Source organism: Lampetra planeri, chromosome 10, assembly GCF_965212315.1.
Source record: "Lampetra planeri chromosome 10, kcLamPlan1.2.h2, whole genome shotgun sequence".
NCBI lineage: Eukaryota > Metazoa > Chordata > Hyperoartia > Petromyzontiformes > Petromyzontidae > Lampetra > Lampetra planeri.
The window spans coordinates 12,181,493-12,243,610 of NC_136116.1; the positions used below are offsets into that span (position 1 = coordinate 12,181,493).

Here is a 62,118-nt window from a genome sequence, read left to right on the forward strand (position 1 = left end):
CATGGGCTTTTCAATTGTACAAACCTGTAGTTTACAAATGTGCACACGACACCAAATGTGAATATTGTCAAACATCGCTCGACTTTCAAAATAAATCGTGAAATAAAATATGAAAATTTTTGCCATTTTGAGACCCAACCATGATGTGTATTAAAACGTTTAAAACTTGGTTCTGAAGGTAAAAAAAGACTGTACAAGATCGCCACCTTGAGAAAATCTGCCGCATGTTCAGCTCGCCTCACTCGGCGACGATCCGTTTTCAACCTGAAACAAATTAGTTGGTGATACTGCATTGGCAGTGGTGGCGAACCATCGAACAAAGACGGCCACCACTCCATCGCGCGCTTCTGCGGCCGTCTGGAACGCTCTTCCTTCCGATATTAGGGAAGCCACTGGAGCTATGCACTTTTAAATGATCTAGATTGAAAACTAATTTCTTGAGAACTGCTTTTCGTGTTTAGTTTGTTGCCCTTCCACCGCACCTGCGATTAGCGCGGTTGGTGACGTGCTTTGCGAAAGAAACAACCTCAATGGATTCATCAATAATTATAAAATAAACAACGTTTCTGGCAATGGCCTTCTTCATGAAATCATCCTAATTCATTTTATTATTCCCCTTAAGGCAGTGTTATTGACACATGGGTTGAGCTTTTTGTTTTCAATCTGGTCACAAATGCGGTACTCTTGTTTTTTTTTCCCTGAAGTTTATTCTATTCAACAACAGGAACTAAATCAACTTGGCGATGAACTGAGGAGCAAATGCATACAAAAAAACCCTGGGATCTGATGTATACCTTATACCTGCCACTGCTTACTATTGAACGTGTTCACTGTAATTGCACTCACTGAAGTATCCAGTTTTACTACGATTAAATATGCTTTATAATTAGAGTAATACATGCAACATCAAATACTGCGTTGCCAATCTTCATTGTGCCGAGATTTACTATTAAGCTTGCACGGCAATCTCACGCAATTAGCAACGTTTAAATGTATTTGTTAATGTGGTAAATTGTGTTTGAACAAAAATCTCAATCATAACAGTAATCCGTGGGCTCCACCACTTTCATTTCCAAAAGAACCCTCATTAAACCATCATACACAGGCAGCTTGACTGGAGTGGAAAACTTTCCACCTCTAGGCCCGAAAGAAAACACCATTACTCACGACCGTTCCATGGCTTGTGCCGTTGCATCAACATTAAGTTTAAGTCTCCGATGAAGTAAGTTTCCAAACAAAATTTGCCGATTCTTGAAAAATACCACCACAACACCTTAATTACTTATCCAGGCGAGCCACACTTTTGAGGAGGGTCCTGCATTGGGTTTTTTCATTTTAAGATGTTTTCAGCCAATCAATGATGAGCGTTTATTATACACGTGGGAGTAAGTCGGGGCACTCGGAGAAAACAAAACCCGCGTGCGAGGGGGCAACACTCTATCCCCGTACAGATGGAAACATGTGGCGATTAGTCCACTTGCTGTACTGCCTTTTCCTGGCAAGCCACGGTATGGCTTCTCGACACCCACGACAAGGGAGTTTCACAACGTTTGTGCGAGCCACCAACCCTCGCTACCTCCTTAGCGCAGGATCACAACAAGTGTGCACCACCACTGCCCGGCTAAAAGCTGTTTCGTTCAAAGGGTGCATTGCACACTGTGATGCGGATGCCTGTTCTTTCTTCACGACTGTTTGTGCGTGCATCAAGTGAGATGCGGTGCCAAACAAAAGCGTAATCTGTGGCACTGCGAGAACACTCACACCAACAAGCATCCATCAAATACGTGACTCTCATTGAGTAGCCATACCAGGTTATATATTTGGACATTTATTTTTATCATTCCAACAAATTAGTCCATCTTAGAATCGTGTGCGATTGTAGCCTGTATATCCGAGTCATCGTCTTCAACCGTGATCAATCCATTGCGGGATGAAGGGCACTCCAAGTTGATGCCATCTCTCATCTCCATTTGAGCTATTTTCGTAGCTCCATCTCCTCGGTGGTTTTCTATCTTCGTGTCCTGAAGATGCTGAATGCAGTTTCGAGAAACAAAAAAATATCTGCAAACTTTGGTTGTGAGAATTGTTCGTCATCTTACCCGGTGAGCTGGCACAATAATCTGCGGGCACATTAAACGCTTGCACACGTGACAATTTAAGTTGTGCGAGCTATGGCGAGGTGGTGGAGGATCTAAACGACGCAAAATTTGTGTAGATCATTGTGGCCGAACTAAAAAAATACGAATAAATTTTAGAGTACTAATACTGGTCTGATAAGCTCTATGCCAATGAGATGAATACTCAAGCATGCATTCGTACATACATACAGACATACACACCGTCAGACAGTGTTTAACATTGCAACCTGGGACAGATCATTACTCATTGTGTACTGTATATAACGGTGGAGTAGTGGCGCAATGGTTAGCACACTGCACAGTCTTTGCATCTTTGGCGAGTGACATTTGAAGCGATTCTGGATCCTCATGTCACCAGTTTGCACTGACTATAATGGCGAAGCATGGTCAAATAATCCCATGACTGATAAGGGATGTGGAGGCCTTTATTTGGCAATCAATTATCATTATTAAATTATAACTATTCTGTATGTGATGATTCATACAAAATTAAGTCCTCAAGACCCCAAAAATATGTAAATTGACAATGTGATTTTGAATTTCGATTTAAAGCTTTCGTGACTGCAGGGATTCATATTCTTGGTTCTTTCGGTAAAGTCACGTGGAAGGGAACCAATCATGTAATTTTGCTTTATTATTGACAATGATCAACCACTGCCATCCCGTTCTTAGACACTTACAGTGCCTTATAAGGTTCAACACACACTGTAATCTATTGCAGCATCTGGAAGATTGCAATGGAATAACCCGAAACAGACGATTATATATACGCTGATGAGTTTCATATCTATTTAAATTTCTCATCAGACCCTAATGGCAGACAATTACAATGTGATGAGTGTCTTCAAGGCATAACAGAAACGTCTTATGCGAAGCAAAAATCTACGTTACATTTTTTTCGTGCCGAAATTAACATTTCAAGAATTAAACTTTGAAACATGAAAGCAGGCATGATTTCAGATTCCTAGCATTGGTTTTGTTAAAAGCAGGATAGTAACGATACCTCAATTGAAAACGAGTATTACCTTCACTTTAGATCCATCGAATTGTGCATGAGAAAGTGTTTATCTATAAATTTTGCAACTTATATGCTAAAAGGCTTCATTTCTCATTCAATTGTTCGGCTGGATTGGAATAAGGCTCATCACCGTAAGGCACTTTCACCAGAGTACAAGGTAAGCCAATCCACAACAATGCAAAAAATACTCTATTATCGTACCGTTTACTCGAATCCTTTATATACACCACCACCACACTGTGGTGAGGACAACATAAGGCGAGATGGATGTGGCATCACAAAATAATTCAGGTTTCTGGACTCTTCCGTCTCAAATTAAGCACTGGATGTCGGCCGTTGGGGCAATTAACACTGTACAACAACACAATAAAGGTGAATTAAAATTAATAAAAGTAAAATAAAAATAAAATAAATTTTTTTTAACTTTTAATTAATAAAAATTTTTTATCTACGTGACTTTACCGAAAACACCTAAGAATATGAATCCTTGCAGTCACGAAAGCTTCAAATCTAGAAACAATAAAGGTGTTAAAAAAGAGACAAAAATAATTAATTCTTCAATCAATGGGTGACCCCAATTTGTGACAATTCATCAAATCTTTGTAAGGGGATAATGATGCATTTGCCTGCGTTGCACCGAGATTTTGGAATCCACCGCTTGTCCACAAACCAGACATCCACGAGTGTTGCTTTCTCCGAGACAAAGCTTACATTACATTATTGACACTGGGTTTTTCAGATTGATTAATAATTTATAGTTGGAGGCTTTTTGTTTTGTTGCAATGTTTTAACTTTCCGTTCACATCTGTACAATGCAATTTGCTGATATGCGCATCAACATTTGGATTTAAAAAAATGTAGAACAATGTAATAACACATCACAATTAGCATTTTAAAATACAGGTGATGCAATGGTGCAAGTTTCTTCATCCCCCTGTATCTGTCCACCCCGCAGGATAAAGGTCTTGTGTGCTGCGGTAAAGTGTGGGTACTACTATCTCTTCCAACATTTCGGGTCAGTATGGAAGAGTAGGCCAAATGCCCTCTGTGTGTGTGTGGGGGGGGACGGCTCGAGAAAGCTCGCTTTAGTGGAAGCCCTTCTGCCACCAATAGAATGAGCAAGACGTCGCATGGTTGCGCCTTTACCAGTTATAAAATACAAACTAACTAATCACACGTGTCTACATACCCACGCCTAATGATGAGTGAGAACACGTCCCGCACAAAGTAGACATCAATTAATCAAATTACTTGGAGCGTGACACGTGCATAAACGCATCACAAGATCCATGTATTAATTTAAATTAGCACTACACCACATAATGTGGGATGAGGTTACCAATCGCAGGACAAAATTTCTTAATTTGTATTTGAACTGAGAAGATTTGTAAACGAGGAAAAGGTTCACCATGGTGATACGCAAGGGACTGGAAACCCAGGATTAATAAATCAACGGTAGGTGCACATGAATCCACCCATTGCATGATGGAAATATACCCACAAAAGGCGTTATATTACTTGAGCCCATGCTGGCATGCACACGTGAATTATATTTTTTAATTATCACCAATTTCATTTTCACATTCCTTTTAATTAGTACTCCTCGTTTGCTCATTAAAATGTAGAAGTAATGTACTCAACTTGTGAATGCACCTGCACATTCCGACGTGTGCTAGAACACTCTGGAGTTTAAGATGAATGTATTTTAATATATAATGAAGTGTTCCACACATATATCTAATAGGAATGTTAACTTTACTTTTGTAGATATTTTCGTGAAAGTGTTGCATATTGTAATATTAGGCTAAATAAATAAGTAAAATGTGTCTGTGTTATTTTTATTTATCATAGCTCTGTCCAGTATATACACAATAACCATCCAGATGGTAACGTGGTTAGTGTGGCTCAATATTGTGATGCATCAGTTCAACCTCTGGTTGGGAGTCAATTCATACTTTCATCCCTCTAACTGATAAAATGCAAACTACTTTGTGAAGAGGCAACAGTGATCGTCCCATGGAACCCCCGTCCCAACATAGACATATGCGATTCAAACGAGAGCTTTAAAAATAACGGCAATGCTCCAAAACCATATCAGATGAAAAATATATTCATGTTTTGATTTACACAATGTCTTTTTTTTCGATTTAAAGCTTTCGTGACTGCAGGATTTATATTCTTGGTTCTTTCGGTAAAGTCACGTAGAAGGGGAATAATAAAATAATAAAATAAAATTATAAAATTCTCACGACGTTTCGATTGCAACACAAGCAGTCAACGTCGTGAAAATGTTATTGTTTTATTTTTGTTATTTTATAATGTTTTATTTTCATTATTTTATTATTTCCCTTCTACGTGACTTTACCGAAAGAACCAAGCATATTACACAATGTCGTTAAGAACAAAAAAAATTCCTCTGTGAGACAAGTTTCCTTCTTACTTCCAAAGCTTAATACAAAAAAATGTAAGACATGAAAAATCACCCATTTGCTGTCGTAAATAATTAACTGCATTAAGATTACTCAAAATAACCTGGAAACGGCCCCAGCTTCATTTCCGTGAGCCCTTAATAGCAAAATAAATAACCTTAAACAAACCGACCCTGCACCAGTATGAGAAGCGTCAATGTATTTGACATTCACGTTGATTAACAGACACAGACCTTAGTTCAACACGACACCTACATGCCTAAGAAATCATTAAACTTTGGCACGACTGTACCCACCAACCAACGCCGTCACATTTTCCCTCCCATTAGTTATTAATTCTGTCAAGTTCGCTCACTGAATAAAGTCCGCTGCTAATATCGCTCAAATAAAAATGTACCACAGTTGACTTGTGCAAAGCTCAGAGTGCTGAAGTAAGTTTTACTATATTTATGGGGCACTTAACATACTGACACATTATTGCAGAAAAAATAAAGCATTGCAGCGAAGTGGCGAGTGAAGATGGAGTAAACGGCTAGCTTCCATATTCGTGGTGGAATTCCAAAACGCGTAGGCAATTTCTGCCGCTGGCAATGTAAGGATGAATTATTGAAACTTGCTGCTGTTGCTATTAATTCACGGCAACTCACAACTGGAGGTAAGGGCGCAACCCCACACAGGCCAATTCCCAGGTCACAGATGGTTTATGTAACAGTCCACTTAGCAGCTGCACTCCAATATATGAAACTAACCATCATCATTCTGCAGGAAACAAGCTGTTATACGAGTACAGCTGTTAACTCTATTCTTTTATGACAGGGGTGCCGATGATTGTCACACCAGATGCAAACAAAAATAAATCGCGATTGAGAACGTGAGAGATGTAAAAACTCAACTATGGGCAATTCAGGAGGGAATTCTAAATTACACAGCGTACAACGATTGTTCAAAATCACCAGAATGTTTGCATTATCGTTCACTCTCTGATCTCCCACTGGGATGTTTTAAATATGTAGGAGACACCAAGGAAATGCCAACAAGAATTTAAATCAAAGTCCTCCATTGGTGACGTTAGCAGTCTGGGTTCAATAATCACGATAAATTAACTATGCTGCTGGGAATTCAGTGCCATAAATTAAAAATATGAGTTAGCCCACGACACAATGAATCTGACAAGTGCAAAGCTACATATGCAACAAGCACCGTGATGTCTTCCACACAACGCTTCCATAAATAAATAACACTGACAGGAACCTACAGGGTGCTTCGAAATAATGTGAACACTCCCGAGAATTTACAACAATACCACAATGAATTTCCCTCCGGGCTCTGGAGACCACCTGGAGAAGATTCGAGGCGTGTGTTCACAATGATGGCGAACAAGTGGAGACTCTGACTTTTTGAAGCTTTTACCATACATTCGTTATCATGTTACAGTGTATTATCCGTTATTTTTCCATTAAAAACGATAGTCTCATATAAGTGTTACAAACAAATTGAAGCACCCTGCAATGTGCACATGTAAAAACATGTATGCAATGTTTATACGAGTGTCTGCAGAGCATAATAAAATACAGAAGTACAGTACAATAAAGTACATGAGCAATACAGAGTTTAACATACATTCATGTTCATGTACTTGCATACAGCGGTTTACTTTCATTCGCTCTTTTCACAATTTACTTTCCTCTCGTTTTCGGTACTCAATTGCTGTGCCATGAATGTGTTTTCCTCTTGTATTTTCTTTCAAGGTGTCCCTTGCTTCACAAGACTTTCGTCTCGAACAGAACGTTTGAACCCCGTGACGCATCACGAGGGTGAAGGGTAGCAGAGTCAAGGATATATTGTATGGATCAAGGAATAGGAGAGGGGAAAGAGAGATGCGAACGAATGGGAAATAAGAGGAAAGGAAAAACGTGACAGATATAAGAGTGCAAAGCCGTGGGTGGATTTTGTAATTATTCCTCAAACTGGAAATTTGCTCAAAAGGGGCTCACAGGGCAAGACAACCGGGAAAGGTTTTGCCTGGAAAGAAGCTCTCAAAAACAAACTAAAAGGGTGCAGCTCAAGATGAGCAAGCACGTAGTAGAGGGAGGAGGAGAAGCACCGTCCGGGCAGGAATGGGAGGTGGAGGAATGGCCGGTTTGGGCCACGATGTCAGAGATGCGAGGATGATTATGATTATGAGAGGGGAAGGAAGGGAGCGAGGGAGATAAGGAAGGGACAGCCGTATGTTTCCACAGCGGGCAGAGAAATGGGAGGGATTCATGGTAGGCTTGAGCCGATTTCGTTTGTCTTGATGGGCCTTCACACAGTTATAAATGTGAGCAGAGGTCATTGATGAATAATTTATTAATTTATTGATGGCGTACTGCATTGTACATCACAACAATGGTTGACTGCAGTTGTTCAAGTAAAAAAAAACTATTGCAATAAATGACAAACATTCCTTTCTACACGAGACAGCTTTCTACAGACGTCAACCAATGCAATTATTTAAATTCACACATTTTATTAGGCTGATGTTTCAGTGTCCTGCAATCGACACAGGAAGTGGGGTTGTATCAGGCTGAGGACAATGAAAGACGAAATGTCACAGCCATGACCGCTCTCTGCCAACACAGACATAAATCATTTTGCGTGACGTGGAGCTAGCTGCGATGTCATTGCCACACATCGTAGTGAAGACCCAGAAATAGCGCTACATTGATGAAGTGGACGTATCCTGACGAGAAGGGGGGCGGTTGGTAAAATCGCACTTGTGGGAAAGTCAATCTGTCCTCTCCGTCTGTTGTGCATCAACATCACGTTCACGCAAGGGTGGCAGCAGAAAATGCAGGTATTGTCAGTTAAACCAAAGCTCATTAATCATATATATTCACACTGAGAAGTCCACAATGAATGCTCTATAAGCTGCTTTTTTCTCTCTCAACAGCAAGACACGTGATCATTGCAACTTCAAAGCATAATGTGGCTTTTTTTTTTTAAAGCGTTTGCACAAACACATGTCCTGCGGGTAACGTTCTCCTCGTGTCGATTAACTTAAGAAATCAACCATAAAAACCATAAAAAAAAATATTCACTTCTGTCATGTTGAATTTTTGTTTGATTTTTTTTTATAATAACTTCTTACCAAAATACCATGTGATTGGTTTTAAAAACAAACACTCATTTATAGGTGGTAATAACTTTGGCACAAAGGAAATATACCGAGTCAGGGTGATGAAACAGTCTTTTGCATTTTGTGCTCAAGAGCTACAAGAAACACACACGTGTATAATGTTTTTCATTGGTTACAATGTACTGCGAACATTTTCTCTTTGGGATTGGTCGATCCACGTCACATGCTCTCGTCCTTTATAATGCGGCTACTGTTACATGCCGGAGCACACAGCACTGAATCGCCTATTTATTTTGGCCCACACTCGTCAATGCCTCATCTGTGTCAGTACGGCTACCCTGCTATGGCAGTAACTGCTCCCAGCTTAGGCTTAGCCAAAAAAATACTGCACAGCCATCAATCACCTCGCAATGTCACCCTAAAGTGTGCAGCCTGCCGCAGATTTGTAAAGAGTCGCAAGATTTCATGGCATTTCTTTTTTAAAAAAACGTCCCTTACTCATTAGATATTTCTATTTAATTTTCACTTCAAACGAATTGTTTTTATTTGTAACTTTAGACATTTATAAACGGTTTATATTCATTAACTTTTTTACAGATATATTAATACTGATGAACTGGGATGCTATGATTTTAAACTCTACGTTTTATAGAATGCAAAGACATTTTTTTAATCGCCACATTATTGTTTCTGTCATAGGAATAATAATACAATACTTAATCCAAATATTGCTCCAAATACTTTTACATATTGTGATTTTTGCGACAATTAAACCACATTGCTGCAAACATGTATTTAATTAAAACCACCTTAGATTACTTAACTTGGCCTATCATTTCTTTCAGACCCAATTACCATTATGTTTAAAGCAACAAGGCTGCAAACACGTGAATTGCCATGCAAATCTGGGAAGGACAATTTGAAATACGGCCCATCCCGGACAACGTAAATCGCAAATCTCTAGACAAACACAGTGCTTCTAATCAGATTTACTGTGACGGTCCCTCTATATTGTGGCCAAAACCTAAATCCTCTAGAGAGTATAGCTGCTACATATGAATAGCCACTCCTTTCAATTAGCATACTGTATATCACCATCGATAAAGGCAACTGTTGCTCGCATGCAGAAAAACGCATTAAATTACTCGGAAAAGTGTCCCGTGACCAAGTATACGACACCTACCTTTAAAAGGTTTCCAACAATCCCTTGCAAGTGGGGTACACTGATTACAACAGTTTGTATTGACAAGATGGGTACGACTAGGGCACTGGCACGAGTGTTAAGACCTGGAACTAACAGCCTGCTTTCTGAATGGCAACACTTTCTTTTTTAAAGAGAAAGATGGTGGTAGTTGGTGGTCGTGGTGTGTGTGTGTGCGCGCTTGCGTAGAGGGGGGGGGGGACGTTTGTTAGAGAGCAGCGGTAGAGTGAACACATTCACGCCATGAACCCCCACATGAATAGCTCCATTTTGTTGCAGCGTCTTGCTAAAACTCCACACAAAGCCCCATTCCTCCGTACTCACTCCCCCACCCACATCGGCCCTTGTCCGTTCCTCCAAAACACTCGTTCATCCACAGGCTCACCGAGCCCACAATCTCAAGTTCTCTCCAGCGAGGACCTCTGGAAGCGGGACACGCTGGCTTGGCATGCCAACTGGCACATTCCCTGCTGCATGACAGCGTTCCTCGCTGTGCAAGCCCTTGAATTGTGCGGCCGAACCTGGGCCATGTAGCGTGAAGAATGATAGCGTCGTGGAACGAAAAAAAAACCCAGCCGATCCCCGTGGAATCTGATGGAATTTTTGGGAAGCCCGGCTTTGTGGAATCTGATTTCATGTTATTAACAGGCCTAAGCCAAGGCAAACTAATTGCATGTCAATCAGGGCTCTTATCTTAATTCGAACTTGCATTGTTAGGTAGGGTCAACATGAAGCGATATTTAACCGGACTCGGATTTTTTTTGAATGCTACTGCATTCCATGGGGGTCTTTTTCATGATGTTTAATGCTTTTTTTCGTGTGATACAGAGACCTGTGTGAGAACTTTTTAACATCAATCTACTTGGTAGGTCAGAAATTGTACGTGTCTCAATTTTGGTAACATTATTACCACAGGATTAAGAGATTTAATTTAAATATTTGGTTGCAAAACATCGACTAATATACATTATCTAAAATAAATTATTATCTGACGTTACATTTGGCTTGTTACTGCTTTTATTTGTTGTAAAATTCAGACAAATGTCTCAATCAATACGTAACCAAGTACAGGAAAAAAAATTCAATGTAAGTATTTCCTGGAGGCATTTCTGTGCTGTATTTCATCACGTCAAACGTACCCCCGTTACACTGCAGAACAAAATATATACTGTATATACTACGGTCTCATTAATCACCACATTTTCTCTTACTTTCCAGTATTACATATTTCACTCGGTAAAAAAAATGTTTACTCAGTACTATACACCAACTTACAAATCCTGAATCATTGTTAAATCACATCCGACATGTTGACCCAGTATTCTAACATAGCACATTCTATATACTGTCGAGGCACAAACCTGTAGATTACCGTGTTGATGGTAAGTGAATGGTGGAAAAGACGACGACATTCCAACACGGGTAGAGCAACTTAAACGTTCTTCAAGGTTTTTGGGGGTCGCTGACTAAAACACAACACTTTTGAAATGTGACCTCATCATTTGGGTCAAATACTAGGTGACCGAAAAGGTCAACTCCTACATTTTAACAAATGAGCACTAACTTTTTTTTTCTCCTTGAGTTTTGAGATTGCTTCAGATTTAAAAAAACACGTTGAAAGCTGACCTCATCTTTGGGTCAAATACATGGTGACACACCTAAGGGTTTTGTATTTGTTTACATTTGCACACACGTTAAATAAATGTTAAACAAGCGTTTTATACCAATCGTGTGCACAAGCTGCGACGTTTATACGTGCCTTAAAAACCAAGAAACACGTAAAAAAAACTGCCAAAGTCTACAAAAAGTACTAAAATAACGAATTACCTTACCTGTTATGGGGCTCAATGTCCCAACCGCTGCCGTGGCCGAGGCTATCACGTGCAGCGCCGTGAAGAATTGGAGAAGCCTCACGGACACTCTCCTCTCCATCCTGAACACCCTTTCTTCAAAGCGACTCTCAGCTACTCCTCTGCCTTATCTGCGCTATTGCGATGAAACTTGCGAGCAGAAGCGCCCTATTACAAATGTGCGATTTGCGGAAATGGTCTTAAAAATAAACAAGAAACGTAATAAAAGATAATTCAGTTAAAGCAACTTTTTTTTTTATTAAACGCACTTTATTAACACTCGCGCACGTAGGACGCAAGTGGCACAAGGGTGCGTGGTGGCAAGTCCGTCTAATAAACTCACTTTAACGTCTGTTACAAAAAAAAATTACATTATCCCTTCAACAACGGCATTCAGCGAGAAGCTACGTGGGGGTCTATAGCCTGTTAGCTTGTGCGCTCAAAACACGTTTGCTCCACGTGGAGCAGAGTGGGAGGAGGAGTAGTAAGAGGAGGAGGAGTGTGTATGATAGCGTGGTGGTGGTGGTGGTAGAGGGTTGGTTGGGGGGTTTTAAAAGCAAAACACACACGGACACACACACACAGACACACGGACACACACGCACACACTACCCTCTCGCACGCTAACCAAATAATGAACGCGTTAAGTCTCGGTGCAGGGTTACAGCGGTGCTTATAGAAAGGTTGCGAAAAAGAGGATTGCGCTTGGAAGGCGAGGTGGGGGGGGGGCTCTCTCGTCCAAAACATCGCATCCACCCCAAAGGGGGGGCTTGTGTGTAGTCGTAGCAATGCGCCGTCGTGTTCGATGCCCCCCCCCCCCCACCGGTGTATGTTACACCTCTGTTGTTGCACATGAACAGCTCACGCACGCCCTACACACGTGGCCGTTGTGATGCACGGCAGTAATAGCTGCGGAATCGTTCACTTTTAACATTCAATTAGAGAGAGAGATGAAAAAAATCCCAATGTAGTGAAGTATAACGCCACTTTGGAGTGAAGACGTTCTGTGCACAGATATAGGACGAACGTGGCGAAGTGATTAACAAGAGGAATGGCTCTTTCCCGGTTAAACATCCGTGGGTCTTGAAGCATAATCACAGAAGGGTCCCGCAATGGGACATTTAGCTAATTCTATGTATGAGTTGTCGAACACCCTAATCATGTGATGTGGAACAACATCGAATCGTATACTATATGCATATATAATGTAACTCTTTTTGTCTCGCCACATAAAATACAACAGTCGAAGTGCTTTCCAGACTAATACTCTAGTATCCTGCACCATTAGTTTTAAACAGGAAATCTCTGGATAGGATAAATCGTGTTTAAGTGCAAATGCGAACGAAAGGCTGTTTAGTTTTCGGGTCACGGGGAGTTGTGTGTTCGAGAATACTTCACATTGATCAGTGCGGGTTGGTGAAGACTGGGGCCATAGAAGTGGGACTAAGGCATCAGAGTGCAGTACAACAATGTATTGTGACGCTCTGCCCTCTGATGACCACGACGCAGCCTTGCTCGTCCTATCACATCCTCGCTTGCATAGCGCTCACCACCCCATCCATCCAACACTATCCAGAGTCAACCCTGCTGAGCTTTAAAGATCTGATCATAGGTTAATACTAACAGGCCGCACGTCCGCGCGGCCTTCCCTCCAGCCAGCCGGGCAGCGGTCAAAACTTTTTGTTTTCATATTAGTCTGATAGTGTGCGTGCCCGTGACAGTACAGAGTGCACTATGCGTTAAATGTGGGCGGTCAAAAAGCGTTGAGAGCGTAATATTAACATCAGGAACAGGGTCGTCGGTATGACTTTGTACAAACACATATTGAGGTCGCGCAAGTTTTATTTTGATTTAAGTCGTAAAGATGGGGTTTCACTGTAACATTGTGAAAGTATGTTTTTGCAGTTACAAAAAGAACACCTTATTAAGCGCACATAGAGTTGTCTATTCCCTCCAAAACAAGCGTGACTAATAGCAAATGAATGTTTACCCCCATCAGATCGGAAGAAAATATTTACCGCCACGTTTTTCAGAATTTACTCTCAACCTTGCAGCCTACAGTATACAATTGAGACGTGATTTTGAAACATTTCAACCAGGAATTCCCTAAACTCGGGACCCACCATATGAACTCGTGCCTGATGATGGTTAAACACGTCCCACGTGACGCGCTGAGCAATTAACGCTGTCTCCGTTAATATAGCCGCTTAAAATCACGGTTCAGATCTTAGTGAGCGTGCGTGTGCACACACACACACACACGTGCTCTACGTGACGCAGACATCGTTAATTGCTTAGCGTGTCACGTGGGGATTGTGCTTAACAATCATCGGGCGCGCGCAGCATGTAACTAGTTCATTTGCGCTTGAATCGGGAATAAATTGCGAAACGCGGAAAGGCGTGGCCTGGTGGTGGCGAGTCGCGGGAATTGGAGGTTTAGGAGACCCAACTTTAAACCCCTACACACAAAACACAATTGTGTGGCCGGCGCGCTTGCTGCATTTAACCTTTTTTTAAGATTAGCTACTTTTAAAAGGCATTTAATTATTCAACGCGCGCTTGTTGTGTGCCGTTTTAAATGACTATTGTGAAACTGGGGCAGAATGCAAGAGAGCCACGCGTACCTTGATAAACACATCAGCGTGGCCAGTTATGTAAACTCACATTAAAACTGTGAAACTTGCGCAAAGTATGTATGTGTGTGTACATATATATAGAACTATCCCCTTGAATTTCTGCTGAATGCTGGCTCCGTTCAGTCTTACTGCTGGGAATTGCCCTACACAGCGCTTCATTTATTCAGTCTGTTCCTGAAACACATCTTACATGCTTCTGCTGGGGAGTTGTATTAACGCATAAACAGATTTCACCATTGGCCAATTACGTCAAGTAAATGTTTAATTTAAATTAGATAATTAAAAACTCAAACGACTCCTTTATGAACAAAAATGCTGCGCAATCGTCTGTGTATATTTGTTTCATTATTATTCTTTTTTTAAGGTGGGGAGGTGACTAGCAAAATCTTGCTCGACTTTGGTAATTGCATTTCCACTTCAAGGAGGGTCTGCCTCATTGGTGCTGTCGAAAACATTTCTTCATTAGGCTAAAGCAAATAAGCATGTTTTTGGTCGACAGTAATTGTCCTTAACAACATTTACAGAGCACGGTTTGATGGTTATCTGCCATAGCAAAAGCATTTTTTTCCACGTGATTAATATCCCAACGCTTGACATAATAACACAGACCCATAGTAGTAGACACGAGTACTGTTGCCATGTTGTTACTGCACTCGAATACTCCACAACTGCGATCGTGTGCGGGTTCTTATTCCTGGTGACGGGTGAAAGTCATTAAGCTGTGTTTGCTTTTGTGATGAGGATATGTTTGTCTTTTACCACAGCGACCTCATTCTATGACAGCCCCCCCCCTAACATTGTTGCTTTACTTGTTAGGACGCAGTATTGCATAGGTTGTTGGAAAACCATTTTTTTGTTCAAAATCAGCGCGCCCAATTACTAGTGCCAAATACACGTAAGTTATCGTGCTGGCTCCATTCTCATTAAAGACCCCTGTCCATTGTAATAACCAACCCTTACTTAGGCCAGATTGTAATGTTGTATACCCATCGAGGGCCTCCAGTCAATCATCTCAGCTTGAATTTGCTTCGAGGTGATGGCTTCCATCTGGTTCCAGCCTGAGATGAGATTCCGGTGAAGGTCCTCCTTGCTCGCTCTGCTCAGCCTCGCGCGAGATCACGGCGCTGAGTTCCACTCTTTTCCGTGGTTCGTCAGCCACCACATGCCGTGCCAATAGCAACTACGGCATGCATCTGCTGTGACTTTGCATTACACGAAACAACACGGTAGGACGTGGCTAGAAGGCACCGAAAAACAAGGTAAACTCAATGAAAATGCTTAGGCTTATATTCGTTGGGTCTTTCGGCAAAGTCACGCAGATATAATTCCTGCAGTCACGAAAACTTTAGGTCAAGATTTATTTAGGCTTATATAAGTAAAATTGTGCCATCTATATACACACCACAATGGGTTAAATGTGTAAATGCTAGCCTCCATAGCAATTCAGTAGGAAATAGCAACACAAAATATCATAAAAAAATATTTGGACCTGGTTTGGCATTAACTAAATGTTTGCCAAATTACAATTTTGCATGCACAAACCTCCGTTCCAGACCACGGGTGGCGCTATTTGGTCATTAAATCACATTCCACGCGTGCCACGTGATAATTTCCTTCAATAAGCCCCTTTTCATATAAAACTTGGAACTCGCGCAAGCAAAGCTTTATGAAAATTATGATTACATTGCTTAATTAAAAAATTCACTCTGTTGATTTGCATGGCGCGATCCCATGGTGTTTGAGCAAGTGAATGCATTGTGAGTAAAAACACGTTCAAAGAATGTTAACACGAACTTGTCGAACATTACATTGAAGGATGTTATTCTACACGTGCTAAATAACAGAATAAAAAAAAATATATCCATGGACCTAATTGCGAGTGGGCTCTTTGTATGGCATATATATAATACAATCATTCTCATCTCTGTTATATTTATAAAGAAAAGCTTAACTTAGAGACTTACTGCTGTTTTTAAAGTTGGCCCAATGCCCTCCTATGGACAAATTTAGCACCTGCCAGTAATTTAATAGCCAATTTTACCCACAGCACAGGATCTACACAGTTTATTAGCGTGAATTGTGTGATCTTTGAGTGATAAACTCTAAAAAAAGAATGTCCTCTCCATAAGGACACACATTTAAAGTTGACATTTTTTTGGTTCACGACATTGCACAAAGATATGGGGGGGGGGGGGGCTCAAACTGGGTCATAGATTCACAGACCATTGCTTGGATTTAGCGGAAAAGGGTCTCGACCTCGATATCAGGCATGGGTAGCTTTACATCTATCGAATGGTTAGATAAGACAACCAGCCGTATATGTTACTGATGTTGCCAGTCGTCTGACTGCTCTGAGAGTAAAGATTGCGTTCGGTTGGAAACACACTTCAGAAAAAAAGACCACCAATATGCTCGAGATTACACGCCGACTCACTGGCACCTGATCGAACGTCAAGAGAACATTCGTTTTTAAAATGAAGCAATGGTAGACGTACATGGTCCCATGACATTGTATATTAGATAAGACATCGTGTGCCTGAGTGCTCGATGGAAACGTTTCTTCTTGCAGAATCCCCGAAGTATGTCGAGGCAAAACCGATACAACTCAACACGTGGTAACATTACGATGATCATTAGTACTATTATCATATTTGATCTGCCATGCAATGCTTTGGAGATATACAATGTTAAAGCTACAAAGTGGAAAGTGTGATCAGGTATTCAGATGGTGGGTATGGGACAGCTTTACGCAGTTTATGGATTTCGTGTGTCAGGCCTTGTTGACATAACATTTATTTTGCTCTCAAAGCAATGTGAAAACAATGGCTTCCGTACACGCACGCCTCAAATCACAACCGGAAGCCTTTACACTGAAAGTGACAGTGAACATTTGAAAACATGTTAAATATTAAGTTAAACAATGTTCTCACTCAAATGAGCATGGAACAGTGGATCATCTGCTCATAGTCCTTAGTAAACATTGAGAACTACTAGGCTTTCTTTTAGCAGTAGATAGATCATGGCTGATGATGATTATTATTAACACCAGGAAGGCCCACCACACCAAGTATATTAGATCTCCAAGCCTCTATGCATTGCTTTGCTTCCCCGTGTTGCACCTCTTGATGCCGCCACTGCTATATGGGGACGTCCATAAATGACGTCACGCACCTGGGGGGGGGGGGGGGTCAGAAATTTGTGACGATGTGTGACGAGGGGGGGGGGGGTTGAGAAATGTGACGTCACGTCAAAATGCGCAACTTTTAATAAATATAGACAACACGTTCTACTTAATTAAATAGACTTTTTAATATATGTTTTCTCCTACAACATCAGAGTGCAGCGCCACATTAAATACGCACTACAATGACAATAGTTTAAAGCGATTTGAAGCATGTTTTATTTTTTTGGGAGTGTGACGTCATATTTGTGGGGGGGTCTGACTTTTTGTCACGCTGTGTGACGAAGGGCGGGGGGGTCAGAAATCGTCCAAAATCGCGTGACGTCATTTATAGACGGCCCCTATGTAGATGTATGTTTATTGTGTTCATGATACCATCACACTCTGTTTATCGATGGCTGCATTCTATCCAGAAAGGAACACCATAGCTAGTTTTAGGTGTGCTGATATAAGTTGACATAACAGCATCAGATTATCTTAGACTGTCCATAAATTAGGTGCATAAGTGCAACAAAATTTTTTTTTTTACTGGGACTGCATCTCAAAGATCATTAGTTTAAGACCTAAGAGGTTTGAGCAAACCTTAACCTTGCGATGTTAAACATCAATTCCCAGTAGCCCCATCCCGTCCTTGTTTCTTTCACACCTCCCCCGAGGGACATGTGTAATGTATTAATTTCACGATACAATATTTCAGTTGCGGCTGCAAAATTAAAATCACTCGTCTAATGTCAGCGTTTTACATTGGTTAATAATCAACATGTTTGATTTTTAACAAAGGTGAAAACAACCCTGCTGAGCAACGTGATGAAACCCAATCCATCACGCCCGAAGTGGACACTATTATACACTCCACTCAACAACATCATCTCTATGGTTCTGGATTTGAAGCTTTCGTGACTGCAAGGATTCATACTCTTAGGTTTTTTCTGTAAAGTCACGTAAGTAAAAAAATAAATTAAAATTAATAAAAGTAAAATAAAAATCACGACGTTTCGGAGGCAACACAAGCTTCCGTCTTCAGGTGGAACCGTCACAGCACGACTGCTGTATCAAGTTTGTGTTGCCTCCGAAACGTCGTGATTTTTATTTTACTTTTATTAATTTAAATTTAATTTTTTTACTTACGTGACTTTACCGAAAAAACCTAAGAGTATCATCTCTTTGGCTTCGTGCTGCACTTTGTTAACTTCACACTGGCTGGATGGTCACCACCTTAGGTTTGGGGTGGTAAATAAATAACGAGACTGGTTGATTCAAAGCATAATTTATTTGTTTTGTTTTTGTACATGGGCAAGATGTAGACTCCTTTGATAGCAACGACACGCTTTAGAACCCTTGTTTATTTTAGTATCGCATGCACGAAACCTACGTGAAAGAAAATGCACATTGGTGTATGTAGACTGAAAAGTGGGCAACGTATCTTGCATAAGCCGAATGTGTTGACCAAAAAAATATGTAAGCAGTTTAGTATGCAGCATTGCTTCCTGTTTTCTGCTCAGCAGCGTCATTGGCCAAACCAAACTAGTTCCTCAATAGCCATCGCCTGCCACTCCCTGTCCCGAAGCTTTCTCTAATTGTCGAATGCCATTACCAGCTGAGTTGTCTCTCGAATGGTGGAGAAAATGTAAGAATGACACGAAATGTGGATTTTGTTTTGTAATCAATTATTCAGTTGCGTGGTATGGTACTAGATACGGTAAAGTATCGCGTTGTATTGTATATGTAATTTCACAAAGTCCAGCGAATAAAAATGTACATTTTCATAATTTGCTATGTGTCAAGCTGGTTTTGAATTATGGGGATGATATCTGGTATAAATATGTCATGATTTATAAACTATACTTACAATTAAATGTCATAAACACAATAAACAAATGAAGGGACTACATTGGCAGTGGTGTGCGAACACAAAAACTAGAAAACCGCACGTGTCATTTGCGCTTTGTTATAACGGAAACATTGTGCGTGGTAATGTATTTAAATAGACAAGCACTAACATGCGTTAAATATATATTTCTGTTTTCATGCAGTGTCACTGATGAACGGGGCATTAATTGTATTTATTTTATATAAAGACGTCATAGATACACTCTTATCACAAGCAGTGCTCACACATTGCTCTCTTATTTAGACAACGGTCATTTCGAATCTTTACGTCACGGTTGTAGTTAAAGCAGAATGCCACGATCTGCATAACAGCCAATGGTCCGAATGGCCTAGGCACAACGTTCACGGCACTACATCCAAGCAGGCGGCCAGCTTGACCGCATGCCCTTCTCTCCGCCAGGATGGAGCGGGAAACAGCGGCGGCAGCAGCTCGCGCAGAGACCGGCAAGCACCGGGGAGGCGCAGGTGCTGAAACGTCGACCACCGTCAAGGCGATCTACGACTACGAGTACACGAACGCGAATGGGCGGCGCATCGTCATGGTCGAAGGCGACGTCTACCATCTCGTCCAGAAGCGAAATGACGAGTGGTGGCAGGTGCGCAAGCCGGGCGAGCCGTCGCCCTTCTACGTGCCGGTGGTCTACGTGGTGGAGCTGACCGCCGACTGCGACTCGCCAACGGCCCAAGGGGATGCCCGTGGCGTCAAGGAGGACCCTGCCACGTGCGATGATCGTCACGTGGACGCGAAGGAAGGGCAGAGGGTGATGAGTCTGGAGGGCCTGGGCCATGAACAGGAATCTTCCTCTGGCAGTATTTCAGAGGCTGGCAGGCTCAGCTGTGATGGTTCGAGTCCGGGCAGCCCAATGATGGAATACGAACAATCGGTCAGATCGAGAAACAGAAGCCTTCGCTGCTCCTCATCAGGCAATAGTGTCAGCAATGCCAGAGAGTGTTTTGGGAATTACAGCTCTACAAGAAGAAAAAGTACAGTTAGTGATACGAGCTCATCTAAAACCAGTCTGGTATGTATGACGTTTAAACATGGGTCTCTAAATTCAATATATATATGTTTTTGCTTTATCCTTCATTCACTAACTATCTACAAATATAACGTTTACATCAAACAGAAAAGGCCTAGATGTTCCGTTTGATCATGACGATGATGATTATGAAAGAGAAGCTATGGTTCTGTCCTGTTGACATCCACAGAGTGAAATCGCTAGTGCGTGTATATTTTAAAGATTCCTTATTGTTGCGTAAGCAAAAAGAGGGGTGTAATCCGCCACGTAACAGTGGCACATTCTAGAGGCGCGTGCCAAGCAAGGGGTTATCTCGAGAAGCATCGATCCCAAAGCCAGCGCACTCACGTACTCAGACACGAGCACGTGATTAATATAGCAAGTATTAATAATGAGTTGAAGAAAAATGAAAAATTTATAACCTTCACAATCAGTGTATTTAAGAATGTTTGGTTGCTACAAGTTGCATAAGTCACTTAAAACCATGTTGAGGATTCTTAGGATTAAGTGTAAATGCCAAAGGCATCAGCAGCCAAACAAAAGCAATTTAGCAAAGATTATTATTGTTAAGCTTGTTTACCCACGAATGCCTCGAAGATTGTTACGACTGTTTCAAAAGGGTCCTGTCAACGTTTGCAGTAGTGGTGCGATGCTGCTACGTGTAATCACGATTGAGTCATTTGTTGGTAAATTTTCAGCATTGGGATGTTGAGGCCACTACCAGGTACATGGTATGTTTTTGCGAGCTATGTGAGGAAGCGGTAGAACCCAGAGGAAACTCGTGCAGAACATGGGGAGAACATGTAAACTCGACACAAACAGTCACTCGAGTGCTGTGAGGCACAACCCCGATTAGCACATTCGATTGGCTACGTACGGTGCTAAAGAAGTTCAACATGCATCATCTGTTACCACTGCGCCACGCTGCCGCCCAACGATCCTCACAGTAGCGGGAGAAACGCCCCAAGATGTCCTTCAAGGCGCCCTCACTCATTCCTTGAACAGGAACATTCTTCAATAATTAGTTGGGGGATCATATACGGTATATCTGTATCACTATAATCTCTGCCAACACATCATTTCAAATATATATTAAATACCAATTACCCGCACATGGAGATAAAAAAAAGAATGAAATGTCATACAGTCGCCAAAAAATTGGAGATTCTGCTGTTCTGCTGGCGACACAACGAGGCACACTGCTGCCCCTGTGCCTGCCCACCACGTGACTACCACCACGTCGCTCACCTCACGCCTGACGGCCAGCAACACACAAGCGCCTCGACCATAAGGGACCGCTGGCTGCGTGGTGTTCATGCAATTACTCACCCCGTCAAGTGGTGCAATGAACTGTCGTGATTCATGCTCAACGTATCATTCGGGGGTGGTTCTGTCTTGTTTTCGCCATCTCACTTGCATCGCATCCGGCTCATTTTGTCTTATTTGTTTTATTAGCTTTGTTAGACTGCAACCGATGGGGGTTTCTTCACAGTCATTAGTTTATGAAGTGATGAAGATAAATACCTTCACAAACCATCGCATTTACAAACTGTGGGTCACTGCAAGTTGCCTGAGCTAAAACATGACTGTGTTTAGGGTTCTTAGCAGTGTAAATGTCAAAGGTTACAAGAGCGTAACTTATCAAAGAGCCAAACATTTGCGAGAATAATGTACCAAGTTGTACCGCACGGCTGCCTTGCAATAATTACCATTGGTGCCATGTCGCCGTCTGGTGAGGTTTGTGTGGTGTGTGGTTACGGAACCTAAGGACCTTGAGTTCAAACTTGTATCTCGATTTCAAATCTTAAGTGCCACGAGTTCAAATGTTTATCAAGTGCCATTTTTTAGGTAATACACATCAAAGCAGCACGTGAAATCGTGATCAAAACCGAGGGACTTTGAAAGATCCTAGAACCATCCTGCATAAAGGACACAACTGTCAGGTCAGGTCAGAACTGTGTATCAGATTAAACAAAATTACATATACATTCCACACACGTGTAAGGGTGGCTGTAAAGTAGGAACTGCTCACATTCCAATGCTTCTACGTACAAGGTGCCTTCATAAATTGTCCATATGTCACAATTTAAGAAAATATCAGACATTCAAACAGCAATTAGGAATGCATGCACAGATGTCTGTATGTTGAACTTTGTTTCGCACCGTACGTAGCCAAACCGCTCTAATCGGAGGGTGCGCACGGACACATCCAAGCATGGGTAGGTGGCTTCTGGTTGGAATGGGGCAATAGCCATGCCAATTTGTCCTAGTGATGTATAATTATCTAACAGAGAGTGCGGTTATATATCATATGAATCTTCAACGAAAATTTTTCTCAGACGTGTATTGAATTTGGGGGAGCTGTAGTGCAGTGATGAGCACACTGCGCCATGATTCCTGGCCACAGCTCGCGTTCAACGGCGATTGATATCTGAATTGGGTTCTAACCAGCGTGGTGAGGGTACGGCCAGACAGCCCTCGTGATGGCGTAGCGTGCGGAGGCCTTCATCCAACAGTGGGTTGATAAAGGGACGTGAATAATTATCACTACAATATGTTGAATGCACATACACTGCGTTTTGTATGTATACAAATTGGCACAACACAGGCAAATGGCTGCAACCCAAAACGAGGCTGGTTTAAGTCCGATATCTGTGTGCTCACGATATCAATTCGGTAAATACACACCTACAGGCATGACGTGTACACCTCCACACGGTTTTAATATCACATCTATCACGTTAGTAATATACTCTACAGTACTAAAATAGTGTTTATATAGCGTGTGTGCAATCGTTGAAAAAAAAACGGGAGGGGGAAATTAATTTCATGGAAATGACCTTCAACAAAAAAATCCCTTAAATGCACAGAAACTATCTTGCACAAACCCAACCACAAATTACACATTGTGCAGCCTCTTCGCTCAGTTCTCATTTTCGCCGACTTCAGCATCCCACAGGAAGTTTTGCCACACAACCACGTGTTACTCGACTTCCTTATCACTGACAGTTTATTTAACAAAATAATATATATACAGTGTATGCAAATACACAAACCCCATTGATGTCCAGCACGCAAGCGTGTTTCAGTGTCAACAGCACACTTGTATTTAAATGAGAAAACCTCAAGTATATGTGTGGATACCAGAGGTGTGGACTCGAGTCATGTGACTTGGACTCGAGTCAGACTCGAGTCATGAATTTGATGACTTGCGACTCGACTTGGACTTGCATAACAATGACTTTGTCCCACCTATGAGATGTGGACTCGAGTCATGTGACTTGGACTCGAGTCAGACTCGAGTCATGAATTTGATGACTTGCGACTCGACTTGGACTTGCATAACAATGACTTTGTCCCACCTATGAGATGTGGACTCGAGTCATGTGACTTGGACTCGAGTCAGACTCGAGTCATGAATTTGATGACTTGCGACTCGACTTGGACTTGCATAACAATGACTTTGTCCCACCTATGAGATGTGGACTCGAGTCATGTGACTTGGACTCGAGTCAGACTCGAGTCATGAATTTGATGACTTGCGACTCGACTTGGACTTGCATAACAATGACTTTGTCCCACCTCTGGTGGATACCAACGTGACTGTTTACATGATCTACTCTGACATATAACATTGCTGTGCCTATGGTGTACGTATGAAAAAACAAAGGCTTGAGACTCGATTGCATATCATTCTTGGCACATTCATATATTTAGTATATATGCTGCACATTCAAATGTGGACCTAAATGTATATCTGTTAATTAGTCAACATTTTAGTCTCATGTAGTCTCAATATTGATGATGACTGTAGAATTCCAGTCAAGTCTTAGCCTGTCGATTTAATTTGAGTCATTAAAAAAATGCTGAATATATTGCCGTTAATTTTGTCTACATTTAATGCATGAATGAAATTCACAAACTAAGAATTGACTCACATTTCACAGATTGCCTGCGACCAGTCTGAGTCTGCGGGGAATAACTAAATGAACGCTGGTTCGCAAATAGCCACGAAATTCCGTGAATACGGACGGTCTGAAGTTCTACGCGTCACACCACGGTAGTAGACACGGCAGTAGTAGCAGCATCATTGTGAAAGTTCGTGCTGGGAAATGCAATGTGCCCCGGGGAAGCTAACCAGCATATATACCTGTTTGCCCGAACTCCCCAACTCCGTAATCTAACGATCACCGCGTGTCTCTCTCTTTCTCTCTCCACTCTCCCTTCCCCACTTCACATATACCTGGGCGGACATGGCACAGAAGACAAGGCTGTTGTCGGCCACCGAAGACAGCGAAGTATTCGACTTGAGTTCCCCTACGAACGTGAGAATAACCTCGTTACGCTTCCGTGAACGCACACACACACACAGAGAGAGACTCTCTTGCACTTTGGAAAACTTGGCTGGGGAAAGGAGTAAATGATACAAGTAACCGCAACAAAACACAGCATTCCACAGGTAATTACCCACATGTGTGGCCTTTCTAATGCCTCCTTAGAACGCATACAGGTGCGCGCGTCAACTTCCCAGAGGTCTATCACGTGGTTTTTTGTTGTTGTTGTTGTTGCTGTTGTTGTTGTCTCGTGAACATTGTGCAAGTACAAAAACACGCACGTGTCTAACCGACTATTGAGAGACCCGAGCACGATGCTGACTTGTTGCAGTGTCAGGAGTAAACGAAATGTCTCCGGCATTGCGTGTGAACCTATACACGACATTGGGTTTGTCAGTGAACGGCGGTCCAGTTTAACAAGTCGCAGATGCAGGCCATACTCTGCGATACGACCGCTCGATTTAGATTCATCACGTTAATGTGAAGCTTCTACATTCACCAAATTATGTTCTTTAAACTAAGCAGTGATCTGGGAAAAAATACATCCTCCCACGACTGTGTACACGTGGTTATGAATAAGATATGTTGACACTGAGAGTTAACGGTTATGGTTACATGCGGTGAGCATAAGGGGGTATAATCATAGAGTTGATAGAACTTAAAGCGCATGCAGTATCAAAAAAACACACTACTTAATTATTCCGGATATTTTTCCAGTGCAGAATATCGCTGCGTCTTGCTGTGATGCAATGCTACGCACGAATGTGGACGTTGGCTAAGTACGACGTCTGTTTATGTCAATGTCCGACTAAAATGCAAAGCTTGCGTGCACCTCCAGCTAACTTTTCGCATTATACTTGCGCCGCTGTTTGACTCGCGTGTGTTTAGTTTACAACCGTCGTATACCCCGTGTACGAGTTGTACAAACCAACTTTAGGACCCCCCCCCCCCCTACTCATAAAGTAGCCTTGGAAACTGGCTGAATGGGATCGCCCGTGTAACAGACAACATAACCTTAAACCGTAAGTATCTTATTTCCAAAGTATTCCACCCTCCCGTGTCGAAAGCAGATGGCTTAACTTTAACTTGCAGACCTTTATGCACGTTCGTGGAAAACTTGCTTTCAGTATCGGCTATCCTTCATATAGCCTTCCTCAACACCATTTTACACCTTTAATGGGCAGTCGTTGCATCGATTTTGCTGGAACATTCCAAAGGCACCTAGACGAAGTTGTATGAGATGAACGATCTATCGAACACCGGCGCCTTTGCATTGTGAAATATTGTAACATTGCGGAGAGGGCTGCGGTACAAACATGTGCACAGTTGCACAAGATAAAAGGCATAGCGTCAGGAGAAACGTGCATATCCTATGACCGGTGGCTCTATTTAACTCCAGTAATTATCGACATAAATGACCTTAGTAAAAAGTGCACACACCCGTAGCTTATAGGCATTGTATATAATCATGAATTAATCAAGCACTCGAGAGAAATTAAAAGTAAATATTCGTCGTGGTAACAACTTGAGCGGGAAAACGCGTGCAGAGGGAGTGGGGACAACGTGCATGGAGGACGTGTTGGTGAGTATCCTGCTGCAGAGTACAAAGAGGAAGAACAAACATTGAAAATGAAAAGTCCAAAAACATGATGACATTCGAGGGTCAATGGGGGTAGGCTTTTGCGCATGCCCTCAGTGGCAAACTATGCGCGCTTTATATAAACAAATAAACGCGGAGGTCAAGGGGAAATATTGACGATATATGTTGTATATTATCGTAAACAGTTATGCATACACACAGTGGGCCAGATGACACTGCGCGGCACAGACTGCTGAGGGCAGAATTACTGCATTTGGTCTACGTTTCATGGCATGCCAAACACATCCACACATGTATATGAATATATATGTGTGGGATGTGTTTGATGCAGATGTATGCATTTCACTACAATTAAAAATGTTGTTGAATACAACTAAACCAGGTTATAAATATAGGTGTAATGACATTTTTTCTAAAAAAGAAAAGAGTATTTCTTGGTTTGTGGAAATTCATTTGAAAAACTGGTGTACCATCGCCGTTTATAGCTCATGCATGTGAATAATTAGGATATAGTAGACGGTATACACTATACTACAGATATCACCAAATAGTGTATCGTAAATACACTACATAACTATAAACAGCTTCAAAGGTGAAGTTGATAAATTATGTCTATTTTACATTGACTGACGAACTAAATGTACAGAACAGTTATACAGTATATATTATATATTGGTGTCATTCCAAGCCTGAACTTATTCATGGGTTTTTTTTTTGGCATATTTCAAAAGAAAGGTGGAAATGTCAGAGAGACTGGAAGGAGAATGTACAATTATTCTAGAACATACGTTATTTAGACACATCACATTCATTGTTTTGCAAGCTTGGGCAGAATACTTCACTCTATGGGATGATAACCAATGGTCTTAACCTTTACTGCAGCCTTGCACCCCCTTGGTTCTCATCGTTAAAACATTTACAATGTTAATAAATGCTTAGGTTTGATAAAAAAAAAACAAAGTAGTTACGGGGGTGCATCTCTCACACCCCCACAAATGGCATCTTGCACTCCCAGAGAGTGCGTGCACCCCAGGTTAAGAACCGACGGTCTGGGCTAACAAAAGGAGTGGCAGCAGCCAATGCAGGAAACGTGTCTGAGAAATTCTAGATTTGAAGCTTTCGTGACTGCAAGGATTCATACTCTTAGGTTTTTTCGGTAAAGTCACGTAGGTAAAAAATTTAAATTAATAATAATAAAATAAAACAAATTAAAAAATTCACGACGTTTCGGAAGCAACACAAGCCTCCGTCTTCGGTTCCACCTGAAGACGGAGGCTTGTGTTGCTTCCAAAACGTCGTGAATTTTAAAATTTGTTTTATTTAACTTTTATTAATTTAAATTTTTTACCTACGTGACTTTACCCAAAAAACCTAAGAGTGTGTCTGAGAAAGACATCCCCGTGCCTCCGATGAGCACGTCTGGCAACGTACGGTGCAAAGGAAGTTCAACGTAACGTACATTACGTACACCACGAAGGTGGAGTGGTTAAATTGGCTCGTGTGAAGGTGCTAGTTTAGATCGTTGCATCCCCAGACCGTCTTGTGGAGGTCTTCATCCAGCAGGGGAAAGATCATGACTGGTTACGATGATGTATCACAAACGGTATATACGCTATTAAAAGGAGGCATTCACGCGAGGTTTCCTCTTCAATCGGTGCTGTAAGTCTAGACGTTGACAACCGAGCATTGCGCGGGATCAAGTACAACATCGCATAAATTGGGCACTTATTATTTATCAACCGTGACTCACATTTAATGCATACACCAGGTCATAAATCCTCTGTGGGTCGCATTCTTAGAACAGTGGACTTGAGTAATTTAAATAATGTGTCAAGTTCCGAAATCCATTTAAAGCAGGCCTGTCATTGGATAATGTAACGCAATTAATTACTTCATTGCCACTGGCAGAGGTGGTGTCACAAACCGCAAGCTTAAGGTTGATGTGCATTTGAGCGTGCAGAAACTAGAGAACGTGTGAACTACTTGTGATCTGACATACAAGAGTCCAACATCAATTTGCCACTGCTTTGCACAGTAAATGGGAATACAGGCATCATATACGTCATAGCAATTGTGATCATGCACAACAAATAATGACGTGACAATTGTATGATGTGAACAGTGTATTCATTTTAAGACATCACACCCATTTAGCTAAAATCATGGAAAGTACCTTCAATGGAAGTGGGAGTATTTGTGATATGTAACTGTGTTGAGTGCATTTCTGAAAGTTTGGCAATCCTGTTAAAAAAAACACATGAAAGAAAAAATATAAACGTACGTGAAAAGGTAAATAAAAAAAACAGGGCAACTTTGCCTGGAATGTTAAGTGAAATGCAACATGCAGTCTGGATTTTAAAAGCCATTACATTTTTTCAGTTCAATGCCAGGGGTGTACCCGCGGGAAGACGGTCACCGCCACGTAACCCCCCACAAAGTATGCAATACTCCATTATCAACTCGTACACCTGCGTGCAATGCAGGGGCCCTTGTGAGGCTTACAATGTGGGGAATTAGCCGTGGAATGCCGCTCTTTACAGGACCTTTTGTTTCTGACTAGTCTTCTTCCACAATCCCCACTGCCCGTGGCATTCCCCTTGATTCAGTATTTTATTGGCAGCTGACAACTGGCTGATTGTTTAGACAAATGTCAGGAATCCCATTCCAGTTCTGTTGTAGGCAGACGTTGGTTGGGCTTCACTACTATTTAGTATGTTTATGTTACCAGGTAAGTTCCACTGAGCTACAGAGATATTTCTCAGAAGCGACCTGGCTATCACAAATGATAGCCCACTCAAGTGGCTTATCATGTAAGAAAGTATAGCAGACAAATACTATGAACGCATGTTTCTCAATGTTGTGGGGGGAAAATCTCAGGACCCTGAGAAAAATCCACGCGACCATGGGAAGGACATGCAATCTCTAAATATACGGGCGTCAGGGTCGGGATCAAACTCACGACCTCCTGTATACCAGGCGAGGTAGTTAACATAAACATTTGATTACACTGTGTTGCGTGTACCTAACGCAGTCGTGAAACCCATTGGGCGAGATCTGACTGCTGAGACCTAGGAAAATCTTTGCCATTTAAAATAAATACTTTTTAATGTCTAGGGATAAATTATTCTCCAATTTGTTTAAGAAAACTAGAAAATTATATATCAAGCCGAGAGTTCACTTGAGGCGAGCTCTGTTGTGCACTGTGTGTTATATTCAAGAGCAATGCCAGGTTGTTGAATACATATAAAGCAATGAATGTCATTTCCCTTACCCGAAGTGAACTTCTACACTCGCCGCATGAGTGTGAATCAATGTTGCTGATTGCAGAGGCACGTCCCTGCCACGAAGGGCCTCTTCTGTACCTGCAGAGCAGTGGGAATCGCCACTGCAGGTGGTGTACATTTGTTTCTGGGATGAATGAATGGACAGTCCCACCAGCGTGAACGAATATGACATCCAACAAAAGCGGGTAGCATTGTATCAGGGTTGTTTGGCAGGGACATGACGGTCTTATCAGGTTCCCTTTACGCAGAAAGGATGTCTCCGTGAGTGCGTTAGGATTTGAGAAGTACAGTGCTGTTTGTGAGCCCCTATTAAGGCGTGCAGAAAGCACGTTAGGTGAGTGTGGTCCGCATGTTACTAAGCCACCCCTGTCCAACTGTGCAGATTTTGACATCCCACATCAGATATTCATGTCAGGCTGAGTCAATCTAAGGGAAGCCCAGGGCAGTTTCAGATACCATTAACTCATGGTGTGCATGGTCAGAAATTAAATACAGGATACTGGGATAAAAAAAAATGCGGAAATAGCAAAGTGCAACCACTTTTCTAGTTATTTAAAACACACACACATACAGTAGTAGCTCAATTACATGTTGTAATTGTAGAGGAAACCTTTTCATAAAAACTAACACTGCTCGAGATCAAGACTCCAACAGCTGTGGCAATATTACTATTTGTGACCGACTGCTCTTGCAGAGATTCTATTGTCCTGCTGCTTTTAAAGACACAACGTGGCTGCAATTTATACAACCAAATGTGATACAGTATAAATATTGATTTTCACAACACGGGACAATGTTTCACAACACAGCTGCGAAGCGATGCTCTATCCCATAACAGGGAGTGTTTAGGAATGAAAGGGGAGAGAGTATAGCACGTAGGAGATGTACGGGCGTGACGGTCGCTCTGATATGGCTTTCATTGTGTGAAATGTGTTGTGTGGCATCAATGAGTATGACGGCTTTCCTGGTGGCCAGATCTCAACTACCTCGCCTGGTATGCAGGAGGTCGTGGGTTCGATCCCGACCCTGACGCCTGTATACTTGAAGTTTGCATGTTCTCCCCGTGGTCGTGTGGATTTTTCTCCGGGTCCTCCGGGTTTTCCCTCCACATTTAGAAACGTGCGTGCACGAGTATTTGGCAGCTATACATTTTCACTTTGTAAGCCACTTCGTTGAGCTATCACTTTTAGTCTGGTCGCTTCTGAAAAAGAACTGCATAGGTCAGTGGGCCTTACCTGGTAACACGAATTGTTTTTTTAATAGTTTTTAAAAGTACATTTGAAGACGAATATACCACTGTGTTGTGGAAACAGGTCCCATAACCCCACGTGCTAAAGAGGGAAAACATTTCTGCAGAGCATCAACATGAATCTATTTAATGAGGTAATGAAATACATTTTAAAAATGCACACCAACCTATCACAGGTATTGCACATCATCATAACAGCCATGGTCTATCGACTGCTGGATGAAGGCTTCCCCACGCCATCGCTACCCCTCAGAGTCTTACGATTCTACGATCCATCTCCTGCACGAAGTCTTACAGCTTCATCTCCATGATGGTCGTGCGGTGCGAAAGAAACTCAACATACATAGGGCATGTTCTCTCTGTTGCCTGTCTTCCCTACATCGCCACGGATGCCAGTGTTGAAGGTTTAAAATATAACAACGTAAAATGAAATGTACAAAATTCTATTTAATGAAGTAAAGTAATGACAAAACTTTAAAAAAAAACATGCTCTGGTAGTATATGAAGCATTGCCTATGAAACGGATTGGCCCAAACCAGAGACTGCTTTCTTTTGAGCCTAGTCTTAAAGAGTGTTAGACCAGAGGACGCCTAAAGGCAAACATCACAAATACAATTTTGTTTGCATGTTCACCACGAGTACTGTGTGTGGTTAATGCAGACAGGATTCCTGGAAAAAGGATTCTGTTTGGTGTTTTAACATCTTAACACCTGGTTTTATTGCCATAAAGGGTAAAACCTATTGTTATATACAGAACATGATCTGTTTACGAATTTAATTTTACAATCACCGCATTGACTCGTCCAGCCTCAATTTATTTTATTTCGTCAAGGCTATTAAATTATTGAACCAGCACATGCAATGAACCCATTGAGACACCGGAAACGTTGCCTCTTTTGTAACAGCGGCCACAGTGCTGGGAGGTCAGATGTCCAAGCCTCTCGTCAACGCGATGTAATTAAGGCGCTTGTTTTATCTTGCGCGTTCGTGTGTTTGTCGCTGGAACATGGCGCTGACGTTCCTCGCGCAAAATTCTAAATTTTGTCCCTGCACGGTATCCATGCCGCCACGACATGCCCCCCCCCCCCCTGCCCTCCAAAAAGAATGCCCCACGGGTTGAGAACCACCGAGTGAATGTATATTTTATTCTGGCCAGGTGGTGCGGCAGCGAGATCATGCGACTCGCCATCAGTGCAATTTTTTTTGAAATAAATAGCGCTCACCCCGTGGAAAGACTCCAGCAATGGAGAGTAGAATTTCCAGCCACGGCTCTGATCTGGCAATGGAAATGAGTGACGCCCATTTTATCATTCGAGCGCATTCACTTGACTTGAATGTGTACTTTAATATCCCCATCTCAAAACTTTCAACGCTCCACGCATAACAGTCCCAAATTTACGGCTGGAATTTAAATAGCGTGTCTTAAAAAGGAAAGAAAAACAAGTTATTCGACAGGTTGGCCGAAAGCCTTTATCATTATTGGTATGCGGTCATACACGTTTGCTGGAAATGAACTGTGTGCTCTTCTTCTTAAGCGGAGCGTGCCTCCAAGGTAATGGAATTTGGTGAAAAGTGTGCCGTTGAAAGTTCAGCCTCACAATGGAGAGATGGGAATTAAGGACACGTGAAGGAAAATGAGGATAAACAGAAAGGAGGGTTAATATCGTGTTCATATTTCATGACAAGGAACCACAGCGGCATGGATTTAATGTGTGGGTTTGGCAAGCCAGAAATCGTGGAGCAACTTGGACAAGCGAGTGGAATTGTGAGTGGATTTTATAGCGAGTGGGCAGAAAAGTGTAAACCTTTACGAGCGAGAGGGGACAAGGAAGTGTGTAAAGTGCCATATGGATGGTAGAGGAAGTGTTTTCTCCGTGGTTGCAGATGGATAAATCCACACGTTAGCAAGTGGAAAAAAACACCCCGAAAGATTATAGTCAATGTGCAAATGGGCACGTGATGGGCACATGCATGTACAGATGGGCACACGTGTAGTGAATGTGTAGATGGGGCACATGGGCATATTTGCAGGTTTGAGTGTTTGAAAAAAAAAGATTAGCATGAGCCGGCTGGTGAGTGGGTCTGCATAACTGTTCGCAGCTAGTGAATGTTTGAATGGGTGAGTGCGCGTGTCAGTGCACAGATTGGGAAGTGTGTGGATGGATGAACGTGATGTGCGAGGGAGCGTGCTGGTGAGTGAATAAGCACGGAAGTATGCTAGGGTCGGAATAGGGCACGGCCAACAGGATAAGATAGAGGCCTATATACATACTACGTCTTATATGAGGATCAGTGAAAGAATAAAAAAAAACTAACATAATATTATGTTTTTTTTGAAGTCCGATATTTATAGAGTATCGTTTTGTTAAAAAATACTAATCATTAAACACGATATCAAATGTTTTCACGTACATACCTTGTAACAAAAGTATGTCTGCGAAGTAGTAGTAACCGTTTTAAGTGTCAGATAATTAGAGCAAATAAATGTAAGAATAACAATTGTGTTACTCTACTCACTGCTTAACTGTAACATGCCTTGTAAAATAAAAGTATTCAACAACCATAACTGACCTCTGAGGTGGCCAGAAGATGACAGTTTTGAGCATTACCCCCTCGGATATGTGGCATTTCTCCAGGTTCTCTGGTTTCCTTACATATTCCAAATACTCATTCATAGTATATGCCAAACATCTACATTCAAATCCCTCCCAATAATGAGTCTTAAGACTCATTGAGACTTTCCTGGTTATGTAGTCTTGCATTGTTATTATACATGTGATTGGCTCCTTATATAACCAACAGGGTACTGAACCAACATATTACACAAACCCATGGCTTTGCTTTCCTGACACCTGAATAATAAAGCATTTCTTACCATGTGTATATATGTTGTATAAATATTCCTACCATGTCCGTGTCACAAAGCCATGAATATGTTCATTTGAAATGCTCACAAAATGTCACGGTTTCATTTGCAAACTTATTTGGTTACAACCCACAGAATACGTTTTTGTTCTGCATCACAATTAACAGCCAATAAGTTATCTAAAAAAACCGTTGTTCCGGAAAACGTAATGGGCGGTGCACATCTTTGTTGTTGTTGTTGTTGTTTTTATCCTGAAGGGCGAGGGTTCCACAAAGGACCTCGTGGAACGGGCGGATTTTCTCGACAATGACGACGACGGCGGTGGCGGCGACGACCAATCGGTGTGCAGCGCGCCGACGTCCAAATCGCCGCACGTGCCCCTGAACGACGACGGCGACGGAGCGGCCGAATCGCCCCTCTACGCCAACCTGGGCGGCAGCCGGGGAGAGGATCTGCGAGAGGCCCCGGGCCGTCCTCCGTTGGGCGAGGAGGCCCTCCGTGCCGTCGACGGCTGGGAGGAGCACTGGGACGACGGCGTGGCACGCGTCTTCTTCTTCAACCCCGCGAGCGGCGAGACCAGCTGGAAGCCACCGCGCAGGGCCGCGAGCACGTCGACGGGCGACCTGGTGAGGCCTCGCCGAAAGTGTTCGGCGCAAAAAAACACAAAGACGAAGAACCACCACCCCCCTACCAGAGGTCGCAACCGGGTACCCGATACCCGTACCCTACCCGATACCCGGCTACCCGTACCCGGCCGGGTACGGGTACGGGTAGCCGTTTGCGACCCTAGTGCGGCTGGGTACGGGTACAGGTAAGGAATCAAAACCCGTTTGCGACCTCTGCCCCCTACCGCCCGCCCGGCCGGCCGCATCCCGCCACCCCACCTCCCACGTATAGCCCTTAGCAGGATCAGAATATGTATTTATTCTGGATGAATCTGATGAGCTATAAAGCTATTTTTCACAGATTTTTGTTTTTTCAGTCGGGGCGGGTCAGAACGTTACAACAACAATACAAAAACATGGTACGAGTGCAAAATATAGGAAAGGTATCATTCTAGACTTGAAGTTATCACTTTAAAACATCAACAAATACAACAAATAATTTTTTGGTCTTACTAGCTAAAGCCCACTGAGCTATTAACTTATTTTTCCTCTGTGCAGGGGAAGTGTTAGTGATCAGGGCCTATGATGGCCGGCATGGCACACGAGGGGGGTGGAGTGGCCGTCACCCTGCCCAGCCACCTTTGTCTCCCCAGTGCTGATGTTTACACACCACACCAGGTGCTCATTTAAAGGCTGAGTCATCCAAGGCGGAGGTTCAGGACTGATTCTGATTATTGTCACTGATGTGAATTCAGGTCGCCGGGTTCATAGCTAAGGTCACCGGGTTCATTACCAGTACACTGCAGACAAAGACACACTGACATGCCTCTGTATAAATGGGGCTATGATCAGTCTGCAATTTGCAAAGTGTTTGCAATTCTGCGTTAAGCCTCATATTTTATTCATATCTCTGGCAGCTGCATGGATGTGTCTCACACACGAGATTGTACGTTTTGGAAAAGAGCAATGAAAACCCCACTAGAAATATGCTGCAACTCTATTGTTCACACGGGGTTCCACTCTCTGCACTTGTAGACCATCACCAACTGCTAATACATTGCATCCAGGAAATGTCACATGGTTCGGCTATCTGGACGTCTCAATGAACTTGGCACTGGTTGGATTTAATGGAGGGTGGCGGCAGCTGTAGTCCGTGCAGGGGAAGTGTGAAAGGAAGAAACACATCTGCACAGTTATGATAAGCCGCTCTTATTGGAAATCTTCGGAAGCCGAAATTTGTCTAAGATTTATTTTTGGTGCTTTTATGAGTGCGAGTATTTTTTTTGTTTAAAGACAATTTATCGCTTGTACATTAACTTCACAGGTAGTTTTTTTTTCAGAGCCAATATTGTGATTCATAAAGGCCTTTTGGATTAGGCCGCACTTTTTTCCTAACATCAGACACTAAAGTGAGACCGTTTACACTTAAATAATGCACTTTATGAATTCATGCAGAATTCAGCCAATTGTAGCCACCGTGTTCATAGATTTAAGCATCCTTTGAAATGTATTCATATTCACAGGCTGTACGGGTACTTTCAGTATTCTATAAAAGCCACGTGAGGTTGGTGGTGCTTAGAGAGAATGGGTACATGCAGGATTAGCGAAAAATATGGGAGTAGGAAGATAGTATATGCAGGACATGTTCGAAGAGGGACAGCTAAGAAAAGCGCACGTAAATAAACCCAATTAAACTAAGCATAGAGAACAGATTTTATTTCATGTCACCCATCTGATGCACTCTACTCTTAGTGTTTTCAGCAGGCTCCAGTGCACTGCTTTGGATTACTATTACTAACGCAGCTCTGAATGCAGAGCTCATTGCTTCTGTTTTTGTGACTTACAGCTGACGGTGGAATGCAAAGATGAGCAGTTGTACTCAGAAATCACCTACAGTGACGCGGCGGTACCACATGGCTGGCAAGAAATCATGGGGACAGATGGAAACGTCCTCTACGTCAACGCGGAGACGCAGGAGCAGGTGTCACATCAGCAGCATCGTGCCACCTTCACAGGAGAGTCGAAGTTGAGCGTAATTTAAAGCTTTCGTGACTGCAGGGATTCATATTCTTGGTTTTTTCGGTAAAGTCACGTAGAAGGGAAATAATACAATAATAAAAATAAAACATAATAAAATTCAATTCTCACGACGTTTCGGCCACAACACAATCAGCCGTCCTCAGGCGAAGAAACTGAGCCGTCGGAAAGACAGCGTCCTCCCAGCTTAAGGGAGATGCGGAGCAGCCATCCACTACAGCAGTGTTCTTCACCAATTCTCAGAGTGGGGGGGGGGGGCACTTTCGCCGATAAGACATCATCAGCGTGAGGGCCGCCACAAATTGAAACCACTGGGTTTGACAGCAGCACGATGATGGGCGGGGTTGTCACGTGTTGTGTATTGTCGGGGGCCGCACGTCAGGGGCCGCACTACAGGTCATCAGGGACCGCCAGTGGCCCGCGGGCCTTGCAATGAAGAACACTGGGCTATTTGATGGCCAATCACTCCATAGCATAGCCACTGATGACTTGAAACTAAGTGGTGCTCGGTTTTTTTTCATCAACCCTGGTAAGGAAGTAAAGCTGTTTTGCCAAACAAAAAAGATTTGAACTCATAACTTTCCAAATGAGCGACAAGCCCTCAAAACCACGGTGCCAGCTAAGAAGGGCATTATATACAGTACAAAGAGATGATTATTACTGAGCGATCAATGTACATTCTATTTGTAAAATAAAATTAATTGGCCCGGCAAAAATAAAGGTCCAGAGGTTGATGGATTTTACTTGCAGGGCAGGGTCACCCAAAAGTTGTAATTTTCTTCTTAAGCGCCATGCTAGCCACTTAACATGTCCAATGCCCATCATCAGTGAAACAAGGTAATTTGCCCCACCCAACATTGACCTTTAAGTCTATAGAAAGTGGACAGCTACAACGTTTAAATACCTTGCTTGTGCAGTATATACAATGCGCACAATAGCGACATTTTACATCTCTTTCTCTCTTTATTGTATTTCAGTGGACCCGATTTGTGGATACCGCAACAGGATCTGTGTACTTCTACAATGAAATAACAAACCAATCAAGCTGGGATTTGCCAAAGGTAAATAGTAGTTATATTCGTATGATTAGCATAGACATACATTATGTCTAAAATATGCTTCATAACCTTTTATAATTGTACCTTCAGAATATATCAATACTATAGATATAGTAGACACAAACAAAGCGTAAAAACGTTGACACAAGGACATACGATTAAAATGATTTTAATTGAGTTAATTATCTTAATGTATTGCAAAATATGTCTAATTTAATTTGTGTTTGATGACATCGCTCCTTAATAAGGTCAACAGGTAATTGCGTTCTTCCTAAAAAAAATCAATGTATTATCTGAATATTTCTAAAGTTTTAGTACAAAGTCCAAGCAAGCCATTTTGTCAAATCACACCGAAATCCTGCATGCTCTTAGCAGTTTCGTGATGTTTTCTGCCACGCGGATATTTTTTCAAAAGTTTAAAATAACGCCTTGTCTATTCTTTTTTTTGTTGTCTTGTTGTGGTGAGGGTGGCTTTGCGTCGGAGCCGGATGAGGCGACGTACGAGTGTCTGCGAGACTTCGCCCGCCACACCCTGGCCCCGCCGATCACCTTGGGCCACGAGCTTCCCACGGTCGAGCGGAGCAAATCTTTCTCGTCGGCCAACCGCGACAGCCTCATCAAGCCACTCGGGGCAGAGCACAAAGACAAGGTGCAGCGATCTCATTGGTCGCATGAAAAGTGTCGCCATTCGCCTCCGCACCTCCGATTTGCACGGTTGGCTACGTACTGTGCGAAAGAAGTTCAACGTACATACATATTGCAAAGTGAAAAGTTTACGTATCCACCCATGCTTAATTTTATATATATATTTAAAATCTAAATCACGGTCGCTGAACACAAGGCCCAAAATGCCCAGCGGCCAGCGACAAAGAGCACTTGTGAAGATATAAGAGAGTTCAAAGGTATTTTTTTTAAATTGAGCATTATTGTAAGAATTTCGGATGAGTGGTGATGGGAGGGAATGAGGATGGGGTAGGGCTCAGCTCCCTTGGCAGTCCTGAGCCAGTGGTGTCAAATGATGTGGTGGGGACCAGTGTCTACCTCCTATCACAACTGGTGTTGGTGCTACTTGTGTTCATGTCTCCAGATGGGTGGTGGAGTCAACACTGAGCCAGGAATAACACTCATGACCTTCAAATTATGATTCAAGTGACTCTCACAGCAACACCCAGTTGAATGAAATTACTGGCCATTTACTCGTATGAGCTTGGTCTAATATGCCACTGATTTTGTGCGTGCCGAGGTCACGTCTCTGTACAATGTGTGACGGGCCTTCTCTCGTGTGGCCACGAGGCTGTGGAAATCACTTTCACTGGACGTTCACTCTGCTGACTCCTTCGTTGTATTCAAATGGCTTCTTAAGACCGGTTCATTTTTAAGAGCCTTTCCATTTCTTGAAACCTTTGTTTTGGTGGTTCAATTCTATTGGCGTGAGCCTGCATGCTTTTGTGTATTTTTTTGTACAGCACCTTGTGATCTGTGGGTAAAAGACTATTTTGAAGTGTAAATTATTATTTTTCTTCTTCAGCTCTATTAAACAATTCAGAAAAAATGTAACACTTTACAGCTCCACTTCTGGATGAAGAGAATCCAATGCCATAGCAGTTCTGGGGGTTGTTTGAACATTCTTCACCACACTAGTCGGCAAGGTTTCGCGAAGGGGAGGACCCAGGACTGGTTGAAATATCACTCTGAACCATCGAGGTCAGTCACGGCCAGGGAACGAACTCAGGTCGTCGGGTAAATGTATCGCTGTTCATGCTGATGTTGAACACGGGATTTTAGAAAACATTTTCTCGATTTTCAGGGACACAGAAGATCTCGATCTGGGAACTTCAACGTATCAGATTACCTGACACCCGTCACAAATGTCAGTATGCAATTTCACAGTTTTGCTGTTTTGATTAGCGATGACATTTTCATTAGCACATATAATTGACACATAGAATTATTTGGCATATACAATTGATGCTGAAGTATGGCACCACAAGTGCATCGAATAGTAACACTCATTTTTAACGTCACAACCGTAATGCTGTATTGCCTGCATGCTTTGTGATTTCAGAAAACCATCAAACAGGGCACTTTAAACAAAGCAAAAATTGTGGAAGGCGGCAAAAAGCTAAGGTGTGTAATGACACGTGACGGGCAGCCCATGTCGTTATTTTTAGCATTGTTAATTTTTATACGGTCTACATGTAAAATAGGTATTTTCTGTGCTTTATGTAGGAAAGTTATAAAAGTAATCACCTTATTATTTCTCAACGTTCAATACACCAACTAGCAACAATACATGGATTAAAAAAAACGTTAAAAAAACTATGATATTACAAATATTGCATTATGAGCAGTTCTAATAATAATAACACATGATCATAATATTAAACCAAAACTTACCTTGAGCAAGTCATTTAACTCACCTATATTTTGTCTTGGTCACAGTAATTCCACAACACAGGGTATATTAATAATACATTTAAACACATTTAAAGATAATGGTTTTCTACATTCATAATAAGTCCAGTGAAAGGTAGCCTAGATGCCAAAGTACGAGGGTATTTATTGAACGAGTACATTGCCCAGACCTTTATTACTGCATGCAATTACACAATTCTAACATCATATACGTGCTTTGAGCATACTTTAAAAGCACACGGACTATTTCGCATTGCACTGAGAAAAGATTGTTTTTCTTTGCATAAATAACAATCGTACATTTCCTTAGCCAACTCGCTGCAGAACGATCGGATGAGTTTGCACACGGAAGTCATTATGCTGACAAAAAGTACTGCCATTTGGAGAAAACTGAACACATTCGTCAAGAACACTGCCAACACAGCATTACCAAATAAAGTCCTCCGTAGGAATGCTGCGTTCGGCCCTGCTTTTTATAGACAGCACTAACATCTGGAGAATTACGCAAGTCATTACCAACGTGTGTTTAAAACTAGTTGTGCTCTTACGATCAATTTATAGCCAGACCATGCAGCCAGTCGTACTAGTCAACGTGAAGAACAATAACGTCCATTGTAACCAGACTGTGTTGTCTCGTGAAATATTGCCCATTCATAACAATTGATGCAATGTCATTTGTTTGGCAGGAAAAGCTGGTCAAACGTCTTTGTTACTCTAACAACTTCAACTATAAGCTTCAAAGAAAGTGGACCTGGCTGGGTGCGTACACACCATATTGGTGCTAATGCGAAAGAACTCATAGACACACACACACTATTAAGAATACATGTGTTATTGCTCGACAGCTTTCCAAATATTTATACTGAAATGCATTAAAATTAACAAAACCTTGCCTTTTATATACAAGCAACTATCATAAGTCGAGGCGTGACAAATAGCATGCCTACTCTTAGTTCTTTCGGTAAAGTCACGTAGGTAAAAAATGAAATTAAAATTAATAAAAATAAAATAAAAATCACGACGTTTCGGAGGCAACACAAGTCTCCGTCATCAGGTGGGACCGTCACACGTCGTGATTTTTATTTTATTTTTTATTAATTTTAATTTCATTTTTTACCTACGTGACTTTACCGAAAGAACTAAGAGTATGAATCATTGCAGTAACGAAAGCTTTAAATCTGGAATAAATAGCATGCCGTTGAATTGCTGCTCGGGTGCTGCGGTTTGCCTTCACGTGATCGTAGAACGCCACTGTTGGGTCGTGCTCCTACCCTCAATTGTTGCGTGACTGCCATGTGCCCGTCCCCCACCTTCTAGAAACTGGCCTCAATGTCCACGAAGGGATTGCACGCCGTTTGTCTTCGTGGGGCTCGGATCGAGGCGGTCCGTGACAAGTCGAGCAAGAAGAACGTCATGCAGGTGCGCAAACGCATTTCATTCATTCTGCTCGGTCACATTTAGTGCGGAGGGACATAACTCACAGGTGCCCCCGGTGCCAAAGCAAACGTCACCCTTCCCTCTTGGATAATCGGAGGGACTGTGGATGATGAATCGATCGCGACGTGTGCATGCAAATGGCCTGCTCTCGTTTAAACAGTCAAAAAGGTAAAAGGGTGCAGCAGCCCTGCAATTAATTTGTCACCACAGCGAAACTCAACAAAAAAAAAATTCATTTTATTTTACCAGGTAAGGCCCACTCAGCTCTATTGCTTTTTTTTTTAGAAGTGACCTGGCCGCATATGTTAGCTCTATGAAGTGGCTTACCATGTGCAAATTTATTGCAGCCAAATGCTCTAAACGCATGTTTCTAAATGTGTAGAGAAAAAAACCGGAGAACCCAGAGAAAAATCTGCGTGACCATGGGGACAGAGACACGCAAACTTAAAGTACATCGGCATCAGGGTCGGGATCGAACCCACGACCTCCTACATATCACACGAAGTAGTTAACCTCTTGCCACCATGGCTCCGTCTCGCCACTATAACGCGTTGGCAGAAGGACCACTCAGGCTAGATTTTACAGAAGAGGCGGGAGCATCCATCCGCATCTGTCCCCACCGCACACGGCCTGTTGAACGACTCTCACTGTGCTGCACCCATATATTCTGCGGGGTGGACAGGGGCGGGGTAAGGGGTGGGGATTTAAAGAAACTTGCATCGTTGTTTCAACTGCCGCGGCGAGAGGTCGGACCGGCGACCTCTGGATCGCAAGTCCAGCGTTGCTGACCGCTGCACTGCGTCGGCATCCCATGAACACAGCGCCGGGGCATAGCAAGTCGTACAGCGTTGCCATTATCAGGAGGTGTAAGTTATTACTCTTCATTGGCTCAGTGGCAATAAACAATAACTCTGGCTCTGGGTCAATTAAAAGTCAAATGTAACAATTAGCAGTCTCACTTCAAATGTAAATAATGTCATTGTTGTATATTGGCTAATTAAAGGTTTAATGTGCAAATTAGAGGGATACCAATGCACATATTAATCAACGAAGCACTTCAAAAGCTCACTGTACATGTGTCGTGAGTCATTCAGAGACAGTATTTAGGAGGCAACGGCGTTTATTCTACACTTTATGCAACACCGTTACACACGGGACTACAATACACCTATCTCTACCGCATACGGGATAACTATAATCGGGTCAGAGCAGCCAACGTGCTGCCTGACCCACGATGTCGTAGACGTAGCACTTGGGTTCCACTTCACCATCAGACAGCCCCGATATTCGATCGGAGCTTCCCTTTAATCCTTCTCGGCGCGGCCTGGCTCCACCCCAGGCCGCGCCTACCTCTAGAATATTCCCGAAGGTTCCAGGCCACCTTACGCCTGTTCCCTCTCTGGCTCCGCCCTTAACCACGCCCCCCTCAGGAACTCTCCAGACGTTTCTCAGCTCCTCTTCCCGTGTCCCCTCGTTCACCTTTGGCCCACATTCCTCACCCCGGCCCATCACGTGCTTAACCCGGTGCCGGGGTGACTCGTCCCCACATGCCCCACCCTACCGCCAGCTGCCCCCACCACACTCCCCCAGTGACCGACTCCGTGGCGATTACCTGCGGCGTGGCGGAGGCTGCTATCCCCTCCTCTGCCGGTGGGACTCATCTGGCTTCCTTCTGCGAGCACCCAGTACCACGCCCCTAGTGGCACACTGAGTGGTACTGCATGGTGTGTTAGCCTCAGCTAACACACCATGCAGTACCACTCAGTGCGCTACGCGCCGTAGTGATCCATTTAACATCACTACACATGCTTAGAATTGGGTGTGTGAGAACCAGTGTTTCTCGATCCATATAAATTGTAGTGTATGTCATGGGTTCACATCACCACCCCCGTGTTAACTAGATTCTCATATCCAATTAAAACTCTAAATTGTGACAATTCATTCAGTTATTGGGGGGTGAAGGGGGGTTAATCATTACAACTCTAATGGAAATGTATTCAATGTCAGGGGCACATCATTAACGTATAAGAATATCAATGAGTGATGGGATACGTCATTAAAATCTGTATTACTTTGTAGAATTAAAGCGTGTTAACAATTTAATACTTTGACCACCGCTGAACTAAACTTATGTTTGCAACAAAATACGGAGATAATTCAGCGCAAAATTACGTTCGGACCAACATTAGCTAGCGCAGCAGACAATGTTTTCTTTGCTATGAATGATGATGCACTCTGCATGCAATAAATCACCGGTCACAACATTTTACGAAGTTAAGTCATGCTTGTGTAATGTATCTCGAATAAGTCCTGTCCTGTCTGTTCCATTACCCAAGCACAATTTGCATTATGCATTCTTCGAAAAAAATGTAATGAATGACTCTGCGAATTAAATAATGAATCGCATCTGTGATGCTGCAGTCTTTTTCTGGCAAGCTGCGTCGAAATATCAAATTATACCAAACCGCTTTCAAGCAGATTTCTTTTTTTGTTATATATATTCATTACACGAGTCATACCATTTACCTTTAAGCAAATTTACCTTCAAACCCCAAATTAGGATTTATTAATGTCATGGTATATTGCTCGTGCCTAAAACTTATTTTTGAAGTTAGCGTAACAGTGGGTAGGTGTGGCATGGTTGGTGCCTCGTTCTCAAAACATTTTGCACACTCTCTGCGTCGCACATTGGGTCCCGTGTTGGGTGATGGAGCAATACAGTTCTACACTGTAGAAAAGAACAACACAAGATGTACTCTTTGTTTGTTTTCGGTAAAGTCACGTAGGTAAAACATATAAAATGAAAAAGTTAAAATTTTACTTATTTATTTTATATTTTTGTACCTACGTGACTTTACCAAAAAAAACAAAGAGTATGGATCCTTGCAGTCACGAAAACTTGAAATCTAGAATTAACACAAGATGTGTATAGTGACCTCTCCTGTTATGGAAAATCAGGACACCTGCATCAGCTCAGTTTATCCCCCGAGCCAAGAGTGATGTAATCCACCTATGCTCGCGACTGATTCCACACATGGCATGGTGCTCGTTTTCTTAGAGTCAGTGCAATGGCCTGGTCAGTAACAAAGTCATGCTTAATGCAATGTGTCATTCTGAATTTTTTCATGGTATTTGTGGCCATAGAAGCGTGCCCTTAATATGCCTTAGAGTGTGCCTCAATTTAACAGTTAACCAGGCGCGTGACAAATGTTTCACAGTTCACGATAAGCGAGGTATGAACCTGGTCAGAAAAGATGAAAATGTCTGCGCAAATGTATATAGTTAATCAGAATGGTTATATTTTGTATAGCCTAGTGGTCAAGAGTGTTTGACAATAAGGGTAGAGTTCATGGCCTTAAAACCAAACTTAGCATTCTGATTGATAATGTGATGAAAAGGACATTGTCAGATAAATGCACCATCTGGTGATCTCTGTGGATGCAAATGTCCCAAGGCATTGTGCTCAAGGGCTGGTCATTGTGTGCTGGTGTCATGGGCAAATTTGAAGAATTACTCCCAAACTAGGTTGTCCCTTTGTGAGTCCACGTGTGGAGTTCAGAAAGACTCCTTTGGGCTTTGGTCCACCATTTAGACAATGCTCGGTATGGAGATACTGATGATGTTCACTGTTTCTGGCTGTGCTGTGCTATTAAGGGTGGTATGTGTGTGCATCAGATGACCACCGTCTCTGAAGATGTCTATCTGCTACAGTCAGATAAAGAAGAAAACGTCAATCAGTGGCTTCAGGAGATCCATAAAGTGACTCAAAATCTGGTCTGAAATCTATACATCTCAAGTTCTTATCCTACTTAAGATAAGAGTCAAACATTGCCACAGTTTGAGTAGCATGCATGTAGATGTATTCTATCTCTGGCCTCAATGACTAATACAAAACTAATAAAACAAAACAATTAAACCAGGATATTTTCAAGGAAAGAATTAAATAGTGTGTGTCAGTCCTGATGTTTCTCTAATGATTGTGCTCTGGCTCCATTGCGCATTGGGCATCGAATTAAATGATTAATATATTCCATATATATATATTTTTAAGACTTATAGAAAATATTTTAGACGTAATACGTTATTTTATTCTGTTGTATCATGACCATTGAGAGCCATGTGGCAGTTGCTGTGCCTGTTGTATGCTTTCTTTTCTCGAGATACCATTTCACGTTTTAGGATATTAAATCATCCATTGTCACAGGGTTAGACAGCGATTACATGAACTTCATAGTCCACATTTTACTCAGTGCTTTCTTATATTGAAACATGTTTTTTTAATTTGTCCTCAGCTCCCAAACAGCTCAAATGATGACTCTGACAGCAAGTTGACAGCTCACGATGAAGTCACTAGTCTACCCAAAATTCAGCCAACTATCACCCGGTCTAGCAACAGAGAGAGCAGGTTTCTACACTGTAAGTATACACGCCTTTTAAATTAAAAGCACATAGGAACACCCAACCTTTTACTAAAGAAGCACCAAAACTGTAGGCTAACAAACCACAAAAATTCCTCCATTGAAAAGAAAAGGCATGCATTTTTTATTTCTCTGTGCTCGTGCCAAATTAGATCCCTGCCAGATGTCTTTAATTTAAAAAAAAATTTTAACTTGTCAAAAAAATCCAACTGTTATAGCCAATAGCAGAAGTAAATGGATTCTTGAATTCACATTAAGAATTTACGCAAAGACTTAAGCCTTTGTGCCTTGAGGGTAAAAATATCCCTAGCCGGCAGCTATCGTAAATTATGTAATCCGGGCCTTGCCTGGTCATCACAAAACGTTGCCTATGATTCGTATTCTGAATCGTGAGGAATTTGTACATTGGAGACCAGCCAACATACTTCTGACTCGAATTCACAACAGACAGGATTTCCTTTTGAAACAGAATCTGGTTCAGTATGTAAAAACAAATATAAAAATAACATTCAGCCCTTTGACAATATGACACAACAATTTTGGTCAGTTACTTATTATTTAACAGGCCATTACACAATGTGTCTGGAATAATGATTCATAAATGTGTTTCTAACATATTTTCGAATAGAACAGTCTGCATTCCATTTGGAAATAAATAACACCTGCTTCCCTTGTTTGTTTCTCCACATTAAAAAGTCATCTAAAAGTAAAATAAAAATTCAAATACCATCAGCCACCCAGCCTTTGCAGGATGCATTTACCAGCAGCATTGGTTCAATCAAAGCAAAATTGGGCAGTTTGCCGAAATTGAATCAAGCAAGCCTGTCTGCTGATGAGCCACTGAATGTAGGAACTGGTACAGAGTCTGCATGTCTAGAATCAATTCTGCTGATGAAGATATACTCCCAGAAGAGAGTGCTGCTGACGGATTGCGTAAAATTTTTTTTTTGTGGAAAGACAAATATGGGAAGCAATAAATACTTATTTTGTTCTTAACATTCTCCAGAATAATACGTAATTATTTCTTTGTCTTGTTTTCAATTTCCTTTGTTGGAAAAATAATATGAACACTTAATGTGAACACTTAACTTGTGAGCTGTTGGTAGAAAGTCAACAGCGGTGGTTTAATAGCAAAACTAGACCACACCAAATATTGAATTCCCACCACTGGCTGAGAACCAGCGAATGGAAATGACCACTGCCAATGTTAACATTTTAGCGACGTTTGCAGAGTAACGGCAGTTTTATACAAGTGATTGAAAAGCACATTGGCCAGTTTTCAGATAGGAATGTTGCAAATTTGCACCAAGGTGACTTTGTCGTCCACCAACACTGCCATTGATTATTATGGATGGAAAATCTTTACCTGGCTAGGTGGCTCAGCTGGCCATGTGACTCGTCGAAAAAGTGAGCGGCTCGCAATCGGAAGGTTGCGAGTTCGAATCCTGGCTGTGCGTTGGCTCAGTCTGTCGTCCCTTGCGGTCCATGCAATGAGAACCATTTTGTGGGCAAAGTCAACAGTGGTGGATGTGATAAACGCGCCACTGCCATGGGAATGCAGAATCAAGAGTATCGCTTATGCCACTACTGGCTCAGGGCTGTAGTGTAGGATATGAGAACCACCTTGACGTTCATTGGAGCAGGAATTCACGTTGACTAAATCTTCCAAAGTGCACAGTGATTTGCGAGTTACCAATTAGTTTTAAATAATCTTAATTCAAAATGAATGGTTCCTTTGAGATGATTGCCAGTGATATACAACAGTACTTAGTTTAATTCATCGTGAATGTTTGCATATATTATATTCTTATAGTAGGCAGAAGAGTCTCCACCATAGATAACAAAAACAAACTGAAAAATCTCATCTCAAGGCGACCTACGAGGAAAGACTTAGAAGAAAAAGGCATCATCAAAGGTATTGTATTACGCACGTACATTCTCATGGCAAACCTAAAAGTGGCCATGACATCGCGAAGCATATGATACCTTAGAAAAACACACTCGCACGGTAGGCTGTAAAAACATTACAAAAAATTCTGAATAAGTTACTTGAACTTTATATTAGATTCGTCTTGAAGCTCCATTTGACACATGTTTTACGAGTAACCTGTTATATTGTATGAGCACTTACATAGGTGATTCTGCACTTTATGACAAACGAATTAGTGCCCCATATTCTGCCTCCTGAAATCTTGGCACATTTAATCACGTACGTTTTTTAAAAACATATACGAGCATATATACATATCAATTCAACACGAATGCCCACGTTAACCATACTCTTAGGTTTTTTCGGTAAAGTCACGTTGGTAATAAAAAATAAATAAATAAAATACTAGAAATAATAATAGAAATAAAATAATAAATCACGACGTTTCGGAGGCAACACAAGTCTCCGTCATTGTGTTGCCTCCGAAACGTCGTGATTTATTAAGTTATTTATATTATTCTTTTTATTATTTCCTTTAATTTTTTACCAACGTGACTTTACCGAAAAAAACCTAAGAGTATGAAACATCGCGGTCACGAAAGCTTCAAATCTAGACCCACGTTAACCACTTCGCTTGCCGACCCGCCCACGTGATGCTGTCCGCTCCCGCTGTCGCCGTTTGCTCCAGAACAAGTCTTTGGCTGCCCCCTGCAGACTCTCTGCGAGCGGGAGGGATCCACGGTGCCCAACTTTGCCAGGCTCAGCGTTCAATGCGTGGAGAGGAAAGGTGACGGGCTCTCTACGCATGTCTGCTGAGCTTCTCTCACATCCCACGTAGCCGTGCTAGTCTGTGAGGTTGTACCTGTTCGCGTGGGCATTCGCCGGCCGAGCTGCTTAGCGCTCCGATGTGTTTGCGGGTTGTTGACGTTCGGTGCGATGTCTCACATGCAGCAATGATGTTCATGGTATCAGATATAGGTATAAAGAACAATGAAAAACACAGCGCCTTACATTGTACAATGTATTATTTGGGTCTGTCGGTAAAGCCACGTAGATAGAAAAAATAATAATAATAATATCTCGAAGTTTCGATTGCTTGTGTTGCGATCGAAACGTCGTGATATTTGTATTATTTTTTCTATTTACGTGGCTTTACCGAAATACCCAAAGAATATGAATTCCCGCAGTCACGAAAGCATTAAGTCAAGATTTTATAATGTACTAAGTTTAAATATGTGCTGTGAATCATCACCACCACCACCACCACCCTTCCGTACATCCAACATGTCGCTGGGTCAGCTGATTTTGCAAAGCCTCCACGTATTTTTTTTTATTCGACAAACTCTCTGCCCTTCCTCCGCTACTCTCGAGTCCTCACCTCTATCTTCCAAGTCCTCCTTCACATTTCACTCCATCTTTATCTTGGATAGCCCCTCGGCCTTTTCCACTGTGTTATTTCCATTCGATACAGCTCTTTTGGCAGCCGAGTGTTTTCAATTCTTTTTATGTGTCCATAACATTTCAATTTTGCCCTTCCTATACATTTTTTTCCCAGAATTTATTCCACTGTTCTTCCACAACTTCAAGATGTTTCATTCAGTACCTTCTACGTTCCCCCCCGCCCCCCAACAATGTGTTTTAATAACCTAATTTCTTTCACCTGCAATTTGTTTTCCTCCCTTTTTGCCAAAGTCCATGCGTATGCTGTATAGGTCAGCATTAGTGCGAATGTGTTATACAAAACCAAGTCGCCTCTCTTGCCACTGCAGTGTCCTACCTGAGACCTTGCTTCCAAGACACTTGGATCTCTCTAAGCTCGTCAAATCTTCCCCTATAAAGTTTATTCGTCGACTGCTTTTCTAAATATATATCCATAATCACGAGTTAATCAATCCTGACATTTATTTTAATTGGGGTGGCAGGGTTGGAGCGTAGTGAACAAGACCCTTGCCTCACAACAATAAGTTACCTAGGTTCAATTCCTGACCTGAGAACCTTTTTGTGTGGAGTTTGAATGTTCTCTCTCCCTGCTCTGCGTGGGTTCCCTCCGGGTCCTCTGGTTTCCTCCCATAGCTTAAACACACACACAGTGTAACTGCTATTGCCAAACATCCCAACGCTGAAAGCAATGCCGACAAGTGACACAATTTGGTTACACAGCAGCAACGTCACCTCCTCTGGCCAAAACTTGGCAGAACCCTCCTAAAAAACGTATTGGAATTCAGTGAGGCTTTCCTGGGTAAGCAAGTGTAAAATTAATTAGGTTTTAATTTCGGAATCTTTAATCCATTCAATTATTCTATTCAGTTATTTCTGCAGTTTTTTTTCCAGCCCAAATTATTGAAGAATCAGCAAAGAACACTACATTTGACTTGCAGTTTTTGCTTATACCGAAACTCCAGACTTCATCCATTACAGTTATAAATTACATTGCTGACGGAACTCTACACTGTCTGAGTCCATAATCAATGGTGAACCACTCTGAATTCACCATTCTTATGTGCTGGTAATTAGTAACCAAAGCTGTAGCATATACTGTAAGTACAAATTAAAATGTACATTTCGACATTTATTTGGTGCCACGTTGCACCTAACTCCCATGTTCATTACATTTTGATTGAAAAAGAATGAATACATTTCACTAAATCTGTAAAATATATATGATGATGCTATGGGACGTGAGGTAGTCGTGTAGCCTTTGGTTTCAAAGTGTTCAAAGTGCTGATGTTTACACAAGTGTCAAGTGTTGTTCATTTACGGCTGAGTGGACCTAGTAAAGGCCCAGGACTGATTAAGATATCACTTGACACTGATATTTGTGGTAGCTGGAGTTTACATGCAGCTTTCTGGATTTGCAGCGGCTTGCGCGAGCCACTCTCCCCAAAGATTTGTGCAAACACATTCTCACCCATGCATACATGTAAAGAGCGATGTAATTCCAAGGCGTTGGAATTACATCGCGTGTGTGCAGTGCTGCACCAGTGCTTCATCCTGAAGTTTATTGAAATATACACAAATAGTGAATAATTTCAACAAATATAGAGTAAAAGTAGGTCGCTCTTATGTGTGCCCACAAACACATGAACACAAAAAAGTATGTGCCCATGTGGAAGACAAAGATTCCCCAGATAGCTTGAACAGACTTTTGGGGCAAGTGCTGTTAGTGAATACCAGCATGGCACAAAGGGGGTGAGTGGTCAGCACCACGCCCGGCCGCTTTTGTCTCCCAAGGGGTGAAGTTTACACACTGCATCAGGTACTCATTTGAGGCTGAGTCGACCTAGGAGAGCTCCAGGACCGGTTCAGATAATCATCACTGGTATTAGCTGTGAGCGGGAATTTAACTCGGGTAACTGGGTTCGTAGCGCAGGGTGCAAACTGCTACACTACTGCTCCCCACATGCACACACACACATGGGCACACGCAAATTAAGCCAATACATTACAATAAAACAACTCCAGAACATGAGACGTTTTGGAAAGCGAATGGGCCAGTCAGTCTTGCCCTTTGTGCTACAGGCTCTGCCCTTCTACTGTTCCCGATTTCCCGCAAGATGTAAAAGAGCATTTTCTAACCGTAAATGGCCGCACCATATTCTCTAAGCACCTGGTCTACTAAAATCTCCTCCAACTGCTTTTTAAATGATCCAGTGGACTTGTTTTTCCCCCGCTGCAGCACTTTTATTGAAGGCTGTTCCAAGAAATTCCTCCTGTGTGTCCCCACTGTGCTCATTTCATTTACAGTTTTTAAGCATGCCCTATACATTTGCCAATGATGTATACACAATAGCGACAAACATCAAGATAAAAGGATACCTTAACCCAACATTCCTATGCAGCATGCACTGAAGCTCAACACAGCCCCGTTGTATAATTGTTTCACTTAATCCTGGCTGAATGAAGTTCTCGTTTTCCTTTCTGACCGCAGGTCTGCAAGTGGACGGGATTTACAGGGTGAGTGGAAATCTGGCCACTATACAGAAGCTGAGATTCATCGTGGACCATGGTGAGAGGTTGCATATCCAATTATGTCACGTATAAAATCAAACATGTGTGCCCAGAAAAGCCGAATTATACGCAGTCACCAAACAAGGGCGGAAAAGTAGGATTAGTGGCAGAGTATTCACCAGAGCACAACATTGGACGAATACAAAACCCAGTTTTGGCCTCTGTTCTATTACAGCCTGTGAATCCCTCAGAGAAGGCTTTAAGCAAAGGCTGCTGTATACCATAGCAATTGAACATGCCACGACCCTATTCGTAACAACAAATATACTGAAGCATGGGCCAAATGTGCCTTCCGCAACACATGATATAGCTGTCAAAAAATGTGCCACTTTTACCATTTGCGTGCGTGCTGTGTGGGTGCAGTGGTGATCCCGAGGCTGGCCTCAGGAGGCTTTCAAGCAGCACTTAAAATTAAAATGGCATTCCATAGGAGACAGGTGTCCATAGGGGAATTGAAATTCATGAAGGGAACCACTTGCGTGACCCAGAATGGCCATGATTATGTTTTAAGCATTGTTTATTTATCATGGAAGTAAAACTGTGTAAGCCCATTAATAGTGTCCAAATTAATAAAGCAATTATTTTATACTTCGAAAATTACATTGCATTCATATTTCAGATAGCAAATGCCAAAGAGCTTTAAAAATATTTACATGGAACCTCATCTTCATTCCAATTATGGAAACTTTTCGGCAGTATAGAATTTACAAAAGAGGCTTCATGTTTTGCATTTCAAAAGCAGGCAACCGGTATGGTTTCAGCCAACAGGCTTACACTTCTCGTGTATATCAACTTTGCTTTCGACCAGCATTCATTGGCTTCCACCTTTGCTTCCACCTATAAGGCAGTCGACAACAAATAACTAACAACAGACCAGCAAGCAAGCATAACGCGAATTGGTACATGCAGTCCCAGTAAAGTGTGGATCAGATCGTTTTTTGCATGAGAGCCAATACACCTTCACCGAGGCATATGAAATGCTGACTTACATATTTTTCTTTCTTGGCGTCATATAGCATTACCCTCAGAATACATTTAGTGCCCTGGGGTTAAAGCTGGAGGGGGCCCAGCAGGGTCTATTTCCAGCTGCTGGACTATTTATTTTTCGACTAAATGGGGTTCTGCTGTTGGTATTACTACCTCTAGTGCTTTTTACTGAGAAAAAAACGTATTCTCTCACCCCGCCCCCGCTACTTCGCCACCACGGAGAATTCACCCACTTAAGCCACTGATTGTTTACGCCACGGGGCAGTGAGGTGGTCTACGTGTCCATGCTGTTGAGATTATTGCGCGCGAAAGAATGTTTACAAAGCAGCTATGTAAACGTGCTTGCTTTTAAAGCAATGTACAACTTATCTGGAAGTATTTTTTTTTATAAACGAAACGGCACACGGTGGAGTCGTTTATGGTTAGTGGCACGGCACCTATGAACTCGGTGACACCAATTCGCTGCCAGGCCATGGCTACAGCGATATCTGAACCGGTGCAGGGCCCTCTTTACGAATCCGCACAAAAAATGATCAAACAACCCCGGTATCCAACAGTGGATTTCCAAATTGCTGTATATTACATGAATTATGGTCAATGGTACTACTTTACGTGAGCACGCTGGGCATGCTGGTGCTGTATACCCAGAGGTCAGTGCCCTGGAGGAAAGGGTTAATGGACTGCAATGGTTTGCGAAACTCCCAGACCTTCGGGCCTGTGAGATGGCCAGGAAATGGCAGTACATCACGTGACTTTGTGACCCCCATCCTCATATGCGTGGGGTTTCTCTGCATACTCTTCGAACGCAGAAAACTCTCCGAAAAAAGGAATTGACAAAATATATTTTCGCATGAACCCTCCTGAAAAAAAGATTATTGAGTCAATGAAGATTCCACAAACAATACATGACATTAGCTATCTCTCTTTACATTCATGTGAAATAGGCAATAGCACTTTCTACCCTTGTGAATCAATTTTCTAATTTTCATTTATGAATGCAATCAGTGTTCTTTGAACAGCAGTTATATTGTAATTTTCAGAGTCGTGATCAATATTGATCATATTGATTTATTTCTGCAAATGAAAATTGCACTTGGTGCTTTTGACATGTATCATCGCACTGCGGATCTCCCTTTGCAAAAAAAAAACCCCACTTAGTGCCTCACTTGATTTTAAAGGTTATGGATTGATTAAAGCATTTGTTCACGTCAATTAAATCAAGAGTACATTTAGTTGCTATTCGCATCATTTCTTTCCAACGAACCATATCGCGCAGATAATGTTTGTTGTGTGCAGTAGTTTCCCAGCAGTGGATGATGTTTCTAAGTGGCTTTACCCAATGAGGTCTTTTGCGACTGTTGTAAATTAGGAGCGTGGTGGCAGAAGATACACGGCCTCCTCTTTTTCGAATAACGTCGCAGGATCTTGAACCAGGGCGGTCACTGGGCTTGCACCGCGAACCTCTGCAACGTGCGGCAATACAAGTTTATTGAATCCGAAATCCGTTTAGCTTGTTTTTTAAAATCTTGATTGAACACTCATTTATGAGAACTGCTTTTTGTCTTTGGGTTGTTGTCCTTCCCCCCGCCCGCCGCCCGCCGCACCTCCGATTAGCACGGCTAGCTATGTACGGTGCGAAAAAAGTTCAACGTACACGTGCATTACATTGGCGTCGAGCTACATTGAGCTGCACGGTGACTCGTTAACACGACGACGCTTGATCTCCCTCCTGAAGTGCGTGAAAATGTTTTTTTTCTTCTTCTATCCCCGTTGTGCCCAACGAAACCTCCCAGAGGAGAAGCTGGACCTGGAGGAGTCGCAGTGGGACGATGTGCATGTCATCACAGGGGCCCTGAAGATGTTCTTCCGGGAGCTTCCAGAGCCCCTCTTTCCGTTCAAGTTCTTCCCTCACTTCATCAATGCCATCAGTCCGTATCCCATTGATTTTTAGCGCCGCTCATGCACGAGACACCGTTTGCCGATCGTCGTACAAATACAGAAACGGTTGCTTATTTTTTTTGCCGGAGATAGCCTCACTGAGACTGCCTTTCAGGTTTATCCCGCATTTGTGATTTATTTTGTACGCGAAGGTTCAAGTCAAAGTGCCAGGGGGGAAAACCCACATATATGATGGGAATACCTCAAAAGTTATTTAAAATAAGTTGGATTGTCTATTTGATGCATGATTATGCAGTTGCCACCTCGTTTCCCTGCAAGCATGTGACTTGCGTACGTCATGACCATTAGTGTCAGCTACCAATACGGCCTCCAAACAGGCATGAGGCATCATGCGTGGCGTTTTCATGAATGGTGCAGTGTGCAGTGTGTAGCTGGAAAGTTTGGAACCATTCGACGATTATGGGAGACGTTTTTAAAATAAAGAAATGGCCGTTAAATGCAGAGTGATGAAAGTGTTCCCACAGCTCACAGCTTTGATGTGATTTCGGTACACATAGAGGGGGTACATTATCATATAATTTACGAGTTGTCGTTCATTGTCTTCAGCCACTATTTGGCTTCAGCTTAACATTGAACTGGAGGCAAATTACTTACTCCAATAAAGGTTGGGGTCGTATGCTTATAAATGCAACCAATATCTGGGCTGCAATTGGGGGGCATTACATTTTGGGCGTGCTTAACTATTCGTAAGCAGACACTTGACTACATTTGTGCCAAATTTCTACAATATATCCCGTTCCGGAGCATGGTTATAATTTATAACCCTTCATCATATGTATGAGATGTATTTTTCGTAAATGTGTGTGTAATTGTACGAATGATCCTACGCACACGGGCTCATTGAGCGAGGCTCACGGTCAAAAAATGTAGTTTCTCAAATTGTAAATTTGAAGGTGTGCAAATTGTATAGAAAACCAGACATGGAATTTAGTCCTTCTAGAACACAATTAGAATTGATATCAGGCACGGTCAGCTACATGTATCAGTTGTCGTGTTTTTGAACGTTGGATTAGTACCGTGTTTACTTTGTATCGTTAAGTGTGAAGCGATAAGCATGTGTGGTACTTAAAAAAAAACATTAACTACAACAATAACATCTTCTTGGTTCTTTCGGTAAAGTCACGTAGAAGGGAAGTAATAAAATAATAAAAATAAAACATAATAGAATAATTCTCACGACGTTTCGGCCACAACGCAAGCAGCCGTCCTCAGGTGAAGACCAGGTCTGTCGGTGAGACAGCGTCATTCACCTGAGGACGGCTGCTTGCGTTGTGGCCGAAACGTCGTGAGAATTATTTTATTATGTTTTATTTTTATTATTATATTACTTCCCTTCTACGTGACTTTACCGAAAGAACCAAGAAGATGAATCCCTGCAGTCACGAAAGCTTTAAATCGAAATACAACAATAACAGTTTGGACTCACTCGTCATATTTTATTTGAAGATGTAGTGCACGCATTACCACTTATAATATCGTGCGTGTGTTTCAATCTCTTTGGCTGATTGACGATGGCGTTGCCATTCTTCTTTTCCTTCCAGAAATAAAAGACTATGCTGAAAAGATTCGCTGCATGGGGAAACTGATCGCAATTCTGCCTCCCACCAATCGTGAAACCATGAAACTGCTCTTCAAACACTTAGCAACGTAAGCCTCTTTAAATTATTTACTTTAGTGCTTTAACAATGCTAACCTGCTACTCGAGTTAGCTATATAGATGCTAGTTTTCAATTTCATATCACTTTTTTTGTGAAATCAATCAATACAGTAATTAAATCCTTTATATTAAGTTCACTTGCTTGCTTGCTTGCGCGCTTACGACCGTGCAAATCTTTCGGTCGTTTTTTAACCCACTTCCCGTGATCCAATCGAGCTGACATTTTGCACACAGACTCGTTGAGCGTGACAATTTATTTTCGTGAAAATTTTTTTCCATAACTTTACACTTTTTAGGAAAAATGTTTTTTCTATTTAATTACCAATTGCTTAATGGTGGCAGGCAATCATCTGACCCATAGGTGGCAGCCATCTCAAGCCAGAGGACGAGAGGACTCTAGCCGCCACGCATATAAAGGATTTATAGTGAAAAACTTTGTTTTTACGGGTTAATTTTACACTTATCATCTTCATTTTTTTTACCGAAATTAATATTACACTTGACAACTCCACATATGTGTAAGCTATATAAATGACGTGACTGGAGGCTCACGCAAAGATTGCTATCCTACGAAAATATTTTACGGGAATGTATATATTGCCAAGCCCAATATGCACGAGTGTGCCCTTAACAGTAGCAAGTCCAGTACTAACCTTCAGGGGGTGCGCTTCCACGCAGCATGAATCCATGCTTCCGTGCTCGTGGCAAACGCTTGCACCGAAAAGGCTGATCCAGGCATTGCTTTTGCATGGCCCGGAGTCTGACCCCTTAAAAAATCTGGGCACAGACGCTCCCGACGCCGCATATCAGGAGCTAGTATGTCTTGACGTCAGGCACATCGTCCACAGCAACGTCCTTGTAAATGTTCTCCTTTAAACAGTGCTTCAATTGCATGTATGTACGTTGAACTTGTATGTAGCCAACCGTGCTAATGGGAGGTGCATATTGCATTGGTGCGTGCATTATAACGTTTTTTTTAAAATCCTTTATATTAAGTTCACTTGCTTGCTTGCTTGCGTGCTTACGACCGTGCAAATCTTTCGGTCGTTTTTTAACCCACTTCCCGTGATCCAATCGAGGTGACATTTTGCACACAGACTCGTTGTGCGTGACAATTTATTTTCCTGAAAAATTTTCCCAAAATTGTACACTTTTTAGGTAAGAAAAAATTATATTTAATTTCCAATTGCTTAATGGTGGCAGGCAATCATCTGACCCATAGGTGGCAGCCATCTCAAGCCAGAGGACGAGAGGACTCTAGCCACCCGTTTCAAAGACCAATGTGGGCTGGGTTGTGGCCCATTGAATACGCATATAAAGAATTTATAGTGAAAAACTTTGTTTTTATGGGTTAATTTTTTATCCACCAAAATCGACACAAATGATCTTGAGCGGTGACTAAATTCGCACGTAAACCAAACCTGTGGGTTATTAAATAATCACAATTGCATTACATAAAATGGAGTCTTGCGCCCATCCGTGTCGATCGTTGAGTGTGTTAAAGGAAAAATGTACGTAAGTATTAAATATGATTGTTAAGACAAAATTCCTGAAAGATTGACATTGTACCTGTGCTAGCTTCATTAGAGTAACAACGACTAGATGCAACACAATTAGAAGCAGATGTTTTCAGTATGAAATGCGAATATCATAGACGTGTATCGATACAAACATGCATCATTAATATGCATTCTTAAAGCCCATGATAATTGCATTGAATCACATGTGCAAGAATCAATGTCTTTCCATTCATATATACGCTGTACGATGATGTGATTCCTGAATCAAATCGTGACACTGACTCACAACATTTCATCAAATCGCTGGCATGCGGCGGTGGGTGGGATGGAAATACACCGTTCAGTAGTTGCATCTGTACACATCAAAATATTCATTGCCTCAGCGATGCAGTTTATATCCACTTACGCATCCCTCTATGTACGCGCGCATGTCGTACGCGTGTGCACGTATGTGCGATCGTGTTTGCATGTGCACGTGCCGTGCTGGCCTTCACAGGTGCTCGCCAACAGCACTCGCCCCAAAAGTCTGTGAAGGCTATGAGGGGGAACTTTGTCTTGGTGTGTGGGAGACGGCGGCGGCCGGCTGGTCGTGGCGATAGCCTCGGAACCCCGCGTGTGCCGTGCCGGCCTTCAAAGGTTTTCGCCAACAGCACCTTCCTCAACAGTCTAAGAAACGCTATATGGGGGAACTTTGTCTTTGTGTGTGCATGCAGGGTTGTGGCACATGGGAAGACAAATCGCATGTCAGTGCAGAACCTGGCCATTGTATTTGGACCAACTTTGCTCCGGCCGGAGCAGGAAGTGGGTCATTTTGCAGTGCACATGATGTACCAGAACCAGATCGTTGAACACATCCTCACAGAGCACAAAACCTTCTTTCCCGAGTGATGAGTATGATCAAAAATAAATGGGCAGAAACCACACTGCAGCCGATCGGCAAAAAATTTCCTCATCTCCAGCACAACGTATGATTGAACGGGAGAAGTTCTACTTTTCAAAAAATATATATGTTAATATATTATTCAGACACATGTTGCTCAATAAAAAAAAGCATGTGTTCATCAAAGCAAGACCTTGCTTAGATTTCTGCTGGCCTTCATCTTAAATTTTACTTGCTAAAGTTTTGACATGTGCCGTTGGGCCACACTTTTAACGAGGGACATGTTACAAATTGCGCAACACTGGTGTTGAAAAACCTTGCAGATGAATCACTGGCGGCAATCGCTTTTGCGTACCTTATGAAGTGACCTTTATTCCATTGCCTCTCCACTGCTGTCTAAAGACCTCCTTGTAACCGTATCAGTTATCGGTGCTGTTTGACCATAATTCATCATGCAGGTCCATACTGCTTGCTGAAGGACGAGCTCAGGCCTGGGTCATATATCACTTGCGACTCATGTTTTCCGTGGCTTGGAATCAAACTGTAGCTTCTGCGGTGCGCGACCTGCATTTGATTCCTGGCCATGGTTGGCATTAGTCGCGGGCGATATTTGAACCAATCCTGAGCCCCCCCGATTCACCAAGTGTCACCGACAAAGGAATGTAATGTACTCTGATGTGTAGTATCACATAAATTAACGTACAACAAACAATTACCTGTCATGAATCCGAGACAGCCTGCAGTCACGTTTCCCCAGTTTTAACAATTGTAGAAGCATTGCATGTCAGTTCTGTATCTTTTCATAATAAATATTGAAAATATGATTCAAAGTTTTACATATGTCCCGTGTAAAAATAGGTAACCAGGTATTTTATAAGAGGTCATCTCCATGGATTATCACCAGGTCACTCTTAGTGCAATAAATGAATAATCAATTAATATCACATTGCACCAACATGTATTGTTATAACAAAATAAAGACACCTGTATTTTAATTGGATGGAACACGGTTATGTAACCTTAACTGTTGCATTGTACAGTCTGCAAAAAAACCAAACATTGGAATTGCCTGATATTTAACAGTGATCTATTGGATTCCATAAGATTGTGAGAATGTTTACAAGTATTCGGCACGAAATATGATTCTAGTATTTTGAGCAAATGAAAAAAGTTCATGTGAATTGGTCAAACGTATTTGCACAGTTTTACACAGCAGGTGGCAGTCATACACAGCACAAAAATGCATAAAATGCATGTACGTACACTTAATAGTGGAAGCATGTGCAGTACCATATTTTACAAAAAGCTCCCAAAAAGACAAACAAAGAAAAATGTGTTTTAAAATTTGTTACACTTCTATAAGTATTATGGTACAATTTTGCATGTATAAAAGTTTTTAATATTTTAAAATGTCAAAAATGCATGTTGTGCAAGTTGTAAATGTGACTTTTACACAATTGACAATACAAACACATTTTTCCGTGCAGATAACAAATGTATGCAATAAAAAAAAGTTGTCTTCCATTGTTGAGCGATTGTTTTTGCATTATAAACGTAACTTTTCTTGATTTATTGAAGTACTTAAAATGCTTTTTTTGAAAATAAAGACTTGCAATGTGCCATTGTCTTCAATTGTTTTCAAATGTCAGTTTGCTTGCAAACTGCTTGCAAGGATATCAGAGAGTGCTGGCTCCTATGCGCCAAGCACACACACACACAGCACGGTCTGAATAGCCCTGCACTTCACAGAGAGATTACTCTGCGAGAATGGGGTCCCATAACAGGCAGCCTGCTGTATTAAAACCTGGCCATCTTCATTAGCGGTGTTTTATAGCCTCTAATTGTAATTTTCACACCGGAGATGAGTTAGTGGCGCTAATTGGGAGTGTTAATGAGTGTTAATGAGGAAGGGGAGGTCAGCGTATGGCAGAGTAATCATGGCCGGGAGGGAGGCGATTATGAATCCACATTATGCATATGTGCCGAGACAAACAGGGACACATATGTACACACGCACGCAGACACATTACTCATACGTGCAAATGCACACGATACGGTGGATCCTGCCCCACCACTGTATCATGCCCAGGGGATTAAAAATGCATATCAACTGAGGTGACTTTAAATGACTAACCGACATGGTTAGGTGGCTGGATATTACATCTTGTGCATTGCTATTATTGAGTGAACTATTAATACATGATACGGGGGTCTTTACGCTTGTTCTACCACTGCTACGCATTTGCGTTCTGCATTAATGACTTTGCGTTGAAAAAGCCGAAGGATGTCACCACTGAGTCTCCAGGAACCACTCTCCTCCAATGACAGAGTGAAAATTAATGGCTGAGAACGAGGACTCCTGAAGCCGCTGTGTGCAGTACACGTCCTGGGACTGGCTGACCACCGTGGCAATGCGACTGCCAAGTCCATTATAGAAAAATATTCCCACACTTCGGTAATGTTGAGCGCCGCATTTGTCCCGTGGTAGAAGTGCCTCCACTGCTCCTGACATTAGAACTGCAGCGGTGCACGGCTACCAGCAACAGGCAAATGTGTGCAAAGCCATTGCGCATGTCATTAGTTATGTTATGGAAATGCCAGAATGTAAACAGCGCCGGTCGCCCATACATGGGTGTGCTGTGTAGCCAATGGGAGGGTAGACGAAGAGTGTGTGATGTCTCATACCCACCTCTTTGGAGGGCATCCATGGAATCGCAGCAAGAGGCCAATGAGAGTCTAAAATAAAGTGGGCTCTTCCCACCGTCCCAATGCACAGTGGCCCCCAGCATCCCATTTAGGAGGAACTGGGGAACACTTATGCTTGTGTATTATTTTAATGAGGTGCACTGTTACCGCACTGAATTATTATTATTCTTTCACTTTCGACCTTACTTTTGCCTCGTCAATAATCGGCCACTGAATGGCATTCTGTAAGTCGCTGTTGGACATTCAAATATATTTACCACATATTCGCAAAAAAAGCCTGGCCCATTTCATAATTGTAAGGTGATTGTCAGCAATATTAGTCTATTATAATAAGTATTAATATAGCGTCTTCATTATAACCATTGTTAATACTATTATAACATAATTTATTACGTAGACTATTCCGATATCTTAGCTGTCATTTTTCGTGAGACTGAGACGTAAAGGGTATGTAATTAGATATGGGTCATTGGAAACACATGTTTTGACATATACTCTGGGCTATGGGGACACAGTGAATACATTAATTTATGTTCCTCTGGTGCCCTCATTAGAGTGACAGCACCAACCATGAATGCAAAAAAATGTGAGCTGCAACTTGATTCAGATGCACTGCAAACTCAATAATACACAATAATATTGAAGATCTGACAACTGTTTTTTTTCATATTTCCTCTGGAATATAATG

At 42.1% G+C, this 62,118-nt stretch overlaps 2 protein-coding genes across 5 annotated transcripts in view; one reads left to right on the forward strand and one right to left on the reverse strand.

The window, feature by feature from the left end:
• Nucleotides 1-12,243, reverse strand: part of LOC144721041 (uncharacterized) — an 18,814-nt gene extending 6,571 nt beyond the window's left edge. Inside the window, exon 1 of the mRNA XM_078598339.1 lies at nucleotides 11,737-12,243. Within this exon, the coding sequence (XP_078454465.1) occupies nucleotides 11,737-11,836 (100 nt within the window). The 5' untranslated portion in view covers nucleotides 11,837-12,243. The remainder of the gene's footprint in view (nucleotides 1-11,736) is intronic.
• Nucleotides 12,244-19,114: 6,871 nt separating this feature from the next.
• On the forward strand, nucleotides 19,115-60,344 carry LOC144721042 (rho GTPase-activating protein 12-like). 4 transcript variants are annotated; one of them, XM_078598340.1, is made up of 19 exons: nucleotides 19,115-19,198; nucleotides 19,862-20,483; nucleotides 24,743-24,805; nucleotides 34,071-34,439; nucleotides 36,265-36,399; nucleotides 37,433-37,516; nucleotides 37,980-38,162; nucleotides 39,321-39,383; nucleotides 39,579-39,640; nucleotides 40,615-40,687; nucleotides 41,246-41,347; nucleotides 45,020-45,139; nucleotides 45,658-45,781; nucleotides 47,597-47,698; nucleotides 48,402-48,500; nucleotides 51,642-51,719; nucleotides 54,502-54,636; nucleotides 56,209-56,314; nucleotides 58,558-60,344. In XM_078598340.1, the coding sequence occupies exons 1-19, from the start codon at nucleotides 19,185-19,187 to the stop codon at nucleotides 58,730-58,732; spliced, it is 2,709 nt and encodes a 902-aa protein (XP_078454466.1). In that variant the 5' UTR covers nucleotides 19,115-19,184; the 3' UTR covers nucleotides 58,733-60,344. The 4 variants fall into 4 exon arrangements, with proteins under 4 accessions (XP_078454466.1, XP_078454469.1, XP_078454467.1 ...); XM_078598343.1 differs by having other exon boundaries at nucleotides 45,041-45,139; XM_078598341.1 differs by having other exon boundaries at nucleotides 24,746-24,805.
• Nucleotides 60,345-62,118: the final 1,774 nt, after the last annotated feature.

What these genes read in the sequence shown, in the direction of transcription:
- LOC144721042 (XM_078598340.1), top strand. An exon ending in GCTCATCTAAAACCAGTCTG is followed by an intron (nt 20,484 to 24,742) that starts GTATGTATGACG and finishes GACATGGCACAG; the next exon opens with AAGACAAGGCTGTTGTCGGC. An exon ending in GCAAGAAGAACGTCATGCAG is followed by an intron (nt 41,348 to 45,019) that starts GTGCGCAAACGC and finishes TGTGCTATTAAG; the next exon opens with GGTGGTATGTGTGTGCATCA.